General features: G+C 35.2%; 2 protein-coding genes, 2 long non-coding RNA genes and 1 pseudogene across 20 annotated transcripts in view; 1 reads left to right on the top strand and 4 right to left on the bottom strand.

Annotated features, from left to right (window-relative positions):
- Positions 1-5,132: 5,132 nt before the first annotated feature.
- On the bottom strand, positions 5,133-17,593 carry LOC115972574 (pleiotropic drug resistance protein 1-like). Of its 2 annotated transcripts, XM_031092901.1 has the most exons (25): positions 17,519-17,593; positions 13,735-13,999; positions 13,378-13,498; positions 13,172-13,260; positions 13,004-13,088; positions 12,749-12,908; positions 12,573-12,649; positions 12,237-12,290; positions 12,043-12,133; positions 11,535-11,836; positions 11,157-11,438; positions 10,745-11,061; positions 10,500-10,660; positions 10,320-10,423; positions 10,051-10,207; positions 9,867-9,974; positions 9,620-9,783; positions 9,149-9,481; positions 7,514-7,804; positions 7,341-7,424; positions 7,104-7,237; positions 6,519-6,746; positions 6,252-6,423; positions 5,572-5,826; positions 5,133-5,489 (listed from the first exon to the last, which is right to left on the bottom strand). In XM_031092901.1, the coding sequence occupies exons 2-25, from the start codon at positions 13,986-13,988 to the stop codon at positions 5,232-5,234; spliced, it is 4,281 nt and encodes a 1,426-aa protein (XP_030948761.1). In that variant the 5' UTR covers positions 13,989-13,999; positions 17,519-17,593; the 3' UTR covers positions 5,133-5,231. The 2 variants fall into 2 exon arrangements, with proteins under 2 accessions (XP_030948761.1, XP_030948762.1); XM_031092902.1 differs by lacking the exons at positions 12,573-12,649; positions 12,749-12,908; positions 13,004-13,088; ... (2 more) ...; positions 13,735-13,999; positions 17,519-17,593 and adding an exon at positions 12,531-12,563.
- A 9,085-nt stretch (positions 17,594-26,678) lies between these two features.
- On the top strand, positions 26,679-29,744 carry LOC115970770. 4 transcript variants are annotated; one of them, XR_004087148.1, is made up of 5 exons: positions 26,679-26,930; positions 27,064-27,231; positions 27,608-27,713; positions 28,215-28,293; positions 29,155-29,744. It is a non-coding gene; the product is annotated as an uncharacterized LOC115970770 (long non-coding RNA). The 4 variants fall into 4 exon arrangements; XR_004087147.1 differs by having other exon boundaries at positions 26,680-26,930; positions 27,082-27,231; XR_004087146.1 differs by having other exon boundaries at positions 26,683-26,930; positions 27,154-27,231.
- Positions 29,745-31,118: 1,374 nt separating this feature from the next.
- Positions 31,119-34,544, bottom strand: LOC115969799. 2 transcript variants are annotated; one of them, XR_004087078.1, is made up of 3 exons: positions 34,237-34,544; positions 31,409-31,478; positions 31,119-31,322 (listed from the first exon to the last, which is right to left on the bottom strand). It is a non-coding gene; the product is annotated as an uncharacterized LOC115969799 (long non-coding RNA). The 2 variants fall into 2 exon arrangements; XR_004087077.1 differs by lacking the exon at positions 31,409-31,478 and having other exon boundaries at positions 34,237-34,543.
- A 10,550-nt stretch (positions 34,545-45,094) lies between these two features.
- LOC115971801 (pleiotropic drug resistance protein 1-like) lies at positions 45,095-59,692 on the bottom strand. 11 transcript variants are annotated; one of them, XM_031091848.1, is made up of 25 exons: positions 59,442-59,689; positions 59,209-59,329; positions 59,041-59,129; positions 58,871-58,955; positions 58,619-58,778; positions 58,438-58,514; positions 58,148-58,201; positions 57,954-58,044; positions 57,450-57,751; positions 57,072-57,353; positions 56,664-56,980; positions 56,422-56,582; positions 56,222-56,325; positions 55,967-56,123; positions 55,816-55,889; positions 55,714-55,733; positions 55,576-55,681; positions 55,105-55,437; positions 47,404-47,694; positions 47,231-47,314; positions 46,994-47,127; positions 46,432-46,659; positions 46,165-46,336; positions 45,435-45,689; positions 45,095-45,352 (listed from the first exon to the last, which is right to left on the bottom strand). In XM_031091848.1, the coding sequence occupies exons 1-25, from the start codon at positions 59,687-59,689 to the stop codon at positions 45,095-45,097; spliced, it is 4,203 nt and encodes a 1,400-aa protein (XP_030947708.1). The 11 variants fall into 11 exon arrangements, with proteins under 11 accessions (XP_030947708.1, XP_030947713.1, XP_030947709.1 ...); XM_031091853.1 differs by having other exon boundaries at positions 55,576-55,739; positions 55,836-55,889; positions 59,442-59,692; XM_031091849.1 differs by having other exon boundaries at positions 55,576-55,714; positions 55,853-55,889.
- Positions 59,693-67,377: 7,685 nt separating this feature from the next.
- The window catches only part of LOC115970885, a 14,218-nt pseudogene continuing 9,506 nt past the window's right edge, over positions 67,378-72,089 (bottom strand). Inside the window, exons 21-24 of the transcript XR_004087170.1 lie at positions 70,320-70,547; positions 69,872-70,042; positions 67,844-68,098; positions 67,378-67,730 (exon numbers count right to left, since the gene is read on the bottom strand). The product of XR_004087170.1 is annotated as a pleiotropic drug resistance protein 1-like (transcript). The remainder of the gene's footprint in view (positions 67,731-67,843; positions 68,099-69,871; positions 70,043-70,319; positions 70,548-72,089) is intronic.

Consider the following 72,089-nt stretch of genomic DNA (forward strand, 5'->3'; position numbering starts at 1 on the left):
GTGGTCTTCCGATAACCAGAACCGAGGAGCATTCCTCCGTATCTTCTCGGCCTCCAATTTTCCCTCTGGTAGGATGTCGTCTTTGAGGAAGTTCTTTATAGGATCCATCCAGCTGGGATTCTTTCTAATCTGATGGACCTGAGTCGGGTCTCTTTTAATGGGACTCGCTTGGACTAGATCTTTGACAAGGATCATTCGCGGCAGATCATGCGCCGAGGATGTGGCGAGAGTGGCCAGCGAGTCTGCATGGGTGTTCGCACTCCTGGCAACGTGCGTCAGATTAAAGGATTCAAAGCTCGACTGTAGGCGTTTAACTCGTCCGAGATACTCTTGCATTCTAGCATCTCTAGCTTTCAACTCACCCATCACTTGGCCAACGACCAATTTAGAGTCCGAGAATGCTTCCATTACCCTTCCGCCCAATCTTTGAACCATCGTCATCCCTTGAAGTAAGGCTTCGTATTCGGCCTCGTTGTTCGTAGCCGAGAACTCGAGTCTTAGTGATTTCTCAACAGCAACACCGTTCGGCGATATTAAAACTATCCCAACTCCAGATCCTCTTTGGTTGACCGCGCCATCCACGTAGACCTTCCAACGTGAGGTCCCCTCTGCTGAAATTGTACCAACCGATTTTCCATCCATGTCTTTCTTCTCAGTTATTGTTTCTACGGACGGTTCAGCGAATTCTACGACTAAGTCTGCGAGGACTTGACCTTTGATGAAGGATCTGGGCATATATTTAATATCAAAGGCCCCCAAAAGCGCACTCCACATGGCGATCCTTCCTGTGTAGTCGGCGCTTCGAAACACTGCTCGAAGGGGAAGCTGGGTTAGAACGATGACCGTATGCGCCTGAAAGTAGTGAGGGAGCTTCCGTGTGGTGTGCACTATCGCTAGAATTGCTTTTTTCAAAGGTAAGTATCATACTTCGGCCTCATGTAATGATTTACTCACGTAGTACACTGGTCACTGTACCCTGTTGTCATCCTGTATCAGTACCAGGCTTACAGCATGAGGGGCTACGGCGATATATGCAAACAGTACCTCGTCTGCCTTAGGGCTAGACATGATAGGTGGTCGTGACAAGTAGTCCTTAAGTTGCTGGAAGGCCCGGACACAATCCTCCGACCATTCAAACCCTTTCTACTTATTTATCAAGAGGTAGAAAGGTCGACATCGATCTGCAGATCGTGATATGAACCGGTTTAATGCTGCGATCATGCCAGTGAGCTTCTGTACTTCTTTTGGATTCTGAGGAGCCTGTAGGCTGTTAATTGCTTTGATTTGATCAAGACTTACTTCTATTCTCATGTGGGTTACCATATAACCTAAGAATTTTCCAGACCCGACCCCGAATGAACACTTGGAAGCATTGAATCGCAACTTGTGCTCCCTTAAGATAGCAAAGATGATTTCAAGGTCTTTCACGTGCTCGGACACCATTTTACTTTTTACAACCATATTGTCTATGTAAACCTCAATGACTTTGCCCAGCTGTGGCTCGAACATTCTGGTCATCATCTTTTGGTAGGTTGACCCTGCATTCTTTAGTCCGAACGGCATCACCTTATAGTGATTGTTTTCGATGGTTGTCATGAACGCCGTCTTCTCCTGATCTTCTAATGCAAGGGGTATTTGATGATAGCCTTGGAAGGCGTCCAGGAAACTCATTCGAGGGTGGCCTATAGTTGCATCCACCAATCAGTTAATTCGCGATAAGGGGAATGGATCCTTCAGGCATGCCTTATTTAGGTCTGTGAAGTCTATGCAGACTTGCCACTTCCCCGTTTTCTTTCTTACCACCATCGTGTTTGCCAGCCATTCGGGGTAAAAGATCTTTTTAATAGCCCCTGCTTTTTTCAGTTTTGCCACTTCGTCTCTAACGGCACTAGCATGTTCCTTTGAGGGGCGTCGGGGTGGTTGCTTCTTTGGAATGGAAGATGGGTTAACGTTCAGGTGGTGATAAATAAGGCTAGGATCAACCCCTGGGGTGTCGTAAGCGTCCCATGCAAACACGTCGACATTTCTTCTCAAAAATCCGACCAGTTCCTCTTTTTCTTGAGAAGGCAACTTGGAGCCGACCTGGAAAAATCTCTTCGGGTCGTTGTCGACAATGAACTTTTCTAAACTTTCACATCTTATCTCCTCGGCTGGCTCATTGTCTTGCTCTGCCGAGGTGGCTGGTTGCTATAAGTTTCCAGATGCCGAGGACTCGGTATGGGACCAATGTAAGATGGCGGCCACCATACACTGCCTGGCCATGGCCTGATCTCCACAAATCTTTTCGACTTGGCCTCTGGATGGGTACTTTACTTTTTGATGAAGTGTGGAGGATACAACTTCTAGGGCATCGATCCACGGCCTGGTTACTATCGCTGTGTAGGGTGAGTAGGCATCGACCACGATAAAGTTCACCTCCACCACCTCTGATCCAGTCTGTATGGGTAGTCTGATCTGCCTTTTTGGCATAACAGTCTTCCCCTCAAAGCTGATAAGGGGAGAGTCATAAGCTGTCAAATCCTCCGGCCTCAGGTTCAGCCCCTTGTATAAATCAGGGTACAGTACCTCCACTGCGCTTCCTGGGTCTACCAACACCCTTCTCACATCGAAGCCCCCAATTCTCAGTGTAACCACTAAGGCATCGTCGTGAGGTTGGATAGTTCCCCTCTTATCCTCGTCCGAGAATCCTAGTATCAAAAAGTTTCATTTTTTAGACCTTTTAGGTTCCCTCTGCCTGTCCTCGGAAGGGAGCCGACCAATAGCCAGTACCCTGGAAAGAGGCGGCCCAGTTCTTCCTGGTGCTGCGAGGATGACGTGTATCGTCTCAGTGGGCGGTCTTAATGACACATCCTTTCGAGGCTCTTGCATTGCCTGACCCGGATGGCCGTTCGATGGGTGCAAAAGGTGACGTAACTTTCCTTCTCGGATCAATTGATCTAGGTGATTTCATAGATTCTTGCAATCCTCAGTGGTATGCCCATGGTCCTGATGATAGTGGCAGTACAAGTTCTGGTTACGTTTTGAAGGGTCTCCAGCCATCTTTCCCGGCCATCCGAAGAAGGGTTCGTTCCTTACTTTCTCCAGCACTTGTTGCACTGGCTCCCTAAACACGGCATTAACCGTTTGCATGTTACTCTGTCCAGCCTGTCTCGAAAAATCCCTCCTCGGCTGGTTATGGTTATATCGTTCCGACCTGAAATCATTCGTTTTGGGGGGAATGATCTTCTCCTTTCCCTTTCCTTGTAGCTGATCTTCTTCCACCCTTTTGCACTTGTCGATCTTATCCATCAACTGATGAACGTTGGCAACTGGTTTACCAGTGAGAGATTTCCTTAGGCCATGCTCGGTAGGGAGGCCGCTTTTGAATGTGCTGATAGCAACATCATCATGGTTCTCATCCAACTCATTATACATCTCTCAATATCTATCCGAATATGCTTTCAGGGTTTCCCCCTCGTGCATGGACAAGGACAATAGCGAATTGAGGGGTCGAGGGACTCTGCTATTTGTAATAAAGCAGGAGCAGAAAGCCTGAGTGAGCTGCTTGTATAAGCCTATGGAATTTGTCTTCAGGCTATTGAACCACCTCATCGCCATTGGTCCCAAGCTGGATGGGAAGATTTTGCACATCAGGGCTTCATTTTGCAAGTAGATAGTCATTTTCTGGTTAAACTGACTTACGTGCTCCACCGGGTCTGCTCGGCCGTTATAGATGGCGAACGCTGGTTGATTAAAGCGTCAAGGCAACTTAGCCCCTTCAATTCTGTACATGAAGGGTGATCTTGAAATCTGGTCTAGCGCCCTATTCATAGCATCGTTTCCCGAACCCTTGCTGGATGGGCTCTCATATTTTCGTACAGGGCATGGTTCCCTCTCATAAGAAAAGGTTTCACTTGGGGGGGTTCTCGACCTTCGTCGATAACTGGCGTCCTCCCCATTAGAGGATTCATCTGAGCTAGAGGGAGATCGCTTTCGCTGTACATGTCGTAACTTCCTTTTTAGGTCATCTATCTCTCGCTGCATGGCCTGATGACTATTTCGCCTCTGGGATACATGACTACTTATCTGGGTGTGACTCTGGCTCGTTTGGGTGGTATGCACGCTTCCCTCACGATTCCCTCTGCTGCCTGGGTTGGTAGGGTTATTTTGCCGCTGGGACTCAATGGGCTCTGTTTGTTGAGGGTTAGCCTGGTGAGGATTCTTCTGGTGTGGACCTAGTTCTGCCATACTCAACCGTTGTGCTTACTGATACTTTAGTTCTTCCCACAGACGACGCCAATTGTAGGGACACGATTTTAGTTAACCCGGTCCTGGATGATCAGGCCTTGGCCCAAAAGGTCCTACACAATGAATTTTTGTAGAGTATGGGCTGAAGAACTTGGTTCCAGTTGGCTTAAACGGTTCGTTGCATGTGCTTAGCAGATATGGAAACAAGAATGAAGAAAGTGGATGTGAAGGGGGAAATTTTATTCATGAGCATGCATTAGTACAGTGAGACCTTGCTCCTTTGTCTCCTCTCTCCTTTTTTCTCCATCCCTTCTCTTGAGGGACTCTTACATATTATATAGACCCTCTGTTATCATCTGGGCCTTACACTTGTTGATCATCCAAACCCTTACTTGAGCACCTGTCCCATCAGACGCCCTTACCAGTTCTTTGTGAGTTGCAGTGACCAAGGTAGCATTGTTCAGGGGTCTTCTCTTCATTAATGCGGCCAGGAGAGTAGTTGTGGTGCATTTAATGTGGTGGTGACAGTTTTTGCTGGGATATTTTGGGTCTCCTTTCTTTTTACGTGTTTGGAGTGAGGGTTATAGTAGCTGGGATGCATTGTTGACCTGGACTTTGGAACGTCCGAGGAGGAATTACTCCTCGGATGTGTTCTCCTTGCTCCGGTGGGCCTGAGTAAGGATTTTGGGCCGCGACGTCTCCTCGGACAGAATGGTCCTCGGACGAGCCCAAGGCCCAACCAATCTGTTATTCTGGGCCCATCCCCATATATATATATATATATATATATTAATTTCCATGCATGGGATATATTATATAAAATTTTGGATTCATGATACTTTATTTCATAATCTTTACTTATTATTATATATAAGGATATTTAGCCCCAAAAAAAATACTTACTATAAGAAAACTATCGAACTTGCACATAAAGTATCAAAATTGCATGTAGTATCTATGAAATTCTGCCAAATTTTGACCACAAAATGATGTAAACACATTCATCATCTTTTCTGGAAGTTGAGAGCCTTTATTGAAAAGGCAAAACTGACTCCAAAGAGCACTGTGATTCCTACAGTCACAATTGAAACCACTCCTAGGAAGTCATTTCTAAAACCAAAATAACTCCTAAGAAATTCTTCTACTGTTTGACCAGAATCAAGCCTGTCTTTGATGTCTCCAAACTGTGAAGCAATCAATCCATACATTGTCCAAGCGAAAGGACATGCCCAATAGTACCAGCTCCACCAAACAGGTATATACTGCAAAAACAATAAACCTTTAGATATCCATATGACATTGCCTTGTAAATGCGTGGAATGGATAGGGTCTGCTTATACTTACAGTTATTGGAAGGATAAATCCTGAGAAGAGGTCCCACATTGTATAGAAGAAAGAAGCAACTACAGCAGCTATGTTATAGTTTGGAGTGATGGCTAATGTCATCATTCCAAAGAATGTGAAATACAAGAAGGTGAAGTATGTAAAGAAGAGATACCAAAAGAACTTTGTTACTGTGCTCTCAAATCCAATCATGGCATATACTATCGCTCCATATATGACAGCCTGAGCGAAAACGTATGGGAGCTCAATCATAAGCTGCGGATGAAACAATAGAATCTTTAATTTGAAGACCTGTTATGGTTTATATCTTTGCTTAAATAACCAATCTTCATGAAAGTATTCTAAATACTCTCTAATAAAAATATTAATATTTATGATCATCTAATCATGAAGCCAATTGCTACTTACCTCAAACTCATTGTTAGATCATTTTTTTTATTTTATTTGCTGTATTCTGGCCTAAGGACCTATTAGATCATGTACTTAGGCATCGTGATGCAATCATATCACACCTCAATGGGGTATGATAATGTATATCTTTATATAATGTACATACATACAAATATATAAATAATATTCCACCACAATTGAGGCCAAAATCAAAAATATATTGCAATTGCATAAAATGTTCATAAACCTTGTAATAGGTTTTCTCTTGCTAAAATATAAGCACCATCTACCTGTCCAAAGGCATATGGTAAAGCAGAATACATTCCAGCTGCTCTTTCTCGGTAGAAAACTGTTCTCTCAACACCCACTACTGGCTGCACCAATGCAGCATTCTGAATCCCAATAAATAGAGAAGAAGCATACATGGAACCTACTGCATTGAAAATGTCTTGCTGCCTTCTCCTGCAGTTCCGAAGAGTCTTCTCATATTAATAACAAAAGGAGGCAAATGTTAAATCTATAAAATTTAACCTATTTGACTTTCCTCTATTAAGTACCTTTTGGAGCCAAGGTCCCAGAACATTGTTCCAAACATTAAAGCTATGAAAGTTGAGAATAATAGCCTTACTGCACTGTACTGTGGGTTTCGCCAATATGACCAGTGCTGTTTCCATAGGCAAGCCTTACACTGGGTCCAAAATGATTGTGAGTATTGAGTTGGGAAGTGCAGTTCTTTTGACATTGGCTGAGGTTTACTGAGTTCTTTGATCATTGCTTTGTTTCTCCTGAATTATTGAACTTACGGTGTCAATACATGTATATATATACTTATTCCCTGTCGCAGTCTTAATCAATGAGGAAAATTACAAACTATGATCATTTTTCTTTTTTATTTAGTCCATATTAGGAACCCTCTGACATTATTCTTTGGGAAATTTGACCTTTTTTGTCACATGAATATCCTGAAAGTATTTAAAGAACATAAATTAAATGGATTTTGAATCAATGTGATAAGGCTCATGAAAGAGAATAGAAGATTATGATCAGCTTTGATAAAAACTACAAGGATTCAGATTCTTGTTGAAGTTCTTTCTAAGTTTGCTTTGTTTTATATTTTGGTGTACAGTTTTACATGAGATCACCTGTATAGTTCTGAATTATTGTATACATCGGAAAAATTAACACCCAAAGCTGCTTCTTGTGCTGCAGTTGTCACTTCCAACATCCATGTGGCTGGGTTAATTCCGTCTCTAATTTTTTTAACTCCCCAGATTCCCTGGACAAAGGATAAACTCATCTATGTTAGTATGGCTTCAAATAGAGAAAATGTATTTCAAATAATATGTTAATAATTCTTAGTATCTAGTAATTAGCCTCACCTCAAAGTAACTGATCAAAAGTGAAGCACGGTGGCCTATTGGGCCGACATATATTTCTTCTCCTCCACTTTTCAAAAGATATAGCTGCAAATGTATACATAATTGTCTAATTCTTGTATGAAATGTAGAAACCAGGACACTATTTTGTTCCTCAACCGTGGAGAGATCAATACCTCATCAAAGGCATCAAATATATCAATGCTTGGCTGGTGGATAGTGCACACCACAGTTCTTCCAGTGTCTACTGTGTTCCTCACTGTTCTCATCACTATTGCTGCTGCCCTGGCATCAAGACCTGAGGTTGGCTCATCCATGAATATTATAGATGGGTTTGCAACTAGCTCAGTTGCAATTGTCAGCCTCTTGCGCTGCTCAGTTGAGAGACCATTAATGCTAGGCAATCCAACAATTGATTCCCTCAATGAGGTCAGCTCCACAAGGTCCATGATTTCCTCAACAAACATCTGCAAATCATTATAGTGAACACATACAACATGTTAGAAAAGAATTTGAAAAAGTTGTCTCCTTTGGCCTTATATTATATGAGTGTTTCAGGGTGTGTGAACTACCAAGATGGATTAGCCACAACAAGATAGAAGCTAAATAGGTATGCAATTGAAATGTTGAAAATGATGAGTGATGGACATTCCTATTTCACTAGAACTTTCCAAGTATATTTTCCGTATTTGGCCCTGTTTTCTTGAATATTCTAGGATGAGTAAAGTCCCAATGTCTTGTGAATTAAGAGAGTTCTCATTTTAGCCAAACTATGTATCATGAAGTATAAGGAACTTGAGTTTGGAAGCTAAGGTGTGTTGTACAAGTAATAGACTTGTAGTACAAGCAAGTACAATCGTAAATGGACCTAAGCCCGTTGGGTTTATATTCCAACAGCTCTCTTCAAACTCCTATTGGGAGAAATGAGATCAACTTGAGTTTGGAAGCCAATGCATGTAAGCATATTGGTGGAGGGGCATAGTCTAGATGTCATCTAGCTAGTCTTGGGAGGAAACAAATTGGGATACCCTGGAATAGATGATGACAAATGAAGTGATTGTCAATCTCAATATTTTTGGTACTTTCGTGGAAGACTTCATTGTGTGCAATTTGAATGGCACTTCAATTGTCACAGTGGATTGGAGTTACAATAGAGTGGTCAATTCCAAGATCCTGTAGTAGCCAATGCAGTCACAGAAGTGTAGTTATGGTGTTTGCAAGAGTGCGATGTTTTGCTAACATGATGATGCAGTGAGTTGACATGGCATGTTAGGCCTGTGTGCTGACATGGCAAATGACATGTTTGCTAACATGAGGCTAGGACTAATGTGGCACAGTTTGGAGATGACATGTGGCCTAAGGAGTGTGTTGGGGCATGGCAGGGTAAGGTTGCGCAAGAAGGCGCGTGAGTTGTTGGGAGGCACATGGGTTTGTGGGTCGTCGTGCTGGAACTTCAACCGTTCGTGGCTGCGGGTGGTGACTCCATTTGGTGAGATTCCATCAAAGTTGGATCAGAGTGAAATCTACCTTCTGGTGCCGGTGGTGTGTTGAATGGAGGTCTGTTGATGGGTAGCGAAAGGATTCCTAAAGAGAACATTGCTCTTGAACCCTAGAGTCAGAGTATTGGCTCTAATACCATGTAAAAGTCTGAGTGACTTATTTTTATTAAACTGTGTATGGTAAAGTAAATGGGACTACAGGAAGACAACATGTATTGTACAAGTTATAGGCTTGTAGTACAAGCAAGTGCCATAGTATATGGGCCTGAGTTCGTTGTGCTTATATTCTAAAATGGATTTTAAATACATAACCTTTTTGGTTGTATTATCAACTTCAAGAGGTAGACGAAGCCATGCAGAGTAAAACAGTGACTCGTACACCGTAATGTGAGGAGAGTGGATGTCCGTTTGCTCACAGTAACCTGATATGCGAGCAAAAGTTTCCTGCTTCTTTGTGTATCCAGATATCATGATGCTACCTTCGATGTACCCACCAGTTTTCCTCCCAGCCAAAACATCCATTAGAGTTGTCTTCCCAGCACCACTAACACCCATTAGAGCTGTGAGGACTCCTGGCCTGAAAGCACCACTCACACCCTTCAGAAGTTTTAGTCGATTTTCTGTCACATCTTGAGCTTTCATTCCCTGCAAGCATAACAACACACCCAGGATGCATAGAATTTAAGCTGGTACCATTAGAGTTTAAAAAATTTAAAAGATAAAAACTGTAGTAAATTAAGCAATGATTATAAGATGTAGTAGAAGAATAATGAAGTTGCTTACCTGATGCATGTCCACTGCATAGCTGATATCATCAAAGGTGATAGAACGGGGTTCGAATGGAAGAACCATTCCTTGTTTCTTGTTCTGATTAACTTCATTGCTACTGCTTCTTGCTGCAAATGATGATTCTGATGACAAACTTCTCTGAAAGTCAGCTCCTCTTTCTACATTTCATCAAACAGATCAAGTTGACTGAAGTGACTTATCAGATGAAAATATAACATATATTTGGGCCTTTGTAACCTACCAGGCGAGGTCCTTTCATTGTGTGATAGTTCAATGTACTTTTCTTTTCCGTCACTATGTTTTTCAACTGAGTTTTCTTCTAATATAACTGCCTGAGGCTTTCCAAAAGCTATAACAGAAATTGTTTTGTCAAAACTTCAAGCCAAAGATGCAGTAATAAGAAGATGAACAAGAGGGGTGCTTACGGTGGAGATAAGATAGAGCCAAGGTGAAAAGAAAATTGAATAGAAAAACAAATCCAATTGAAGCTCCTACTCCAAGCCAAAACCAATTTTCTTCTCGGAATAGTCCATGAGACTTCAAGACCATAATTCCCAGTGGCTCTGTGTTATTAGGAAGAACCTAAAACAAATATATATACCCTCACTAATTAGTTGATATTGTTTAAAGGTCAACCCAATTCCTTTTTTATTTTGGCCTTTCATTATTCCAAACTTGAGAAAGTGATGCTTACATGCTTCCAACTCTTCCCTAAGAATTCATTCACTGCTATAGCATTCTGGCCATACATCATAGGTGAGATCCAGTAACCCCATGCCCACCATTTTTTAACTTCATCTGTGGCAAAAAGAATACAAATCTAAATTTCATGGCAATGATGAAGCTTGAGAAACTAATGTAATTTAAAAATTACCTCTTGACAGAACAAATCCACCCAGAACAATAACTAGAAGCAGCCCAAAAGTTCCAAACGTGTTTGCAACAGTCATATTCCTTCCTAGTGCTGCAATAAATCGAAACAGTCCAGAAGCCATTTGGTTGATGCACACAAGTAGAAAGTATTGTTTGAGAAACCTGCCATAGGGTCCTTCATTAAATTTTGGCATCCAAAATGTAAAGACCAAAATTTTTATAAGAAAAAAAATGTTTATTACCTACCGCGTGAAGTTTGGTTCAAAGCCTACAACATAATAAGTCATCGACACCCAAATGGCTACTTCTACAAATGTGATTGGAATCTTGAGGATCCATGTGGGTACTGCATATGACCATGAAGGATAAAAGAGAAGGTCCCTTTGCTTGTAAAAGACAGGAAGTTTCAAGATGGTCATGGCAAGCTCTGCGAATCCATTAAACATTATTGTGCATATTGTAAAGAACAGGGCACCCATAACAATTTGACCAGTAGTTGCAGTATTTCGATGCTTCTTAGTTTGTAGATATAATGTCATCATCAACAGAGCCACAACAATAAGCTGAAAAAAGAAGAAGAAAAAAAAAACTTATTAAACCTTGCAATACACATATCTGTACAGTAGTATGTATATTATATTCTTATCCTGCTACTTACCTGAACCATTTTGAAAATATAGAAGAATGAGTTTCTCTTCATCAGCAATAATTCTCTTGATATGCAGGCTTTTAACAGTTCTTTCTTTCCAACACCGTATTTCTTAGTTGTCAAAGCAGCAGGGTGGCCCTTGGCCTTGTCAAATGGAATGGCAAGCTCGTCACCTAGTTTCTGACCAATGTGAAATGACTGAAATGCATCAGCAAATTCCTTGACAGTAATGTAAGCATAAGGTATGTCTTTATTAGCCCAATACTGTTGTTGATCTTTCCTTGATGTCACCTATTAAATAGCAGGAGATTGAAATTTAGTGCAGTGAATTATATATTACTGAAACACATATGATGAGAAAGAAGATGAGTTGAGAGGTAGTAGTACTTCTTGTAAGAAGTCTGCAACTCCTTTTCTCTCTGGACATTTGAAGCCCATAGATTCAAAAAACTCCAGTGCAATTTCACGGGGACCTTGATATACCACTTGCCCGTCTGACAGGAGAATTATGTCATCAAATAGGTCATACGTTTCTGGTGCTGGCTGGAGGAGTGAGATCACTGCTGTCCCTTCAAGAGTGTGAATTGCCTGTCTGAGTGAATTCACAATCTGAAAAGTTGTTGAGCTGTCCAAGCCAGTTGATATCTCATCCATGAAAAGCGCCCTTGCTGGTCCAACCAGCATCTCCCCTATATCATATTTTTTTGGACTTTCTAAAGTCACTAAAGCACTTGGTCACAAATTTGAATTTGGTGCACAATCATAAATTACTGCTAAGAACTCTTTGAAGTTTCAGAAATCAATTTAGTGAACAAGCCGAAGATTTAGCTGTATCTATCTTTGTATGAAAAAATATGTATCTGCATGTGCATCTTGTGTTCCAATGTGCTCTTACCTACTGTCACTCGCTTTCTTTGTCCACCAGAGATACCTCTTCGCATTTCATCCCCTACCATAGTGTCAGCACAGCTTTCCAATCCCAAAATCTGTGCAGTTAAAAGAGCATAACTGAGAAAGAACATAGATTGACAAGATCTTTTTCAGTGTAATTATGAAAACATCTTCTATAACTTGGGTCGGAGTTTATACTTTGAGAATATACTCAGTAATCACATTCGCTTCCTGCCCTTCCAGTGAAACAGCCTGTAGTATTGAGAAACCATAGATAATAACAAAGTGTTAGCATTTTTTTTTTTTGCGTGTGTGTGTGTGTGTGTGGTGGGGGGGGGGGGGGGGGGGGGGTGTTTGGTTATTATATTGTTTTAACATAAAATAAATAAATAAATAAAAGTGTGTGTGTTATACAATGACTACTAACAATCGCACATTTAAAAGAGAAAAACAAAATTCACACGCAGTTCTTTCAATCCAAAATTTGTATACCATCAATGTAAAACCAGGTCTCTGTGAATCAACTTTTCTAACCTTCATTAAAATATCAATATCAGGATCTGGCTTAATGTTTGCCTCCTTTTCTCTTCTTGACAATTCTGCCAACATTTCTGCAAACTCATCCCATAAATATGAATGGATTCAAACTTGCTAGACTAAACTGCAATATTAAAAATAATAAAAAAAAAATTGTTGAGGTTTTGACTGACCATAACGAGGCCCGACCCCTTGACATCTAGCCGAGAATGCCAATGTTTCTCTCACTGTCATTTCTCCTATATGTTCATCATGTTGACTTATATAAGCTGATGCCCTTTGGGGAACAAAATCTTCCATTCCATGGCCATTATATGTAACTCTCCCTGAAAACTGAAAAGGTTTTTTTTTTAGTACTCAAATTAGATTATAAGGCAACAAAAAGTAGTAAAGCATAGTCAACAAATGAACTGTAGTAAGTTCATTACTTTGAGATCAGAACTAAGTCTTCCTGCCAAAGCCAATAGCAATGTGGTCTTCCCCGAGTTTGGGGGGCCTAAAAGAAGTGTCATCCTGTAAAATTGGTGTCAATGAGAAATCAATCATATGACGCAGCCTATAATGAATGTTTTAAAGAGAATATATACAATTTTTACCTGCCAGGCTTGATTATTCCACTGACATCACGAAGAATTGAAAATGGTTTCTTTCTACCTTGAATTATATGAAAATAATTCGACAACCCCTAGAGAGAAAAGAAAAAAAGTACGGGATGAGTTCTCCAGAATGCTCATAACGTGATCGAAGGTGGTAAGTCCTGTGGAAGGGTACTGTCTATGATTCCTAAGTTGGAGAAGATTACCTCAAAGAAATTTATAGTGAAGTTTAATAGTGTAGGTAAAGCTCTGCTTCCAACATAAGCTTCGGTATCTACATTTAGGCTGTCGAACCGGACTTCAATTTTCGGAATTTCAATACCAACTCTAGATACAAAGAAGGACCCAGATCAGTTTTAAAGCTAATCTTGTTATTCATAATCATAGATATGTGTTAATTTGTAATATATACTAAGGAAAATTCTTAGACATCTTAATAGCAATGTAAGATTTACATTGTAGACTAAACAAAGTGTGCATTGTTATACACATTTGTTTTTTACTAGTACAGTGTAAACCTCTAATTACCCATATATTAATTCCTCGTGAGCTTGTATACGTACCGATCAAAGCGGTTCTTGAGCTTCAGCTCGAACTTCTCATTATCTTCCTCCTGGCCATTTTTCACAAGCCTCTCCAACAAGTTCTTCAATTGTTGCAACCCAAGACTTTTGATATCAACTTCTTTTGCTTCTTCATCTTCTTCAGTTAATATACCTCTCCTTATACGACGCTCAGTTGGCAGTTTCTGTATAGCAGCCCATTTCAGAGATTCTTCGTCAACTTCCTCTTGAGTAGACCTCGAAACCACTTCCATTGCTCTGTTTCCTATACAGAGGAGAACCCACTGAATCAGAGGAACACAAATCTATTATTTCTAGTTTCTACCAAAGTTTTCAGGTAAAATTCATGAACTTATGTTAAGATGAAAAGACTATAATAAGTGTCAAAGTTTAACATCGATTAGTGTTATTTCTTTTGTTTTATTGTCTGTTTACATTCCTCTTATGTGTAGTGTAGTAGATTACAAGATTCACGTAAATCAGAGCCAAGAAATTTTCTTCGGTGGGGCCGCAGTTTAATTTAATTTTATAGATGTATAATATATGGGAATGGAAACGAATTACTCTACATTTAAAAAGAATAAATATCACAAAATTGTAAGATAATTATTCTCAAAATGCATCCAACGGTGAATTTGTTATAATATATGAGAATGGAAAATATAAAAAGAAGATTTCATCCAATATTGAATTTTTCAAAATTTACCTCTAATAAAAAGATATTGAGTAAATTTGTAGTCTAAGCTTACAACCTTACTCAATATCATTAATATTATTACTGTGGGGCCAGAGAGTCTGTGGCTCCGGCCCACTTTACATTAGGGCCCAAAGCCCGAGCCGAGGAGAACTATTGCCGAGGACGCGTAATGAAAGTCCAAAAAAGGGCTAAGGATATGGTCGAGGACAATCTTATGCTCGGCACCCCATAGAGCCTCTAAAGGAAAGGACGAGCTCAGTGCAGGAACAAGCCAAGTGAAAAAGCTGCCAATACAGCAATAAAGGACTCTGCATCTGACAGGTCCATGCCCTTCACCATGCTATTCAGCTTTTACAACCACCCCCAACCACTCCAAGTGTGGGTTGATAGGACAAGTCTCAACCCCAAAAAGTGAAACTTACACGTGGACACTGGAAGGAGGGTAAATGCTAGTATAAAAGGGAAAAAGAATCAATGAGAGGAGGGGGGTCTCCCAAACAAGGAAGTCCTAAAAAATGAGAGAAAGAAGAACACTGAGCTCCTCGGACGAGGTCTAAAGACCGGAACCACTCATGCCCCTTTAGAAGAAGGTCTTGTTAGACACGTCAGACTTACCTTCATGTAAATTTCCATAGAAACCATGACTAACCGCTGTTCGGTAATCCAGGCCTAGCCTTTCAAGCCCACGCTCTACAAATGATATTGTTTGGGCCCTTGAACGTACGAACCCAATATCATTTTAGGGTCGCTACAAATTGTGTCCCTACAATTACATATTTCGAAAATTTAATTATTGGATTGCATATTCTTTATGCTCTTAATACACATAACAAATTTTGTACCAATTGAATATATTTTTTTTTATAATCTATAAAATTATATTTTATGCATAATTTGTCAAAATTTACTTCCAATAAAAAGATATTAAGTAAAGTTATAACAAATTTTGTAGCTAAATTTTGTCTTTACTATATATATATATATATATTTTTTTATTACACTAACACGCCACAACCAAAACTGCATGCAACAGTTAGTTGCATGGAACTAGTGATAAACACACACACACACGCTCACACAAAGCCCATTTTTTTTTTTTATTACATTAACACGTCACAATCAAAACTACATGCAACAGTTAGTTGCCTTGGCTAGTGATACATACACGCGTGTGCGCACACACACACAGACTCACACACCCAATGTGAGACAAAGCCCATTTGTTTTTTTGATTACATGAACATGCCACAACCAAAACTACATGCAATAATTAGTTGCGCAAAGCTAGTGATAAACACACACAGACTCACACACATCCGATGTGGGACAAAACTATATATATATATATATATATATATATTCGTATTCTTATTCGAAAATAATCTGTTGTATAAATGGTTATAATAAAAATTTAAAAACATATTAGAATATTCTTCACTTTTACTATTTTCTAATCACACCACCATGGGTTTTTAATATTGTGTTAGAACTATTTGATTTAGGATTTTTTTTTTTTAATTTTTAATTTTTTTATTTATTTTTTATACAAGATAAAAATTTCACTATAGCCTAATCTAAGTGTTGATATAGAAAAGCAATACACATATATTCTATTGATATTTTAATGTAATAAGACCTACATAATTTAAAAATAAAAGAATAGAATAATACTATTACTTCTTAAACAGAGTATACTATAGAACAATATATCAATGCCTACCTGCTAAACGATATTATTCTAAGAAACTAAGACACATTGAACTAAAAGGGAAAAAAAAGAAAAAAAAAGAAAAGAAGAAGAAGACATGTGTAACACTTGGAGAATATAGCTCAGTTTTCAAAGAATCTAATACCCGGTAGTCATAAGATTGTTGGACTCATTCCTGGAGTTTAGATCAAGTTCTCTTCATGTACTTTATACCTTTAGGATTAAGAAAAAAAACAAGAAAATGAAACCATTACAAGGAAAAGTTAGGATATCTCTTTATTCTCTTAAGTGCCTAACTTTTTTTTGGTAGGGCTAGGGGGCCAAGTGCTCCCCCCCGACCCCCCTGGCTCTGCCCTGCCCCCATTCCACAAGAATTCATGTTATAATGACAAACTGAAAATTTCTCATAACTGACATTTGACTAAATTAGTGAATATTTACTATGATACTACTGGCATTTTATTCCGTTGTAAATTCTCGCATGATTTGGGATTGCTAAACACTGTAAAGATTCTAAAGAAGCATATAAAAATGGATATTTAAAAATTAAAAATAGAAGTAGACAAGGATTAAGTAAAATTTGACAATTACACATGCGTGTGGATCCATCTTAGGACTCGTCTAAGAGTATTCTCACTAAAAATTTCGCATCAGAATATTAACTCAAATTTCACTAAATCAGCCAATATTTTCGCATCAGCAATAATTATTCCATTGTCAATTACCAGAAGGTTGTTTAAAAAGTAAAAACCAATTCTTAATGCCCATACCCGACCAGCCAGACTCAGAGAAAAATCTGCCCCGCTCCCCTAATGGGACAGGTAAAAGAAACCCTTTACTCAAGCATCAAGGATCTAAGCCTCTAAGGATGGTGATTTTCCTCCCTCAAGAAAAAAAAGAAAAAGAAAGAGGAGAAGAAAAATAAGAGATTTGACTTACTTTTAGTACCTAGTGTACTAGATACGATATACAATATTAACATTTGTCCAAAATTGGACACATGTTTGGACCGTCCAATGCACCAAGCACCGGACAAAAAAAAAACCGAAAAAAAGAGAAGTATTAAAGCACGGCTTGTGCAAGTAAGGTCGATGTGGATTTTTTAACTACAAAGGTGGATTTTGTATCAAGACCAACATACAATTATATCTCTGACAATTTTTTAGGTAGATAATGGGCAAGAGGGAGGTGGGGTTCTTTGACAACTTATGTCTTCAAACTCTTTGATTTGCACAAATCTAAACAAACTATTAAATCTTGATTGCAATTGAAGTTTTAGATGAAAATAGGAAAAAAAAAAAAAATTTGTGTACACGAATTTTTGAGGTAAATACTTTAAAAAAAATGGATATGAAAGTAGCACATGTTTGTGAACATACCAAATTGTAAGCTTTTCTGCAGCAAAAGATGGAGAAGAACAGGGATCTCAGATGAACTTGGAGACGAGTGAAAACTTGCACAATATACGATAGGAAAGGTTTTATGAGCGTGGGACAATTTGAGTAATAATATTTCCCACACGTTTTAATTTATATATAAATGGCAACGTGAAATGGATATGAGTTGTCTCTGTATTTAAAGAATTAGAGCCAATCAAGAAATTTTGCAAGCTTACTATAGTTGTTCGGATGATGCAGGGTGTATCTACACTCTAGAGTTTCATTCTCTATTTTTTTTTTCTTCTAGAAAGACCTCTATGTGTTTGATAAGAATTCTAACAAGTGATCATCTGGATTTACAAAACTGAATCGTACCAACCATTGAATCATGGAATCTTTTTTTTTTTGAGAAACCATTCCAAGCGATTTTATTTAACTAACCGAAAGATCAAAAACAACTGAAAACAACAAATTTAGAGAAACAAACTCCATCCAAGCTAAAACAAGAAATGACAACCTAGCTCTATTGGTTAAAGTATGGGTTACAACATTGTCTTGCCTTCTAATATAAGAGAAAGAATGGCTCATAAGCGAACCAGCAATAGACAAAGTGTCTTTAACAATATGACCAGTGGATGGGGGATATACATACATCATACTTTCCATTGTATCAATTAAAGTAGTATTTTTTATTAGAACTTTGGTAATATATTTTTTCATTTAAAACAAATAATGTTAATAGTGATAACAATAACAATTTTAATGTACTTATAATGAGTTATATAGCGAAATTATGTCTTACAACTTGTAATTCTTACATTATGCTACATTAAATTCTCACAATAATATGTAATAAATCATCAAAGTTTATTTAAAATTTTAAAAACTCTTGGTAGAATAATTTTAATCATGACCAGTATTTTTAAAATTTTTTGAAAATTTGACAATAGATCTTCATTTAAAAAAAAATGTTAATTATTTTAATGTTCTAATATTGTGTCATGTAACATAAGGAGAAAAATAAACAATTGGCACCTGGCAATACTACTAAGGCACTTGCCTTCAACGCTATTGGTAAGAATATTTCATTTTATACTCCATCAATTGTACTATAGATGTGCCTACTTTTTCCCCCTAAAACTTAAATTATTTTATAAGGAAAAAGGATCATGCCCATAATCTATTTGTTTTATTTTTTATTTTTATTTAATCATGACTAATATTTTTAATTTTTTTTGAAACTTTGACAATAGATCTTCATTTAAGCGTGGAGAACATGTATGTGGTGGATTTGAGGGCTTTTCATCTTCTGCACTCATTCTTTAAAGGTTGAGACAAAACTACATGCATGACATGACCAAATGTATGGGAAAGAGAAGAGATAGAAGTAAGAGAATAGCAAGAGGTGAATAGAGACATGGGTTTGTGTTACAGTGTAATTGCACCGAGTATGCTAAATGACATGAAGGGAAAACAGAAGTGGATCAGTAACGTCTCACTTAATGATAGAGTTTTTTGTTTTGGTTGAATGCACTTATTGATAGAGTTTAATGCGAAAGCTGGAGAGACTATTCCAAAGGAAGGTGCCATAGAATCTCATACTTTCCTGCATGAAGTTTTAGCATATATATATACATTGATATTGATTGATTGATGATTGATATGTTAATTATTTTAATGTGTTAATATTGTGTCACGTAATGAAAGGAGAAAAATAAACAGTTGGCACATGCCTTCAACGCTATTGGCAAGAATATTTCACTTTATACTCTATCAATTGTACTATAGATGTGCCTATTTTTCCCCCCTAAAACTTAAAATTATTTTATAAGGAAAAAGGGTCATGCCCATAATCTAATTTATCTACTTTAGAATACTTGCTTAATATAGTTCATGGAAAATAATGGAACACACAGACAAATGATTTTTTTTCCCTCTTACATCACATATTGGATGAATAAAAATCCTATGCCTAACTTTTGGTGTTATTCTTTATGTTCCACTGATTATAACTTACCATGTGTTTAATTTTTTCCATTTTAAACTTTGACTATTTTATAAGAAAATAAAAAAAATTATGTGTGGAGCATAAAGTGGAACCTAAAAATGGAAAATTTAATAAATAAATGAGGCCAATTTATTGATACAATGGAAAGTATGATTTTTTTTTTTTTTTTTAGAGATAATTTCAACTTATAGCATCTACTCCTGATGATAGCACTTTATCATCAAATCAAGGCACTAATTAGTTTTTGGTGTAGGCAGTAATTGGATTCCAGATCTCTTATTCAACAATTAGAAATTTTATCAGTTGAGCTAATTGAAACCCACATGGGAAGTATGATCTAATTTCAAATCCCATGATTCAATGGTTGGTAACTGGTATGATTTAGGACATATATATTAGGAGTAATTCTACGGTACCCCCCAAAAAAAGGGGGGGTACGGTACCCACTAGTAGGTAACCTGCTATACTAGGTTACTTTTTTCTCACATTTGATGGTTCCATTCTCACATTATGTAGTTCCAACATCACATGTGACAGTTCTTTTCTCACATTCGATGGTTTCCTTACTTTTTTCTCACATTTGACGGTTCCATTTTCACATTATGCAGTTCCAACATCACATGTGACAGTTGTTTTCTCACATTTGATGGTTCCCTTACTTTTTTCCTCATATTTGACGGTTCCATCCTCACATTATGCAGTTCTAGTATCACATGTAACAGTTCTTTTTTCACATTTGGTGGTTCCCTTACTTTTTTTTCTCACATTTGACGGTTCCATCCTCACATTGTGCAGTTCCAACGTCACATATGACAGTTCTTTTGTCACATTGAGTGGTTCCCTTAATTTTTTCTCACATTTGACGGTTCTATTCTCACATTATGCAGTTCCAACATCACATGTGACAGTTCTTTTTTCACATTTGATGGTTCCCTTACTTTTTTCTCACATTTGACGGTTCCATCCTCACATTATGCAGTTCCAGCATCACATGTGACAGTTCTTTTCTCACATTTGGTGGTTCCCTTACTTTTTTTTCTCACATTTGACAGTTCCATCCTCATATTGTGCGGTTCCAACGTCACATATGACAGTTCTTTTGTCACATTGAGTGATTCCCTTAATTTTTTCTCATACTTGATGGTTCTATCCTCACATTGTGTAGTTCTAACATCACATGTGACAATTCTTTTCTCACATTTGATTGTTCCCTTACTTTTTTTTCTCACATTTGACAGTTCCATTTTCACATTATGCAGTTCCAACATCACATGTGACAGTTCTTTTCTCACATTTGATGGTTCCCTCACTTTTTTCTCACATTTGACGATTCCATCCTCACATTGTGCGGTTCTAACATCACATATGACAGTTTTTTTATTACATTGAGTGGTTCCCTTAATTTTTTCTCATACTTGATGGTTCCATTCTCATATTGTACAGTTCCAACATCACATGTGACAGTTTTTTCCTCACATTTAGTGGTTCCCTTACTTTTTTCTCACACTTAACGGTTTCATCCTCACATTGTGCGGTTCCAACATTACATATGACAGCTTTTTTGTCATATTGGGTGGTTTTCTTACTTTTTTCTCACACTTGACAGTTTCATTCTCACATTATGCGGTTCCAACATTACACATGACAGTTCTTTTGTCATATTGGGTGGTTCCCTTACTTTTTTCTCACACTTGAAGGTTCCATCCTCACATTGTGCAGTTCCAACATCACATGTGACCGTTTTTTTCTCACATTTGGTGGTTCCCTTACTTTTGTTCTCACATTTGACGGTTCCATCCTCACATTATGCGGTTCCAACATCACATATGACAGTTCTTTTGTCACACTGAGTGGTTCCCTTAATTTTTTTTTCATACTTGATGGTTCCATCCTCACATTGTGCAGTTCCAACATCACATGTGACAGTTCTTTTCTCACATTCGATAGTTCCCTTACTTTTTTCTCATATTTGACGATTTTATTCTCACATTATACAGTTCTAACATCACATGTGACAGTTCTTTTCTCACATTTCATGGTTCCCTTACTTTTTTCTCACGTTTGACGGTACCATCCTCACATTATGCAGTTCTAACATCACATGTGACAATTCTTTTCTCACATTTGGTGGTTCCTTTACTTTTTTCTCACATTTGACAGTTCCATCCTCACATTTGACAGTTCCATCCTCACATTATGTGATTTCAACATCACATATAATAGTTCTTTTGTCACATTGAGTGGTTCCCTTAATTTTTTCTCATACTTGATGGTTTTATCCTCACATTGTGCAGTTCCAACATCACATGTGACAGTTCTTTTCTCACATTTGGTGGTTCTCTTACTTTTTTTTCTCACATTTGACGGTTCCATCCTCACATTATGCGGTTCCAACATCACATGTGACAGTTCTTTTCTCATATTGGTGATTCTCTTACTTTTTTTTTCTCACATTTGACAGTTCCATCATCACATTATGCGGTTCAAACATCACATATGACAGTTCTTTTGTCACATTGGGTGGTTTCCTTACTTTTTTCTCACATTTGATGGTTCCATCCTCATATTGTGCAGTTCCAACATCACATGTGACAGTTCTTTTTTCACATTTGGTGGTTCCCTTACTTTTTTCTCACATTTGACGATTCCATCCTCACATTGTGCAGTTCCAACATCACATGTGACAGTTTTTTCTCACATTTGGTGGTTCCCTTATTTTTTTTTTTTAACATTTGACGGTTTCATCCTCACATTGTGTAGTTCCAACATCACATATGACAGTTCTTTTGTCACATTGGGTGGTTCCCTTACTTTTTTCTCACACTTGACGGTTTCATCTTCACATTGTGTAGTTCCAACATCATATGTGACAGTTCTTTTCTCACATTTGGTGGTTCCCTTACTTTTTTTTTTTTTTTTTTTTTCATATTTGATGGTTCCATCCTTACACTGTGCAGTTCTAACATCACATGTGATAGTTTTTTTTTTTTTTTTTTTTTTTTTTCACATTTGGTGGTTCCCTTACTTTTTTTTTTCTCACATTTGATGATTTCATCCTCACATTATGTGGTTCCAATATTACATATAACAGTTCTTTTGTCACATTAAGTGATTCTCTTACTTTTTTCTCACACTTGACGGTTCCATCTTCACATTGTACAGTTCCAACATTACATATGACAGTTTTTTTTCCACATTTGGTGGTTTCTTTACTTTTTTTCTCTCACATTTGACGGTTTCATCCTCACATTGTGCAGTTCCAACATTACATGTGATAGTTTTTTCTCACATTTTGTGGTTCCCTTACTTTTTTTTTTTTTTTTTCTAATATTTGACGGTTTCATTCTCACATTGTGCGGTTCCAACATCACATATGATAGTTCTTTTGTCATATTGGGTGGTTCCATTACTTTTTTCTCACACTTGACGGTTCTATCCTCATATTGTGCAGTTCCAACATCACATGTGACAGTTTTTTTCTCACATTTGGTGGTTCTTTTACTTTTTTTTCTTCACATTTGACGGTTCCATTCTCACATTATGCGGTTCCAATATCACATATGACAGTTCTTTTATCATATTGGGTAGTTCCCTTACTTTTTTCTCATATTGTGTAGTTTTAACATCACATGTGACAGTTTTTTTCTCACATTTGGTGATTCCCTTACTTTTTTTTCTCACATTTAACGGTTTCATCGTCACATTGTGCGATTCCAACATCACATATGACAGTTCTTTTGTCACATTGGATGGTTCCCTTACCTTTTTCTCACACTTAATGGTTTCATCCTTACATTTTTCTCACACTTGATGGTTTCATCCTCACATTGTGCAGTTCCAACATCACATGTGACAATTATTTTGTCACATTTAGTGGTTCCCTTACTTTTTTTTCTCACATTTGACAGTTTCATTCTCACATTGTGCAGTTCCAACATCACATATGACAGTTCTTTTGACACATTGGGTGGTTCCCTCACTTTTTTCTCACACTTGACGGTTCCATCCTCATATTATGCAGTTCCAATATCACATATGATAGTCCTTACTTTTTTTTTTGTCACATTGACAGTTTTTGTTTTCACATTTGACGGTTACATTCTCACATTGTGCAGTTCCAACATCACATTAGACAATTTTTTTTTTCAAATTAGGTGGTTCCTTTACTGTTTTCTCACACTTAACGGTTCCATCTTCAAATTTTGTTGTTTCAACATCACATGTGACATTTCTTTTCTCAAATCTGATCATAATTTTACATTTAGGCTTATCACTGAGGCCACTTTTTTACTTACTAATAACTGCTCATCACAATAGTAATATTTTTAAATTTACTAAAAAATTTAGATCTAAAATTGAAAACCAAAAAAGAAAAAAAGCATCCCATGACATTAGCCCAACCACAATAATTACTCTTGTTCACAAAAAAAATCAGCTGGAATTATCTTGGTTTCTTTCACAGATATTTGAATATACCAATTAACTTCCTACGTATCTCCCTTGGTAGCTTCCATCACATTCAGGGGCATACTTTCCTATAAAATAACATAGTTGAGGTCATTTTCTTGATGTTTATGTTTTTATTATTTATATATGATGGTGAACCAAAAATTAGACTATCTCCAATTCGTCCATAGTGTCGTTCAGAAAAGAAAGGTCTTCCAAGTGCATGAAGGTCATCCAGCATGGAGTCACTTGGACGACCGCCAAACACTTAGAAATTTTTGGAGTAAATCTATATCCAAAAGCTTATGATTCGGACCACGTTCTACTATTCTGAAGTATGAGCAAAATTCTTATTCATTGCTCTAACTTCTCACTAAGTTCTTAACTTCTGATGGCAGTTGTAGAAGTTAAGTCTAAACCTTTTAACTTCCATCCATGTTGAGGAAGTTACTAAACAAGTAACCACTCCAAAACTCACTATAAAAGGACTCAGCCATATGAAATCAATGTAAGTTTTTCACCACTTATAAAGTTGGAATTCCTGAGTTCAAGAGAGAAAACTAACTTAAGCATCGGAGGGTTCTTGGCCAATTTACCCCGGTCATTTTTGATCTTGTGTTTCTTTCTTTTTAGGCCTTCTAAGCAATCTCAAGCCCATTAAAGTTCGAAGCATTCAGCCTACTGATTTTCTATGCATCATCAATATATACTATAAAACTAAAGATGTATAACCTTATGTGCTCTCTAATTGTTCTTATGCAACGTCTACAACTTAATCATAGTTGTGTGTTTATTGTGGTGTCTAAGATTGGAAATAGGGTGACTATACAATTAGCAAGTTATGCAAAAAATCCAATACAAAGATTGTTGACAATTTTAAAATTTTTAGTAAACACTTGAATTGAAACTATAGATGTAGTATGAAATAGTCATCAATCAAGGCTATTACACCAGGTTATATATTTTTTAGGCATTTTCATTAAATCCACATGTGCGGAAGTGTCAAATGATTGTGTTCGACACGAGTATAATCACCCCAACTAAAGTGTCTATGCAGTTTTGTTTCATAAAATTATTATTATATTTAGACTCATCTAAAAAAAAAAATCCCAAAAAATTTCCACAATAACAAAAATTACCAATAGAAAACTAAAAACAATTAAGCACAATTGACCGATTTTACCAAAAACGAACAACCCAATCCTTTTTAAAAAAATTATCAAAATAATTTTGACATTGAGAGTTTATCATATCGACCACAATGATAAGTGTGAGCCTCATTTGAGTCAGCAGTGCCTTTACTAGCTAAGTCTGGGAGAGCCCTAATAGCAATAAAATGTTTTTGTTGTTGAAGACTTATCAGTGCCACAAAGCACTTATCTCTCTCTCTCTCTCTCTCTCTCTCGGGGTTTCGCAAAATTTATACAAACTCGTCATTCTAAAGCCATTTGGTATTTTTTTCTATAAAATATTGGAACGTGTAATTTGAACATAATTGGCTATTAAAAGGTCAATTTTCATCTCTATACTTTGTTCGAATCAGCATGGTGGCAAGTCGGTATATTTTTTGCCGAGCAACTCTGGTTCAAATCCTTCACGCCTGCAATTTTATTTTTTTGAATTTTCAATTTTCAGTCCATAAGCTGAAAAGCCCACAAGATCCTACCCCTAAGAAAAACCTTAGTTCATCCCAAATCTTCTTTCCTTCAATGTCAGTGATCACAGCCACCGATTTTCCTCTCTTTCTCTGCCCTTTTGTTCGAAGTCTCCACCATTTCTCATCATTAAAATCTCAGTATGTCTCGTCCTTTTTTTTTTGTTTTCCATCTAGGTTTTTCGCCGTTTGGCTTTTTTATTGTTGAATTGTTATTAATCTTGTTTTGTTTTTGTTTTCCTATTGGTTTCGCAGGGTCAAGGACAGACACAAGTGGGGGCTCGGCCTCTCTGGCCCAAATTTTTTTTTTATGTAGGTTAATTTTTTAGGTTAATTTTCAAAAAAAAAAAAAAAAAAGGACTTGGGCCCCCTTACAAAAAGCTTGGCCCCCTCTAAAATTGTAAACCATTAACCCGGCCAAAATGGCCCATTAGCATTAATTTTTGAAATATTTAGCAACAGAGCACTGTTTCGGAAATAATTAGGGAAATACCACTTTTTCTGGTACTCGAGCTTGGTGAGCTCGAGTACCATGTTTTTTTAATCCACCATCGCCCCATATTCAAGGAGCCCTATAGTGGCGTTTTTAAGCCCTATAGTGACGTTTTCGGGCCCTATAGCGGCGTTTTCCTGCAAAATTTTTTTTATAAGTCCCATAACAGGTTCAAGGGGTCCTATAGTGGCGTTTTTAAGCCCTATAGTGACGTTTTTGGGTCCTATAGCGGCGTTTTCCTGCAAAATTTTTTTATAAGTCCCCATAACAGGTTGAAGGGGCCCTATAGTGGCGTTTTTTTAAGCCCTATAGTGACGTTTTCGGGCCCTATAGCGGCGTTTTTTTTTTTTGAGAAGATGTTTGACCAATGAAAAGATGGTACTCGAGCTCACCATGCTCGAGTACCGAAAAAAGTGGTATTTCCCTAATTATTTTCGAAACAGTGCTCTGTTGCTAAATATTTCAAAAATTAATGCTAATGGCCAATTTTGGCCCCCATTAACCCACCCGGCCAGCCCACATGTAAAAATAAAAATAAAAAAAAGGTCCAAAAATGTAAACCCAGCAATCCGACCGAAGACTCCGGTCTCCTCTCCAAAGTCCAAACGGAAAAACAAAAGAAAAAAAGAAAAGAAAACCTAAGAAAAATGCTGCTGCCCACCCCGTGACGCTGCCACCACGCAAGAGCGGCGAGACCCATCTTGCAGACCCACGCGACACCCATCTCGCCGTGACGCCGCTACTGGCTTTGATCTTAAAAGCAATGCCAGACTTCTATCAAATGATACCTTTTTAAATATTTTATGAACAGGTATTAACTTGCAACTCAGTCTGATGAGCGCCTATACATATGTAAGGTCTGGTATTACTTCAATTGTAATTGAATTTCTTCATTATCAAGATGTTTTGACATTTGAATTTGAAATGCTTGGAACTGCAAAAAGGTTTATGTTTTTGTGCAGAGTGTGCTATGGTGCCATATTTGAATTTCTTTGGGACACAACTAACTTCAAAAAAGTAAAATAAAATAACAGGTGTCTGTCTCTCTTGATGACACAATAATTCTACATGAGGGTGGGGATAAGAAGCTGATTGAAGAAAGATGTGCAGAGGTATGCGTTTGGCTTTTCTCTTTAATTCCTTATTTATTTTCAAAATTTTTATTCAGTGTGCTATTCACTTGGATGAATTGTTTGCCAATTTTTTTGATCAATAATTTTGACACATTAGAAATGCACTTAGTGCTACATGCATGGGTGAAATCACAATTCTGATGACCTCCCTATAGTGGTATAAAGCTCTTACCTTTTTTTTTTTTGGTTGTCCCATTGGCTTTTTAGTTTTTATTTTTAATACTCAAATTCAACTCAACTTTACTCACAAAACTTCATTTTCAAAGGTTTTATTTGTTGAATTTCCTCAGCCAGCGTCTACCTTGGTGTTTATTTGTAGTTAAATACTGACAATGAGCATTTTGATTTGCTTTAGGCACCTGCATTCACAATAGCCTCAAATGCTGGTTTTGATGGTGCACTGTTTATTGGCAAATTGTTGGAACAAGATAATCATAATTTGGGTTTTGATGCTGCTAAAGGTTTGTTCTTTTATTTGCTACAAGAATTACCATCGTAGCCAACTTTACAATTTCGCATCCCTTTTCTTATTTCTGGGATTCAATTCTTCTCTTATTGGCGCTCGGGCTTCTGTCTCGGGGGATTTCTGGTCTATGGTAAAGCAAAATAGTGTAGGAAATTTCATGTTGTCTGAGTTGGAGCCTTTTCTGTCCAATAAAAAGAACATGGAAATGTCTGTGTCCAGACCCTGTAGGAATGGGGAGTGTCCACAAAGCCTTGTGCATTGTATGAAAGTTGAATTATTGAGAATGGAAAACTTTCCAACATGTTTATATTGAGAATTCTTATGAAAGTTGAATTATCCAATTTATTGCACGTGGATCTTGTTTCTCTTTCTTTTCTTTTCTAGTTTTTCTATATTTGTCTCAACACCTGGACTAATATCAAGTGATGATTGTTTAAAGTTGTTTATTTAATACTTTCCTGGACATTTATTTAATAATAGTCCTTGTGCAAAATAGGTGTATATGTTGACATGGTGGAGGAGAGAATCAGAGATCCTCTCAAAGTGGTTAGAATGGCTTTAGTCGACGCTACCAGGTAAAGATCATAGTTGGTTAAATGTGGAATCAATTGGAAAAAAGAATTATCTTTTCTTGTTTCTAAGATCTAATCATATTAGCTTTTGCCCCTCTCTTTGCATCTGCATTTTTTTAATAAGTGAAGGATAGAAGTTAAATAAGTAATGACTAATGAACAATGTATGCAACTAAAAACATACATACAGATATATATATATATATATATATATATCAATTGCTTTATGATTTTTTATTTTCTATTTGTTAGTTGCATTTTGAGTTTTTTGTTTTTGTCTTTGTCTTTGTGCTAAACAAAGCCCAGAGTTTGACCTTAGTATTGGTGGAAAATTATTTGTTGCATCCCTAACCTGCTTTTCGTTTCTAGATGTTATCTTTGGTGGGCCTAGGTAGTCAAATTTGCATCCATTTTAATCTAACCTGAAGCAGCATTGTCTTCTGTTTGAGGATCTTACCAAAGTATGCCATTCCATACTGTTTTTATGAGGGTCAATGTATAATATGTCTCTTATTTCAGTTGAAGATATTTTATTAGTAAAGAAGTTGCATTATCAAATACTAGGGACCAGGATCTGAATGGTGGCTATGGCAGTTATTTTAGCAGGTTTTTCTGTGGTTGAAAATCAAGCAAGGGACATGTGCATTATGTGAAATTAATCTTTTCAAGATGAATTTAATGGTGTGGGCTGTGTGGTTGGGTGTTCCATGTCATTTTTTTTTTTCTTTTGCTTACGACACGCCAATACATCACCTTAGCATGGAGGAGCATTATGTACTTGGTTATATGTAGATTTGAGCTCTCTGTGCTTGTATGATTGAGAACTAACCTTTTTTCTTGTGAATGTTTTGTCATTGATGGAAGGATTTGCTCCTCTTCACCTCTGAATCTATCAAAAGGGCCGCTTTGCAAGCTATCAGCAATGACCAATTTTCTGTTCCCAGCCTTGTAATAGCTGTATTTACTCATGATCTTTGGCTGGATCACTATGAGTGCTATTGTCAGCTGTTTGAAGATGTCTATGCCAATTGCAGAAGGACAACTCTGCTGTTGGTTGGCTTCTCTGCTGGTAGGTGACAAATGCAATTTCAAAGTGAACATTGAGCTGGAGCTTGGATTTGCCCAGAGTCTGCGCATTATCAAGATGCCTGAATTGATGGAGTGCTTGTTGATCAACACCACTGTTTGGCTAGGCCACTGGTGAACTCAGGAGAACGAGGCTGCCCCAGAACTCTCAACTGGTTAAGCTTGTTTGCTACCAAACTGATTTGTGGGGTGGATAGAAGAGTCCTGCCGATCACTGAGCCTCTACTATGAGATTCTATGTTTTGTGAATAGCAAATTAAATCTTCAAAATATTGTCAATATTCTTACCTTACAATTAACAAAAAAAGAAAAAAAAATCTATATAATTTTGAGATCGCATTTGAATATATAATATAGTTTTTTTCCAATTTCTTTTTCACGGTGAATAATGATTCAAGTCATTTGACTAAATTTGGTTAGCTTTGTCAATTGAGTCAGGGTAAAGGTGTGGGTCTCCAATCCAACTGCTCCTGCCATCTACAATTCTTGGCATATTTTGGATGGATTTGTCTTTTGCAATATCCTGATTTACTTGATTTGAGGTCTAATTAAGCGAATTATTGTGCACCACAGATGCTTTTAATGCTTCACTTGCTTTCAATTTTGGCCGTGTCTCTCATCAATTTAAGATCCACAGAAAATCTATAAGCCAAATGTTATAAAAAGAGCTCAATATTGGAATGAGTGGGCACCGAAAACGTGGGTTGATGCAGATTATCTTTTAGGGATATTAAAAGATGAACATTTCTGGTGTGATAAAAAGTATTTAGGGAGTAGATGGAATAATAAGTTAGAAGGTTGCAAAATCTTATTGACTGACTGCTAAGAAGTTTCAAAATTTTGGACGCTAGGAATCAAACGGACGCCTAAGCCAAACATCTATCTGTTTCTTTTCTTTTTCTTCTTTGGGTTGGTGAAGCCAACCAAACATCTATTTACTTAAAAGAAAAGAGCCATGGCCAAAATATCATATAGTCTGCTAAGCAAATTGTCCAAACTCAACATCTCCAAGCAATTGATAGTGCCAAATGCATGTACTAGCTATTATCTCATCATTCAGCATTACTTCACATAACAAATACAGTGCTGGAAACCTTTTTTTTTTTGGTAAAGCAGCACAAGTACTGGAAACTAGTTGGTAGGGGCAGAAGCAATCAAATACATGTTCAAATGCACAATTTTGTGTTCATGACAAGAAGATTCCAGATTCTTTTTTCCAAGCAGTGATTGCAGATTCCTGGTATTGACAATACACATTGTCTTTCAATGGTACACTAGTGGAGATCACCATTCCATGGTGAGGTGTAATAGAACCAGTACAAAAATATGAGAAGAAATTTTTATTCTTACCCCAAAAATGAATCTCACAACACCACAAATATCTTGGGTATAATCATTATCCAGAGAAAATTATATAATAAACAACAGTATTTACAAGTAAAGTTTTTTCAGAAGCCGAGTATTGTCATGTAAAAGCCCTTTCGGCATCACTTGCGTCTCTATGATTATGAGGGTTGTCAGTGCCCCCCAACCATTCCTCCAGTTTGGCTTCTTTATCAGCCTTGAAATCATCAAAGTTTTCTAAAACTAAAACTAAATTTTTACTCGGTAAGCTGACATCATTCTGTTCTTCTTCTTGTAGTGGATCATCTTCAAACAACATAAATTGATATCTAAAAACATGCAGTGCAACTCACATAAACAAGGGTAGTGCAACTTATGAAATTCAATCTCCCTTTCAATTAAAAATAAAATTCACTAAATTGCAGCATTTTCCAAAAAATTCAGTTATCAAATTATACAAATCACTGTCATTCTAGTGACCGAAAAATATCTTGTAGTGGAGTATTTCTAGCATTTTCTATAATTTTTGAACTTTGTTCATTTTCCTTTGAAAGCACTAGATTTGATGCCAACTTGTATCGAATACGTTCTGACCAACTCTCCTGAAAAAAGTAGACATTGTTGATGAATAAGAAGCTTAAGCAAATTATGCAAAAACTGTAAAGTATACTTCCAATAAATATATTACCATAAAGGTTAGATTCTATTTGATAATTTTTGTATGCATGTGCTTAATAACATACATGCCGCAATCATACCTGAAATATGAAAACAGTTAAAATTTAAAAAACCTAAAGAGTCACACAATAGTTATCATGTAAAAACCTAAATGGTCTCCCTTGCAACCCCATTTTACTAGTCTTTCTCTTGTTGTAATTCTGTCCTTAATGACCAGCTAGTTTATAAATGCATGCCTGGGAATATGACCTATGAACCAAATTAGCTTGTACACCAACTAACAGCTTGTTGGTTGGTTCTTTTTGTTTTTTGAAATCTCCTACTAAAGAAAAAGAAAAAAGAAATATGGATTGTGTAATAATGTTGTGTGTTAGGTTGAATTGGATATGTAGGTTGTTGTCTTACCTAGAAGATATGGTCTTGTTATGTAGGTCTAAATTAACGTGGACCACTTTGATACACACAATTGGGTCAAATAAGATATAAAAAGTAAAAGATAGTCATGATGTGTTAAGGCTTACACTGGGCATGACACATAATGTTTTGTTTTAGGACTCATTGTTGAATTCATGAATCTTGATGTCCTTCATTGAGTAAATAAAATTAGTACTTAAAGAAATTGCAGAATTTTACCCCATTCTAGAATAACCAAATCAAAGAAAAATTAAAATATAAACCTAAATAACCTAAATATAATTTTACCCGACTCTAGACATGATGGCCTTGTTTCTAGATATAATAGCCTAAAGGGGAAAACTTAGATACAATACCTTATGTATTAGGTTCCCTCCCTAAAAATCAGCCATGTGAAATATGAAATATTATCACAACCCCATAATCTTCTCGATCAATTCAAATCAAGCTTGGACAAACAAGTAATAAGTTTGAAAAAAACAACTCAATCCCACTAAACTGTGACTTTATGCACTTATTTCTAGTTTTTAAGCATCAAATTAAAATTACTTCTAGAACCCACTGGTTGTTACACTATTTATGAACGGTATAAAATATTGCAACTTGCCAAACCTAGGACTTGGTTCTTGGTCTTCTTTCTTTGGTTATAAATATGCACAATTGGGTTAGGCTTTGATAGTATCTAACTATTTTGTCAACTAGTTCTCCACTCTGCCTAAGTAAAAGGGTATTCAATGTTCAAAGCCAAAACATAAGGCAACAAGTCCTCTCATTTCCTTTGTGTTCTACTGGTTTTTTTGTCAAAAATTTGATTTTTTTTTTTTCCCTGAGATGGAGAGCCTTTTGGGACTGCTTAGGATTCATATCCATAGAGGGGTAAACCTTGTAGTCAGGGATGTCAGATGCAGTGATCCTTATGTTGTTATCAAAATGGGCAAGCAGGTGAAAACAGATTTAAGCTATTTTGAACTTACACATAACTGTACTCCTAAGTTAAATACTTCTTGTAGAATTTTCCACATTCAAACTCAAGATGATTTTATAAAAAATATAAACAAAAAAGGAAGAAGAAGAAGAAACCAGGGGAAAAAATAAACCAGAAATTGATGAAAAAAAGTTCCAATACGAGAAATTTTATTTAGCCTCAATCTCTCTGTACATTAACTTATTCACTGACCAATATTGGAACAAACCAAAAATTAAAAAACGAAGACCAGATTTTTTCTGACACAAAAGATAGAAAAACACTTGTTATATGCATACGCAGCTCAATATAAACAAACTCATTTCAACAAACGCCCTCAAAGCCTCAAAACTACTGCTGATGCTTCTTCTTCTTCTTAATTTTGGTATGTATTTAGGACACTTCAATATTTTAATATAGCACAAACCAACTCTAAAATTGTTCTTACTGCCAAGGTGGTTGGAAAAAAAAAAATCTCCTAAGTCCATAGGTTCATAGTATCGTGTCCTCCCCACACTCCCAAACAAATCAGTTGAGAATTCAATCTTTGCCACTCAAAACTTGAAAATGCCAAAGAAGTTCGCCGAACCAGCAAATGGTGCATTACCCTATAATAAACTTAGTTATAAAATTTAATTTGTGATGGTTAGACTCTTTTTTCAACTAATAAGGACATCTTCTACAACTCCTAGTTTAGAAAAATCCTAGTGCTCACGTATATCTTGGTAATCAAATACTCTGCATGGAAGGCTTAACTTAGATTTTAATTAAATGGGGAAGCAAATGACCACTTTAAAGTATGTTCAAATGTGAACTGAATGATTTCTAAAACTATTTTTCAGACATTCTGATTGTGGGAGAGAATTCATCCACTAGGTGGCGCATGTTAACATCATTATGTAGCATGTACTGCATTCAAACACCCAGATGACTCAAATCATTTATGGTCTGCATTTAATATTCCTAACCTTCTAAAGTCTTTAAAAGACACTTGTAATGCATTAATTTATATAAGAGAGGCCGTACCTTGAGTATATGCTGGTAGTCAGGTTCAGCCTCAGTCTCAGCCTCAGACTATTTTTCTAAAAGTGTTAATTTTATCCCAACTTATGGATAAGGGTTCCCACGTCTCACATCTCAAACTCAAAAGTGTAAAGATTTTTTTTTTCTTTTTTTTGAGAAACCAGTCTGTGAGACAGATCGATGCTTTTATTAAAATATAAGAAAACTAATCAAACAGAGCAAGGGGGATAATGTCCCCAGGTAAGTCTTCAACCCAAACCTGATGTTCTAGTTCTAGCCCAACCCGAGATTTCTTTGCCAAAGCCCTTCGGTGTAAAGATTAATTTGTCAAATATATAAGAACCGAAACTCAAACAAAACAATAATATCATAAACCCACAAAGTTTAGAGAAATAATATAAACCCATATCAGTGTTAATCATATGTAAAGAGAGAACCTGAAGATTGTGGGTGGCGCCGCCGATTTAGAATGGAAGAGAAGAAGGGCCGCCGAGTCGTACAGGAAGAGATGAAGCACCGTCGAGTTGGATTGGATATGAGTGCGCCGCTGATTTGAATATGGATTGGAAGAGAATAAGCTAGAGAGCGGCGCCGACAAGTGGATTGGATGAGAGGGACCGCCTCCGATTTGAGGTTGTGGGTGCGCCGGGCTCTGAGTGTTTGTGGGTGCGCCGGGCTCTGAGGGTTTTGTATCAAAATGCTGTCATAGGAACGGTTCAAACCACTCTAAATGCGGGAACAATCTTTGTTACTCTCTTTCCAAACTTTAATATGTCTTGATCTCAAAGCAGGATTTTGGCAATATTTAAAACCTGTTTAACCGGTAACCAAAAACCTTTAAAATTATATTAACGGACATGATCAAAACCATAAGAAATTCACGGCCTAGATATAGGTGGGTACCGTACCCCCCCCCCCTTTTTTTGGGGGGTACAGTAGAATGACCCATATATTAGATATGTAATAATAATTCTTGGAATAGTTATACATGTGTAATAACAATACGATTATTTAGTTACATCTTTATTTCATGAAATAATTATTACTCAAGAATAAGTATTCATTAAATTTGAGAATAATGTTTCCTCTCTAAATGAATGTATTAGTTAATTTCTTAGTACATATTATAGATTTAAAAATTAATATATTTCTAAAAATAAGAATTTTTCTTACGTGCATAATCTTTTAAAAAAAAATTTATATGTAACAACCAAACTTATTGTTAGTGTATTTTAATAAAAATAATGGTAAATTGCAAATACATATTAGTAAGTTGCAACTTGAAAAAATAAAAAACAAAAATGTGGGCGTATGAGGGGTTCAATGGAAAGACCATCGGTGAATATATGTAAGTTTTGAAATTTTGATAATAAATTTTTAGTTGTAGTGGGATTTAAATTTCGGAAACTTAGATTTATTTTGCATGTTTTTTTAAAACACTTTTTGTTACTTTATTTAAAGAAATTGATAAATAAAAAAAAGTTGTTGTCTCTATCAATTGAAAATTAGATGCATGTTGCATGTTTGGTAAAACACTTATTGTAATTTTATCTAAAGAAATTAATAGAAACAAATAAGTTGTTGTCACTATCAATTGAAACTTAAATTCATGTTGCATGTTTTATTAAAACATTTATTGTTACTTTATTTAAAGACAATTGATAAAAACAAAAAAGGTTGTTGTCTTTGTCAACTGAAACTTAGATGCATGTTGCATATTTTGTTAAAATACTTATTGTTATTTTATCTAAAATGCATGTTGTATTTTCTTTTTCTTTTTTTGAGGGAAAAGACTACACAACTTATATTAATAAAAGTTGGCTAAATCAGCCTGTAATGCAGGATAAACTTGTTGTGGAACATGTTTCATCCAAACTACAAAACTTGAAATATGTAAAACATATCCAGCTAGACTGTGAGCAACCTTATTACCTTCTCTCTTAGTGTGTGTTTGGCATTGGCTTAAAAAGCCTTTTTTTTTTTTTTTTTTACTATTTGACTTATTTTTGCTACTATTCATAAGTCTCATATAACTTTTTGATACTATTTATGAGTCACACTGTACTATTTTAGCTACCTTTTAGCTTTATTTACAGTACTTTTAGCAAAAAAGTTTTCAGTTTCAGCTAAATAAACTGTTTCCAAACAGACTCTTAGTATGAGAGTAATGTAATTGTGTAAAAAGCCTAGGGATGAGGCAAACATCTTCAATCAATAATCCATCAGGCATTAGGACTTAGGACATCCTTGTCATGTTGCAACGCCAACATATTTTATTGCATATTTTGTTAAAACACTTATTGTTACTTTATTTAAAGAAATTGATAAAAATAAAGTTGTCTTTATCAACTGAAACTTAGATACATGTTGCATATTTTGTTAAAACATTTATTGTTATTTTATTTTAAAAAATTGATAAGAACAAATAATGTTTTTGTATCTATCTAAAAAAATGTTTTTATCCAAAATATTGATGTAATTTGGTGAAGTTACTTGGTGCAACCAAGTTTTAAAAAAATTGCTGCAATTAATAAAGCCACTTGACGCAACCATGACTTCTAAACCCAACTATTATTTTAAAAACAATTATTGTTATTTATCTAAAATGCATGTTGCATATTTTGTTAAAACACTTATTGTTACTTTATCTAAAGAAATTGATAAAAACAAATAAGTTGTTATCTCTATCAACTGAAATTTAGATGCATGTTGCATATTTTGTTAAAACACTTATTGTTAGTAAGAATAAATAAGTTGTTGTCTCTATCTAAAATAAATATTTTTATTTAAAATATTTTTTTTAAAGAAACAAACACACACACACATACACACAAGAGAGAGGGAAATAAGTTTTAACACAAAGGCACACCCTAACTCCACTCAAAAGTCATGGTAACTTTTAAAGGACAGTGAGGTAAGTTATGCTATACACAACATACTCTCTTATGCCATGGTACCAAAATGTTACTGTAATTAGATGTAGCCACTTTTTTTTTTAGAATCAAGATGAAGCCACATTTGTTTTTTGGTGAAAATACTATTTTCGTCCCTACATTTTCACCATATTCTCACTTTGGTCTCTACCTTTTATTTTTACCACTTTTAGTCCCTATTTTGAAAAACGCGTTTCGTTTTGGTCTCTGCTATCATCTCTCTTAGGGGTGTCCAACCAAACCTGGTACCCAACCCACCCGCCCAACCCAGCCAATTCGGCCCGAGAACCAGCTGACCTGATGTTGGCAACGGTTGGCGGCAGATCTCCGATCCCAAAATCCAAGATCGGCGGGTCGGTTGACAGGTTAAAGCATGGAAAACCGATTTCAATCGACTTGACCGGAAATAGCTATCTCCACCGATTGAAGTAGTTCGTCGGTATAATTTTGTCTGATCTATCGAGATCCGGCAAGATCTGGCCTGATCTCTTCGAGATCTTGCCGGATCTCTTCAAGATCGGGCCTGATCTCGTTGAGATTTGCCAAGATCCCTTCAAGTTCGGCCTAATCTTGTTGAGATCAGCCAAGATCTCTTCAAAATCCGGTCAGATCTAGCAAAAATTCGGTGCAATTCGCATAGTTCGAGCCCAACCAGAAAACTTTGACATCTGACCACCTGAACTGTTGCCGTTAGCGGGTCGGCGGTGGGTCCATGTTTAGGAGACCCGAAGTGATCAGGTCGGTTTCGGGTTGGGCACAAATCCAACCCGAACCGACCTGTGGACAAGCCTAATCTCTCTAACGGAAATATCTTACGTGGCTAACGGAGTGCACTGTTAGCACTCAAAGCGCCCACGTGGCCATTAAAATAATAATAAATTTTTTTAATTTGGCATTTAAATAATGCCACATTAGCATTTTAATATTAAAAAAAGCTACAGCATTTTTTTTGTTCTTTAATTATTTTAAAATAAAATAAAATTTTAGTTATTATTTAATTATTTAAATAATAATTAAAATTAAATTAAATAATAATTATTTACTTTCTTTATAACCAAATAATTCAAAATTCAAAACTTAAATCAATCAATAATCAACATACACCAACCAAAATCCAAAAAACAACATACACCCACCAAAATTCAAAACCCAGAAATTGACATACACCAACAATCAAACCCAGAAATCAACATCGGAATACAACATACACCACAAACCCACAAACAAAAATCAACGTACACCACAAACCCAAAAATCAACATACACAACAAACCCAGAAATCAATATCGGAATACAACATACCCCACAAACCCAGATTAACAAAACTCTCAACCCACAGACCCACCATTGGAATACCCCATTATCTATCTCCACCACGATCTACACCACTGAGTTGAGAGATAGAGATAGATGAAAGAGAGAAAGACAACATTCTGTGAGATAGAGAATTGAGAGATAGAGAGAGTTTGAGCCATTTGGGTCTGAGTTTGAGTGAATCATGAGATAGAGAGAGTGGGTAAGTTAGAGAAAGAAAAGAAAGAACTATCAACGGTTGTGGTGGTGGTGGCAATGGCGATGAGCAGAGGATGCAGGCCATGGAGTTAGAAAGAGTTGTGAAAGTTTTGGAAGAGAGAGGAAGGTTTGAGAATATTTTAGAAGGAAGGGGAATTGGTTTGATAAGGTAGTGTTGGGGTTTGAAGTTTTTGTTTTGGGTTTGTGAATGAGAATTTTTGGGTTTGGATGCCAAGAAAATACATGAAAAGAAAAGAAAAGAAAGACATAGAAAAGGAAAGAAAATAAGGATTAATTTGTTAAGAATATGAGTTATGTTTTGGGGAAGAACACAAAGAACATGATGATCTTCTTCCAAAAATATTAATGAAAGGAATATAAAAATTAATTTAATTATCTTATTTTTAAAAAAATTAGAAATTGGGAATTTTGTTATTAAATTTTTTTTTTTTGGTTGTGTTTATTTATTTGAATTCTGACATGGACTATTTAAATGTCAAATTAAGATTTATTATTATTATTTTCATGGCCACATAGGCGTTTTGAGTGCCAACAATGCACTTTGTTAGTCACATAGGATATTTTCATTAAAGAGATGATGGTGGGGATCAAAACAAAATGCGTTTTTCAAAATATGAACTAAAAGCGGTAAAAATAAAAAAAATTAGGGACCAAAGTGGGAATGTGGTGAAAATGTAGGGATGGAAATAGTATTTCTGCCTTTGTTTTTTTGAGAGAGAGGTGAAGCCACTTAAGCAACCACAACTTAGAAAAAATTGTTGCAATTTAGTAAAGTCATTTGGTACAACCACAGTTTTCAAGCTCAACTTTTATTATTTAGTACGCCTAACTCTTACTAATAAGGACAAAATTTATATACAATACTTTAGGTGTCGTTCCTTAAGTTCCATTTTTAAGATTCTACCATGTAGCTGTTTAATTAAAAAATATACTTCTATCTCATGCGAAAAAAACTATATGGCAGAATCTTATGAGGGGAACCTAAGGAATAGACTTAAGTACTGTATCTAAGTCTTACTCATAATATAATATATGATGATATAATATGATATGATCAGCCAACAATGTGGCAAAATTTAAAAGAAAGCAAAAGGCATGTTTCCAACTTCAAAAACTTCGTAGTTTCGCCTAAAATCAAAACACAAAATCCATTATTATATTCTGACACTATTTTGGAAGCAACTCAATTCCCAAATCAACTAGTCAAAAACCCCAAGAAGGAACCCAGGAACCTTTACCTGCTGAAAGGACCCCCAATGAACCCATGGTCAGGGGCGGAGCCACGTTGCCCTTTGGGGGGGGGGCCATGGCCCCTGCAAAAAAAAAAAAAAAAAAAAAAAAAAAAAAAAGAAGAAGAAGTCCACCAGCCTGTATAAAAAATTTAATTGGGCCCCCCCAATGATGTACATCCGGCCCCCCCTCCCATTTCTATTCAATTCACTCCCAGCCCTAGCATGCTCTAGTTTAAATTGTAGGCCTCTTTTATCTTCTAATAAAACAAAACATGGCCCCTTATATTTAAATACCCAAAGACACTACCCAACAAAATAACATTTTATCACCCATTCTCAATCTCAAAATCAGAACCCTTTCTTTTGCTATTCTTTTTAGAGAGGTGCTACGTGCACAAAATTTTTACAAATCATAAGTGGTTAGTTTTTATTGGTTCAAATTTGAACCTAACACTAAGATTACTTTTTTACTCCAACAATAACAACCAGTAACAACCTAGTACTTATGATTTGTTGTAAAAATGTTGTGAAAATATTGTAGACATATCATTTCTCTTCTTTTTATTCTCTTCTTGTCTTCTGTGTACATGCCACCGCCCACTCCACTAGTACCAGCAGCCCCTAAACAAAACAAAACCTTAGCTCAGCCCTCCTTTCAAACTCAGTCCTCACGATCCCAAAAAAAAAAAAACCTGACCATTATTTTCTTTCTTCTTGCTTTCTTAAAATAAATCATTCAGAGGGTGAGTTTTCAGTTTTCTTTTCTTTCTTCAGCACTACACCTTCATCTCTTTTTTTAGTGTTTTTTTTTTTTCTTCTTCTCAACTATATACGCTTACTTAAATCTTTACATGCACTTTAATTTTTCATAGATTTTTAGAGAAATATATGATTGAAGGCATGGGGAGGTATGAATAACATCCATATAATTAATAATAGGAATGATGATAGATTGACTGTTTAAATTACAGTGGAAATTTTTTTTTTCTTAAGTACGAATAACATCCATATAATTAAGTAAAAATTTTAATTAAGATTTTATTTTTTAAGTTCTTTTCAGGTTAATTTTTGAGTCATATTCTTAAAGGTTAAAGAATTATGAGCAAACGAAAAACAATTGATGCATTCTTTAAGAAAAAAGATGTTAGCAATTTAGAATTTAGGACACCTATGGTTGTAGAAACAAATGTGGCTGTAGAAATAAATGTTGATACTTCAATGCCTAATGAACACCCTTCCAAATGTTCAAGAATTCAATCTGAAGAGATAGATCGTGATTCAGGATCACGTAAACAAATATGTGAATTTCCTATCAAGAAACAAGATGAATCCGACGAGCTTATTTCAAAGAAGGTCTATATTAACCTAAAAATATAGACTGTCCATATAACAATGATAATCGTCGTCGTCGAAAATCGGCCCCCCATGTAAAAAATCCTGGCTACGCCCCTGCCCATGGTTGATTCCCTATGTTTGTGGTGGCCAATGTTGCTATCTTCGTTGTGGTCATGTGCATCAACAACTGCCCCAAAAACAATTGTTGGTCCCTCTTTTGCTACCTGAGTTTTCTCTGCTTTGCCCAAGTCTCACTTTTTATTTGTTTTCTTTGCTTTTGGGCGATACTACTCCGTTTTGAATGCTGGCTGCAGCCTTTTGCTTTCTTTCAAACTATGTGGATTTGTCGGGCTGACTTGGCGAGGATTAAAAAAAAAAAAAAACCACGTCAGCACAGCTTAAACTAATAGATAATTTTTAAAATTTTAGGGTGTAAAATTTAAATAACCTCAAACCTTAGGGTGTATTTTATAATTTACCCTAAAAATAAATAAATATTTATTTATATTTATAGTTTTGTTGTTAAAAAATTTATTAGAAATATTATTATACCCTATTAACTCAAATGGCTGTTACAAAAAAATTAATATCACATTAACCCCCATTATTTTTATAATTTATTTTTCCATTATATTGTGATTAAATTACTAGGGGAAAGTGTATAATAAATCTCATAGTTATCCTTGGGACATATTATCCCTAGACTTTCTCAATGGGGCATCTGACTTTCAGATATATACCAAAAAATCCACCAAATAAATCCCCCAGAACACCATTAATCTTGTTAGTCGTGGAAATAAAAGAAAACCCCACCCTAAGTACACTTGAGAGATTTTCAAACCCAATTTTCATGAGCAGTTAAGAATTAGTGTGTAAAGTGAGGGCCAAACTGAATTTTTTTGTGGGTTTCTATGATTTTGCCCTTTTTTTTGCATGATTGTCCTTTGAACTTTTTGACCTCTGTTTGACTCAATTAAGTTATCATTGGAAAACTTACAATGTATACTTTAAAAATGTCCACTTTGTGGCTTCAATTTTCAAATTTAGCAAGCTTGATGTTTTAGAAGATGGTATCAAGGGAAATTTTAACAATCCAAACTTATCAAATTGAAACTCATCACAAGATTTTTCCAATGACTCCTTTTTTGGGTCAATCCATGATTATAATTTAATTCAATTCAATTACAATCAAGCTTTGGAATACTTTTATCTAAAAACCGATAAGTGTTTGAGCACTTTTTCATTGTTTTTGTGATATCTTGCTTGTTTTAAGTCTAATTTGAACCTGCAAGTTGTCATTTTAAAGGTAATTTAAGAAATTTCACAGTATGAGTTCAAATTTGTTCCAATTGAAAGTTCATATTTTCGGTTAAATCAAGGTCAAACTCGAGTTGACAATGATCAAACTTTGTCAAACTTTTGAAAAATGCTTGAAAATATTGATTTTGATATGAAATAACGAAATGTAGCAATTAGATGATTTTTTTTTTTTTTTTTTTTAATTGTCGGTCAACTTAGTCAAAGTTTGGTTAACATAGGACCTTTTGGTCATTTGAACTCTTGATACCTAAAATTAGATGATTTGACAATTGATCAAGGTAAATTAAATTGTTTTTCGCATTTCCTTGATCTCAAGGTCAAAATTTTAATTTTTGCAATTTGTACGCTCAAATTGGGATTTTTGACACACAAAGCAAAATACAATATTGGCATTGCCTTCCACAAGAAGATCAAACCAACAACCTTGATATCAACGGAAATGAATATATGTTATTATTGGAAGATTCAATTGACTATCTTCAAATAATGAGATTTTGACAAGGACCCTAGTATATATTTTCATAGATACATCTAGAATTTTTTTTTTTTTAAGAAACCAAACCAAATTATCATTTATAATTATAAATAAGCCAAATCGAAGTACAAAGCCTCCACAGCAGGAGAGGAGAGTTCTCAATCCAAAAAAATATCAAAAAAAAAAAAAATTGTCTAGCATAACAAGTTAAAGCATGATCCACAGAGTTGACATCACTGCGAATACTAGAGACTGAGAGCCAATGGAGAGTGGCAGTAAGTGCCTAGATATCAGCAAGAACATGGCCAAGACACGATAACACAGAGAACCAGTGGAGAAAGTAGAGTTCATGACTGTAGAATTGTCACCCTCCCTCAATTACCAGAGTCAATGAAGCCCAGCTCCGTAGCAAATTTAACGGCCCTACTGTGGAGTTGGGCTTCATTGACAAACCTTTGCTGTAAGGCTTATCTTTATTTGCCCAGTACTGCTCTTGGTCTTTCCTTGATGTCAGCTATTGCAACCCCACCAAAAACAAAAACAAAAAAACATTTTTTAAAAACTCCAACAATTCGGCCATCTGAGAGAAGAATTATTTCATTGCATAGTACATAAGTTTCTGGAGGTGTTTGGAGAAGAGAGATGACGGCAGTTCCATTGAGAATACGGACGGATTGCTGGAGTGAATTTACAATCTGAAAAGTTGTTGAGCTGTCCAAGCTAGTGGAAATCTCATCCATGAACAATGCCCTTTCTGGTCAAAGAATCAACTTAAAGTACGTATCACAATTTATGGATTTCAATTCGAGTAGGCAACAAGGGTGTCCAACTTAAAGTACTCTATTATGAGTTCATACGTTTTGTTTTTGTACATATTTAGTATAAGTTTGATATGAGTTTTGATTATCATAATAATTTCTTTTAAAGGAATAAATAATTTGAATAATTTATTTAAATAAGAATTATACAAACATACGTACATATGTATATATTTATTTATTTTACATTAAAACAAATGAATAACTACCCTAAAGATTATGTCTGTCTATTCATAGTCTTTATATTTAAAAAGACTTTCACTTAAATTTAATCGTATCAAAGTGGACTGAAATGTTACATTAATATAGTTAAACAAAAACATAGCAATAATAAATGTTGTACTTAAGATTTTAGATATTACGAGTTTGAGATTTTTTTTTATAGATGCTTTCAACCCAAACATGTCTTTTCCTATTATGTAAGTGCACAAAAATAAATCGAAGTGGACCAAAATGAACCAAAGTGATCTGAATGGACCGAATTAGACCAAATGGAACAAAGTGAACAGAATAGGACTGAAGTGGACAAAATGGACTGAACGAAATTGAAATGGGCCTAATTGGACCAAATTGGATAGACTAGACCGAAGGAGACCTAACAGGAGCAATGTGGACGGAATAGGATGGGCCGAATAGAACCAAAGTAGACAAAGTGGACTGAATAGCCTGAATCGGACTGAACTGGATCAAAGTGGATAGAATGGACAGAATAGGACCAATGTGGACCGAATAAAAGTAAATAGACCCAAAGTAGGCAAAATGAAACGGAATAGGACCAAAGTGGACAGAATAGGACTAATATGGACCGAATAGGGTTAATGTGAACTGAATAGACCGAATTAGACTGAAGTGGACAAAATAGGACCAATGTGGACCGAATAGGTACAATGTGTGATGAATGGACCGAATTAGACCGAAATGAACTAAATAAGACTGAATGGGAGGAATTTGACCGAATAGAACTTTGGTGGATAGAATGGACTAAATAGGACCAAATTGGACCGAAGATGACAGAATGGACCGAATAAGACTTTTGAATATTTATCATTTTTATTGTATTTTTAGAGCTCATATTTTTAATTTCTAATGTCTATTTTAGTATTTTTCTTTGTATTTTAAACTCAAAACTAAAGAGTTTAGCCAAAATATAAAAAAATTTCATACTTTTAAACCCAAAAATGAAAGAAAAAAAAAAGAATGTTTGAGCAAAACTTGAAAAGAAAACCTACAAAAATAATCAGTTTAAGGCTCATTTAGTCTAAAACGGATTGAAGGGGAATCGAAATTGACTAAGTGCACCAAAAAGAAATTGTTTAATTTTTAGGGAGAACAAATTATTTTCAAAAAACTTTTGAGAAAAAATTATAACTTATATTACAATACAAAATAATTATTTATTCTTATGCATCGCGTGGGTCTGCGACTAGTAATAATAAATTTTAGGATTCATAATACTTATTTTCAAATTATTTACTTATTATCATATATAAGAATATTTAGCCAAAAAAAGAAAAAGAAAAAGAAAAGAACTTACTATAAGAAAAGAACTATCAAACTTGCACATTTTTATTCAATTAAAAAAAGTACATGCATATAGTATCCATGAAATTCTGATAAATTATGACCACAAAATGATGTAAACACATTCATCATCTTCTCTGGAAGTTTAAAACCTTTATTGCTAAGGCAAAGCCGACTCCAAAAAGCAATGTGATTCCTATAATCACAATTGAAACCACTCCTAGGAAGTCAGTTTTAAAACCAAAATAACTCTTCATAAGTTCTTCTACTGTTAGGCCAGTATCAAGCCTGTCTTTGCTGTCTCCAAACTGTGCACAAATCAATCCATACAATGTCCAAGCGAAAGGACATGCCCAATAGAACCATATCCACCAAACAGGCATAAACTGCAAAAACAATAAGCCTTTAGATATCCATATGACATTGCCTTGTAGATGCGTGGAATGGATAGGGTCCACTTATACTTACTGATCGTGGAATTAGGAATCCTGAGAAGAGGTTCCACAATGCATAGAAGAAAATAGAAACTACAGCAGCTATGCTATAGTTTGGAGTGATGGCTACTGTCAACATTCCAAAGAATGTGAAATATAAGAAGGTGAAGTACATGAAGAGGAAATTCAAAAAGAACTTTGAAGCTGTGGTCTCAAATCCAATCATGAAATATACTATCGGTGCATATATGACAGCCTGAATGAAAATGTATGGGATCTCAATCGTAATCTGCAGATGAAACAGTAGAATCTTTAGTTGGAGGAGCTGTTATGATTTATGTCTTGCTTAAATAACCAAACTTCATGAAAATATTCCAAATTTTCTCTAGTAAAATATTAACATTTATGATCATCTAATCATAAAGCCAATTGTTATTACCTCAAACTCATTGTTAGATCATTTTTGTTATTCTATTTCCTGTATTCTTGTCGAAGGACCTATTAGATCATGTACTTAGGCATCCTGATGCAATTATATCACACCTCAATAGGGTATGTTAATGTACATCTTTAGGCTTAACAACTGCCATCTCTATCTTTTTTTCTCTCTTTGCACTTACATACATACATACAAATATACTTCAAAACTTTTGAATAATCTTCCACCACAATTAATGCCAAAATCAATAATTTATTGCAATTGCAAAAAAGATTAACAAACCGTGTAATAGGTTTGCTCTTGCTAAAATATAAGCATCCTCTACCTGTGCAATGGCATATGGTAAAGCAGAATACATTCCAGCTGCTCTTTCTCGGTAGAAAACTGTTCTCTCAACAGCCACTACTGGCTGCACCAATGCAGCATTCTGAATCCCAATAAATAGAGAAGCAACATACATGGAACCTACTGAATTGAAAATGTCTTGCTGCCTTATCCTGCAGTTCCAAAGAATCTTATCATATTAATAACAAAAAAAGGAAAATGTTAAATCTACAGAATTTAACCTATTTGACTTTCCTCAATTAATTACCTTTTGGGGCCAAGGTCCCAGAACATTGATCCAAATATTAAAGCTATGAAAATCGAGAATAATAGCCTTACTGCATTGTACTGTGGATTTCGCCAATAAGACCAGTGCTGTTTCCATAGGCAAGCCTTACACTGGGTCCAAAATGATTGCGAGAATTGAGTAGCAAAGTGCAGATCTTTTGACATTGGCTGAGGTTTACTGAGTTCTTTGACCATGACTTTGTTTCTCCTGAATTATTGACCTTACGGTGTTAATACACACACAGTCTTAATTATCGATGAGGAAAATTACAAACTAATGAACATTTATTCTTTTTTTCATTTAGTCCATTCTAGAAACCCTCTGACATTATTCTTTGGGAAATTTATCTTCTTTGTCACATGAATATCCTGAAAGTATTTAAAGAACATAAATTTAATGGATTTTGAATCGATGTGATTAAGGCCCACGAAAGAGAAAGAAGATTATGATCAGCTTTGATAAAAACCACAGGGAATCTTGTTGAAGTTCTTTCTAAGTTTGTTTTGTTTTATTTTTCGGTGTATAGTTTACATGAGATCACCTGTATAGTTCTGAATTATTGTATACATCAGAAAAATTAACACCCAGAACTGCTTCTTGTGCTGCATTTGTCACTTCTAACATCCATGTGGCTGGGTTAATTCCATCTCTAATTTTTTGAACTCCCCGGATTCCCTGGAGAAAGCATAAAGTCATCTATGTTAGTATGGCTTCAAATAGAGAAAATGTATTTCAAATAATATGTTAATAATTCTTAGCATCTGGTAATTAGCCTCACCTCAAAGTAACTGATCAAATGTGAAGCACGGTGGCCTATTGGGCCGACATATATTTCTTGTCCTCCACTTTTCAAAAGATATAGCTGCAAATGTATACATAAGTGTCTAATTCTTGTATGAAATGTAGAAACCATGACACTATTTTGTTCCTCAACCGTGGAGAGATCAATACCTCATCAAAGGCATCAAATATATCAATACTTGGCTGGTGGATAGTGCACACCACAGTTCTTCCAGTGTCTACTGTGTTCCTCACTGTTCTCATCACTATTGCTGCTGCCCTGGCATCAAGACCTGAGGTTGGCTCATCCATGAATATTATAGATGGGTTCGCAACAAGCTCAGTTGCAATCGTCAGCCTCTTGCGCTGCTCAGTTGAGAGACCATTAACGTTAGGCGATCCAACAATTGATTCCCTTATTGAGTTCAGCTCCACAAGGTCCATGACCTCCTCAACAAACATCTGCAAACCATTACAGTGAACACATTCAACTTGTTAGAAAAGAATTTGAAAATTTTGTCTCCTTTGGCCTCATATTATATGGGTGTTTCAGCATGTGTGAACTACCAAGATGGACTAGCCACAACAAGATAGAAGCTAAATAGGTATGCATTGAAATGTTGAAAATGATGAGTGATGGTCATTCCTATTTCACTAGAACTCTCCAAGTATATTTTCCATTATGGCCCTGTGTGAAATCAGAAAATACAAAACAGAAATGCAAGAACTTGCTTTGAGAGAAAAGTAACTCTATATTTGCTCATCAATCTGTTACAAGTTGTTAAATGAATAATTAGCTACATGCTCTGTATATATACGGGAAAACAGGGGCTAAACATACTGCCCAAAAGAATTAACTAACTGCTTAAGGGTTCAACCAATCAACTAATGACAGGTGGCAAAACTGTAACTAACTCCTACAGCTAATCCTTAAGTGAAACGGTGAGTTTCTCTTTTCCTTTCTTCCTTGTCGTTTTATATTTGCAACCTTTATTCCTACTGTCATTTTGCTCATTATTGTTGCTGTTGTCGTTTAAGTCATCTTCAACACTCCCCCTCAAGTCCAGTGTCTCAAACTCTGTGACTTGAACTGAGCTATTTTCCTTCAGAGGCCTTGGCTGGAATATATCCTTTAAACCTAGTTTACTTGAGAGTCTTGTAAATGCTGCCATGCCCAGACCTTTAGTGAAAATGTCAGCAACTTGGGAATTAGTTGTTACATGAAAAGTTTTGATCTTACCCTCCAAGATTTTGTCTCTAACCAGATGACAATCAACTTCTATATGTTTTGTTTGCTCATGGAAAACGGGGTTAGCAGCTATGTATAGAGCTGCCTGGTTGTCACAAAATAACATAGCAGGTTTGTGATGATTAATCTTCAAGTCCTTGAGTAGCTGCATTACCCAAGTGATTTCGCAGGCTACACTAGCCACAGTCCTGTATTCTACTTCGGCAGAAGATCTGGACACCACTCCTTGTTTCTTGGACCTCCAGGATATTAAAGAATCCCCTAAATATACTGCATATCCTGTAAGAGACCTACGAGTATCAGGGCATCCAGCCCAATCAACATCACAGAAGGCTTTAATATGCAACTTTGTGTTGCTAGGGAAGTAAATCCCTTTTCCTGGTGAAGCCTTGATGAACTGAAGTACTCTGTGTGCTGCCAACAAATGTGGCTCTCTAGGCTGTGATACAAACTGACTCAGCCTGTGTATAGCATATGTTATGTCCGGCCTTGTCAAAGTTAAGTACAGTAGTCTTCCTATAAGCCTTCTGTATATCCCTGGTTCAGCAAGCAATGTTCTTTCATACTTAGACAATTTAAGGTTCTGTTCCATAGGAAACTGGACTGGTTTACACCCTATGAAACCTGTGTCTTGCAATATCTCTAAGGCATATTTTCTCTGTGTTAAACTAATGCCTGCATCAGTTCTAGCTACTTCCAAGCGCAAGAAATACCTTAATGAACAAAGGTCCTTCAAACCAAATTGATCATCAAGAAACTTCTTTAAGGCAGTAACACAAGTAGGATCATTTCCAGTCAACAAGATGTCATCAACATACACCAAAAGAACAGTAAAAGAAGCTTCCTGTGAATGTATGAACATGGAGTAATCTGATTTTGACTGCACAAACCCCATCTGCAATATGGTAGTTGAAAACTTTGCAAACCATTGTCTTGAAGCTTGTTTGAGACCATATAAACTTTTGTTCAACTTGCATACTAAACCCTCCCCCTTGCTGTGAAAACCAGGTGGAAGAGACATATAAACATCCTCCGCTAAATCACCATGTAAGAAGGCATTGTTTACATCCATTTGATGTAAAACCCACCCTTTCATAGCAGCTAAGGAAAGCACAATCCTAACAAAAACAGACTTAGCAATTGGGGAAAATGTTTCAGAGTAGTCTAGGCCAAGTTTCTGAGTGAAGCCCTTAGCAACCAACCGAGCTTTGTACCTTTCAATAGACACATCAGGTAAGTATTTGATTCTATAAACCCACTTGCAGCCTATGGCAGTCTTGCCAAGAGGTAAAGGGGCTAAAGACCAAGTATTGTTCACTTCCAAAGCCTCAATCTCTTTGTCCATAGCAGCCCTCCACTCAGAAAATTGGACAGCCTGATGAAAGGAAACAGGCTCTGAGGGAGTAGCATTGACTGCTAGGACAAAAGATTTAAATCTTGAACCCAAGTGAGAATAGCTCATGAAATCAGAAAGAGCATAAGGCAGACCAGATTTAGGTTTGGCACTAACAACAGATTTACAAGAATAATCTGATAGGTAAGATGGAGGCACATGAGGTCTAGTAGACCTTCTTAAAGGAGGTTGAACAGGCTGAGTAATGGGTGTGATATCTAAATCAAGAGTAGTGTCATGGTCAGGAATAGGAATTGAAGCATGGGTAGTAGGTTCTAAAGAATTGGAGTTAGGAAGAGAAGTATGGGGAGTAGGTTCAGATGCAACAGAATCAGAATGTGAAATAACCAAATCAGAATCTAAAATGGGAATAGGATTTGGAAAAGAATGGGCAGGGGTGGTGGAAGAAAGACAATCAGAAGTACAAGAAGAACTAGAATTGACATGAGGAAACACAAAATCAGTCAAATAAGAATTGGAAGGAGATGAAGTAGAGGCATAAGGAAAATTAGATTCATAAAACACAATGTCTCTAGAAATGTAGATAGAATTGGTAGCAAGATCTAACACTTTGTAGCCTTTTATGTCATGAGGATAGCCCAAAAACACACATTTTCTAGACCTAGGTGCAAATTTGTGTCTGTGAGAAGAGGAAGGTAGAGATAAAACACAAACAACCAAAACATCTAAGATGTGTGTAAGAGGGTGGAGAATGAAAAAGCATTTCATAAGGTGTTTTATTACCTAGAAGGACTTAGCAAGGCAATCACCCCAAAAACATAAAGGTACATGCGATTGAAATTTTAATGCTCTAGCAACATTAAGAATGTGTTGATGCTTCCTCTCAACAATTGCATTTTGTTGAGGAGTATCAACACAAGTTAGTTGATGCAAAATGCCATTAGAGTGAAAAAAATCTTTAAGATAAAATTCAGTCCCATTATCACTTCTAATGGTCTTAATGGATCTGTTGAATTGAGTTTTAACCATATTAGCAAAATTTGGAATAACAAACTGAGTGTCAAATTTAAGCTTGAGCAAATATACCCAAGTACACCTAGAAAAGTCATCCACAATGGTTAAAAAATACTTGTAACCTTCAATAGTACAAATGGCAAAAGGACCCCAAAGATCACAATGAATCAAATCAAAAGGAGCAGAAGAAATATGAGTACTTATAGGAAAGGGAAGCCTCTTTTGTTTTGAAAAATGACAAACATCACAACATGTAGTTTTATTAGAAACATCAATGTTTACAACACCCTTTAACAATTGAAGTTTTGAAAATGAAGGATGTCCTAATCTATTGTGCCACAATTCTGTGCTTGAAAAGGAATTGGTACTGGTAGCAATGAGAGCAGTAGACCTTTGTTGATGTGAAGAATCCAACAGATACAAGCCATTGCTCTCTCTACCCTAACCAATCATGCTCCATTGAGCAAGGTCCTGAATGAAGCAACAATTACCAAAGAAAATGAGACAACAAAACAAGGTTTTGGTAAGTTTGCTAACTGAAATCAGATTAAAACCAAAAGATGGAACACACAACACATCTTTTAAAACAAGAGTAGATGAAATATGCACAGTGCCCACATGTGTGACTAAGGCTTGATCCCCATTTGGCAAATAGACATAAGTGTTAACAATGGAAGTGATAGTAGTGAATTGAGACACTGAATGGACCATATGATCAGTGGCACCAGTGTCTATAATCCAAGAATCAGATTTGAACACAATTCTATCAACTACTTGAGCAGAAAAAATAGAATGAGAAAAATTAGGAGGGATCCAAAAGGGATTACTTGAGAAATTAGAGGAAATAGAAGCTGAGTTGAAAGAAGAAGGGAATGATGATGATGATGTTTGTGGTAAGGCTGAAATGGCATTAGGTGTCATGACAGAAGCAACATGACTGGTTTGAGTGCCAAAACCTGAACCTGAACTTGGATACCCCTTGAGAAAAGAGAGCAATTGTTCACATTGAGCTGGAGAAATGGGACATTGAGGCTGATAGGGGGAAGCATTTTGCTGCAGAAAAGCACCACTAACAGGATTGCCAGATGCAGCATGTGCAATGCCAAAGGGTGTATTTCCAACACCATTCTGGAAACTAGTCTGAGCACCAAAAGAAGTATTGACCAAATTCTGAATCATACCATCAGATTGGACTCCTTGAGTGGGCAAAACATTGGATTGAACATTAGTAAAACCAATGTTATTGACATCAAACCCAAAAGGACCTGAAACTTGATTGACCATTGACCTATTGCCTCCTTTAGGCTTATAACTAGGAGGATATCCGTGGAGCTTATAGCACTTATCAGCTATGTGTCTAGTAAAACCACAATAGGTACAAACTGGTCTATCTTTCTTTCCTTTTCCACCACCTTTATTCTGACCTTGAGCACCTTGAAATGGCCTATTGTTATTCACATACATCGCCACAGCATCCACTTGCTGAACTACATTAACAGTATTTCCTATATTCCTCCTTTTCTCTTCTTGCAGAACTAAAGAGCACACTTTGCTAAGAGTGGGAAAAGGTTCAATAAGCAAGATTTGTCCAATCAAGTTGCCATAGCTATCATTTAACCCCATTAAAAAATGAAAAACATGTTCTTTGTGTTGTGCATCTAACTGAGATGACTTAGAACCACAAACACAAGCACAGGTGCAAACAGTAAAAGGTTGATTATTCACAAACTCATACCACAAGGTCTTGAATTTAGTAAAATAGGAACTCACCGAGAGTGATCCTTGAACCAAATGCGAAATATCCTTCTCCAACTCAAACAATTTAGGCGTATTATCTTGAGACAGCCTGTTCTTGAGATCAATCCACTAATCCTTCGCAGAATTGATGTACATAACACTTGCCTTGAGGTCAGGACTAAGAGAGTTGGTCAGCCATGAAAGAATCGTAGTGTTGCACCTGTTCCAAGAGTTGAACAGAGGTGGAGTTGGATTTGGTTCTGAAATTGAACCATTAACAAATCCAAACTTATTTCTGGAACTTAAGGCTAGAAACACAGATCTTGCCCAAGTCATGTAGTTCTCAGGACCAGCAAGAGGCTGAGAAGTGAGAATTAAACCAAGATTTTCATTCGCTGGTAAGAAGTACTGATTATTAGCAGATTCATCTGCCAGGGCAGCATTGCCAGTTGATGTAGATGAAGAAGAAGGTGCGCTTGAGGAATCTGAAGCCATCAGTGACTAAGAGATCAATTTTGGAAAGAAAAATTTTGTTTGGTTGGTGAGAAAATGAAAGAAAATTGCTCTGATACCATGTGAAATCAGAAAATACAAAACAGAAATGCAAGAACTTGCTTTGAGAGAAAAGTAATTCTATATTTGCTTATCAATCTGTTACAAGTTGTTAAATAAATAATTAGCTACATGCTCTGTATGTATACAGGAAAACAGGGGCTAAACATATTGCCCAAAAGAATTAACTAACTGCTTAAGGGTTCAACCAATCAACTAATGACAGGTGGCAAAACTGTAACTAACTCCTACAGCTAATCCTTAAGTGAAACGGTAAGTTTCTCTTTTCCTTTCTTCCTTGTCGTTTTATATTTACAACCTTTATTCCTACTGTCGTTTTGCTCATTATTGTTGCTGTTGTCGTTTAAGTCATCTTCAACACCCTGTTTACTTGGATATTCTTGGATGAGTAAAGCCCCAATATCTTGTGAATTACTCCCTCCGTCCCACTTTGTTTGTTTTGTTTGAAAAGTCAAATTTTTTAAGGGAACATCATTTATTGTCTTGTCTACCTTTTAAAAATGTACAAGTTTCCAAAATTACCCTTAAATAAATTTATCAAAAAATTGAATTAGTAAATTAATAGGGGTATAATAGGAACATTAGTAAATTAATGACTTTTATTTTTAGAAACAGGACAATATTTTGGGACATCTCAAAATGGAATAGAGGACAAACAAAGTGGGACGGAGGGAGTAAGAGAGTTCTCATTTTAGCTAAAAGTGTAAAGTATAATGCTCTCATAAATTGGGAAAAAGCACCCACACCCAATTTGCCTTATGGACAAGGATGTCAATACCGTACCGGAGGCCGTACCGGTTTGGCCACCGGTACGATATATTTCGGATACCGGTCAATACCGGTGTACCGTTTCGGGTTTACCGCTATTTTTTATATTTATAAATATAAATATATATATATATGTGTGTGTGTGTGTGTGTGTGTGTGTGTGTGTGTATGTATGTATGTGTTTGTGTATATATATATTATAATAAATATAAAAGTTTACCATAAAACATTTCCTCAATTTAGAACTAGTTATTCATGGTTTTAGACTTTAGTATCAATTAAAAGGGAAAAAAAATAAAAAAATAAAATAGAAAGCTTAAAAATTACCATTGCATACTAAGAAAACAAATAATACTAATAAGTTAATACAAATAAGTTACCATTTTGTCCTAACAAAAATTCAAAAATTACAAAACTTAAAAAAAAAAAAATCTTTTTTCTGTACCGGCCGGTACGCCCGGTACCGGCCGGTATTGCCCGAAATTGGCCGGTACGACCGGTACGAGGCCGGTACGGCCGGTATTTTTTCCGGTACGAAACAAGGGGGTCGAGTGTACCGGATTGCTGGCCGGTACGGTATATTCCGGCCGGTACGGCCGGTACGGTACGGTATTGACATCCATGCTTATGGAACCTCCCTCCATTTAACAAAATATATACCATATGGATTGTAAAAGGACTGTACTTTTATATAGGTAGACAACGTGTACTATACATAGTAGCAGCTAGTTTGGCCCGCAAAGAAGGTTTTGCTAGAGTTGTGATTGAAAGAGATGCCCAATCAGTGATAAAGGCTATCCTAAACCCATCTACAACTCCTCATTGGTCCATCAATGCTATCATTGAGGATATCCGGCTGGTCCTTAACTCTTTTGTATGTTAGAATGTCTCCTTTGTATTTAGAGATTCTAACTGTGTAGCTCATTCCCTTGCCCAATGGGCTTATTTTTGTAATAGTTTTGGATCCCCCCCTCTCTCTGTTGTATCTAGCTTGGTGGAAGGTGGCGGTGGCTAAGTCTCTCCCCTTCCCCTGCTTCTGTTTGTTTCTGCTCTCCTTTTTGTGTTAATATATGTCTTATTCAGCAAAAAAAAAAAAAAAAAGACAACGTGTACTATACAAGTAATAGGCTTGTAGTACAAAGTTGTAAATGGACTCTAAAAATTTTAAATACATTACCTTTTTGGTTGTGATTTCAACTTCAGGAGCTAGACGAAGCCATGCAGAGTAAAACAGTGACTCGTACACTGTAATGTGAGGAGAGTGGATGTCATTTTGCTCACAGTAACCTGCTATGCGAGCAAAAGTTTCCTGCTTCTTTGGGTATCCAGATATCATGATGCTTCCTTCGATGTACCCACCAGTTTTCCTCCCAGCCAAAACATCCATTAGAGTTGACTTCCCAGCGCCACTAACACCCATTAGAGCTGTGAGGACTCCTGGCCTGAAAGCACCACTCAAACCCTTGAGAAGTGTTAGTCGATTTTGTGTCACACCTTCAGATTTCATTTCCTGCAAGCATAGCAATACACCCAGGATGAATAGAATTTAAGCTGGTACCATTAGAGTTTTAAGAATTTAAAAGCTAATAAATGTAGTAAATTAAGCCATGATTGTTAGATGTAGTAGAAAAATGATGAAGTTGCTTACCTGAGGCATGTCCACTGCATAGCTAATGTCATCAAAGGTGATAGAAAGCGGTTCGAATGGAAGAACCATTCCTTTTTTCTTGTTCTGATTAAATAAATTCCTTCCGCTTCTTGCTGCTAATGATGATTCTGATGATACACTTCTTTGAATGTCAGCTCCTCTTTCTAACCTACCAGATGAGGTCTTTTCATTGTGTGATAGTTCAATGTCCTTTTCTTTTCTGTCCCAATGTTTTTCAACTGGGTTTGCTTTTCCGTCACTATGTTTTTCAACTAGCGTTTCTTCTGATATAACTGCCTGAGGCTTTCCAAAAGCTATAACAGAAAATTGTTTTGTCAAAACTTCAAGCCAAAGATGCATTAATACGAAGATGAACATGAGGGGAACTTACGGTTGAGATAAGTTAGAGCCAATATGAAAAGAAAATTGAATAGAAAAACAAATCCAATTGAAGCTCCTACTCCAATCCAAAACCAATTTTCTTCTCGGAATAGTCCATGAGACTTCAAGACCACAAGTCCAAGTGGTTCTGTGGTATTAGGAAGAGCCTATAACAAATATATATATCCTCACTAATTAGTTGATATTGTTTAAAGGTCAACCCAATTCCTTTTTCATTTTCCAAACTTGAGAAAGTGATACTTACACGCTTCCAACTCTTCCCTAAGAATTCATTCACTGCTATGGCATTCTGGCCATACATCACAGGTGAGAGCCAGTAACCCCATTCCCACCATTTTTTAATTTCATCTGTGGCAAAATGAATACAAATATAAATTACATGGCAATGAGGAAGCTTGAGAAACTAAAGTGACTTATATTAAGTTCATGTAATTTAAAAATTACTTTTTGACAGAACAAATCCACCCAGGACAATAAGTAGAAGCAACCCAAAAGATCCAAACGTGTTTGCGATAATCATATTCCTTCCTAGTGCTGCGATAAATCGAAAAAGTCCAGAAGCCATTTGGGTGACGCAAAAAAGTAGAAGGAATTGTTTGAGAAACCTGCCATAGGGTCCTTCATTATATTTTGGAATCCAAAATGTAAAGAGCAAACTTGAAAAAAAAAAAAAGTTTATTACCTACCGTGTGAAGTCTTCTTCAAAGCCTACAACATAATAAGTCATCGACACCCAAATGGCTGCTTCTATAATTGTGATTGGAATCTTGAGGATCCATATGGGTAGTGCATATGACCATGGTGGAAAAAAGAGAAGGTCCCTATGCTTGTAAAAGACAGGAAGTTTCATGATGGTCAGGGCAAGCTCTGCGAATCCGTTAAACATTATTGTGGCCATTGTAAAGAACAGGGCACCCATAACAATTTGAGCACCCATTGTAGTATGTCGATGCTTCTTAGTTTTTACATATAGTGAAATCATCAACAGAGCCATTAAAAAAAGCTGAAAAAAAAAAAAAAAAAACCTTATTAAACCTTGCAACACACATATCTGTACCGTAGTATGTCTATTATATTCTTATCCTGCTACTTACCTGAACCATTTTGAAAATATAGTAGGCTGAGCCTCTCTGCATCAGCAATAACTCTCTTGATATGCAAGCTTTTAGCAGTTCCTTCTTCCCAACACCGTACTTCGTAGTTGTCAAAGCAGCAGGGTGATTCTTAGCCTCGTCAAATGGAATGGCAAGCTCGTCACCTAGTTTCTGACCAATGTGAAATGACTTAAATGCATCAGCAAATTCCTTGACAGTAACGTAAGCATAAGGTATGTCTTTATTAGCCCAATACTGTTCTTGATCATTCCTTGATGTCACCTATAAAATAGCAGAAGATTGAAATTTAGTGCAGTGAAATATAAATTACAGAAACATACATGATGAGAAAGCAGATGAGTTGAGAGCTAGTAGTACTTCTTGTAAGAAGTCTGCTTCTCCTTTTCTCTCTGGACATTTGAAGCCCATAGATTCAAAAAACTCCAGTGCATTTTCACGGGGACCTTGATACACCACTTGCCCTTCTGATAGGAGAATTATGTCCTCAAATAGTTCATACGTTTCTGGTGCTGGCTGGAGGAGAGAGATCACGGCTGTCCCTTCAAGAATGTGAATTGCCTGTCTGATTGAATTCACAATCTGAAAAGTTGTCGAGCTGTCTAAGCCAGTTGATATCTCATCCATGAAAAGCGCCCTTGCTGGTCCAACCAACATCTCCCCTATATCATATTTTATTGGACTTAACCAAAACTCACTGATGCACTTAAGTCACAAATTTGAATTTGGTGCACAATCATATATTACTGCTAAGAACTCTTTGAAGTTTCAGAAATCAATTTAGTGAACAAGCTTTTAGTTGTTTCTATCTTTGTATGAAGAAATATGTATCTGCATGTGCATAGTATTCCAATGTGCTCTTACCTACTGTCACTCGCTTTCTTTGTCCACCAGAGATACCTCTGCGCATTTCATCCCCTACCATAATGTCAGCACAGATTTCCAATCCCAAAATCTGCAAAGTTAAAAGAGCACAACTGAGAAAGAACATAGATTGACAAGATCTTTTTCAGTGCAATAATGAAAACATTTTCTATAACTTGGGTCGGAGTTTATACTTTGATTACATAATCAGTCAGAACATTTGCTTTCTGCCCTTCCAGTGAAAGAGACTGTAGTATTGAAAAAACAAGGAATAATAACAAGTGTTAGCAGATTTGTGGGGGTTATTATATTGTTTAACATTAAAAATAATAATAAAATCAGTGCGTGTGTTATACAGTGAATACTAATAGTGGGCTAGTGGCACATTTGAAAGAGAAAAAGAAAATTCACATGCAGTTCTTTCAATACAATTTTTTTTTTCCATCAATGTAAAACTAGGTCTCTGTGAATCTACTTTTCTGACCTTCAAAAAAATATCAATATCAGAATCTGGCTTAATGTTTGCCTCCTTTTCTCTTCTGGACAACTCTGCCAACATTTCTGCAAATTCATCCCATAAATATCAATGGATTCAAACTTGCTACAGACTAAAAAGCAATATATATATATATATATATATATAATTGTTGGAAGTTTTGACTGACCATAACGAGGCCCAACCCCTTGACATCTAGCCGAGAAGGCCAATGTTTCTCTCACTGTCATTTCTCCTATATGTTCATCATGTTGACTTATATAAGCTGATGTCCTTTGTGGGATAAAATCATCCATTCCATGGCCATTATATGTAACTCTCCCTGAAAGCTGAAAGTTTTTTTTAAGACTCAAATTAGATTATAACGCAACAAAATGTAGGAAAGCATAGTCAACAAATGAACTGTATTAAAGTTCATTACTTTGACATCAGAACTAAGTCTTCCAGCCATAGCCAATAGCAATGTGGTCTTCCCTGAGCCTGGGGGGCCTAAAAGAAGTGTCGTCCTGTAAAATTGATCATCAATTAGATATCAATCATATGACACAGCCTATAATGAATGTTTTAAAGAGAATATATACAATTTTTTACCTGCCAGGATTGATTATTCCACTGACATCATGAAGAATTGAAAATGGTTTCTTTTTGCCTTTAATTATATGACAAGAATTCAACAACCCCTAGAGAGAAAAGAGAAAAAGTACAAGATGAGTTCTCCAAAAGAGTACTGGTTCTGAGTCCTGGGTTGGAGAAGAATACCTCAAAGAAATTTATAGTGAAGTGGTATAGTGTAGGTAAAGCTCTGCTTCCAATATAAGCTTCGGTATCTACATTTAGTCTTTCCATCCGGACTTCAATTTTTGGAAATTCAATCCCAACTCTAGATACAAAGAAGGACCCAGATCAGTTTTAAAGCCAATCTTGTCATTCATAATCATAGATGTGTGTAAATTTGTAATAAACATTAATTCCTCACGAGCTTGTATACGTACTGAACAAAGCGGTCCTTGAGCTTCATCAAGAACTTCTCATTATCTTCGTCCTGGTTCAAAAGCTTGCCCAACAAGTTCTTTAATTGTTGCTCATCAAGACTTCGAATATCAACTTCTTTTACTTCTCCATTTTCTGCAGTTAATATACCTCTTCTAAGACGATGCCCTGTCGGCAGTCTCTGTATAGCAGCCCATTTCAGAGATTTTTTGCCTACTTCCTCTCGAGAAGAACTCGAAAACACTTCCATTGCTCTGTTTCCTCTACAGAGGAGAGCCCACTGAATCAGAGGAACAAAAATTATTCTCTACCAAAGTTTTCAGGTAAAATTCATCAACTTACGTTAAGTATCAAAGTTTAGCTTCTCTTTTGTTTTATTGTCTGTTAACTGTTTACATTCCTCGTATGTGCAGTGTTGTAGATTACTAGCTTCACTTATATATCCATTATGAATGGAATCGAATTACTCTACATTTAAAAAGAATAAATATCAAAAAATTATAAGGTAATTATTCTCAAAATAAAATATGATTTTAAAACTAATCATATTAAATTGCCTTGTTAAAATGTTTATGATGTATATATATTCTTAATCTACTTGAAAAAATAAAATCTATTTATATAAATGGTTATAATAAATTTTTAAAAAATATGTTAGTATATTCTTCATTTATACCAATTTCTAACCACAGCCCCATGGGTTTTTAATAATGTTTTAATTAGAATTATTTGATTTAGGATTGCTCTAATCATACCATATTCATTCATTGTTCTTGTTAGATTATCATTAGATTTCATTGAACTTATAAATTAAAGTATGTGATGTAAGCCATAAGAAAAAATGTTTACATCATTATCTATTAATATTTAGAATAATTTAAAAGAATGTCCTTTTAGATATACATCACAATAAGTTTCTTTAAAAACCTTCTTCCCTCTCCCCATGTGTATGTCAAAAATCTTTAGTATTTTCAAAAAATAATAATAATAATTTAAAAGAATTCCTTTTAAATTTTGTATTCTTATTTTATGATAGGTGCAATATCACATTATTATGAATTCATTATTGAAATAAATTTTATTACTAATTACAACCAACCAACTCATCCATTTGGGTAACACCCATGCCCGACCAACCATAACTTATGAGGCATAGAGAAAAACTTGGCCCGCTCCCCTAATGGGGTGGGTAAAACTTGTCCCATTTGGGTCAGGTTGGGCCATTTGCGAAATCGTTATGCTATCTCAAAAGAAACACTATACTCAAGTGGTGATTATCCTCCCTCTCCACGAAAAAAAAAAAAAAAAAATAGAAAGAGAGATTTGGCTTGTATCTAGTATTTTAGTGTATTGGATATGATATGATATGAACACATGTCCAAAATTGGTCACATGTCTGCACCATCCAATGCACTAAGCACTAGATAGAAGCTCCCCCCCTCCCCCCAAAAAAAAAAGAAATAAAGAAAGAGCAGTATGTATTAAAGTACTAGGCTTCTGCAAGTATGAGGATCTACTACTGCAAGTATGAGGATCTACTATGAGGTCAATGTAGATTTTGCACTTACCGTGGTGGATTTCGTATCAAGACCAACATGTAATTATGTCTCTAACAAATTTTTTATTATTTTATTTGTTTTTGTTTTTTAGGTAGATAATGAGCGAGAGGGAGGTGGGGTTCTCTGACAACTTATGTCTTCAAACTTTTTGATTGCACAAATCTAAACAAACTATTAAATCTTGTTTGCAATTGAAGTTTTAGATGAAAATAGAAAATGAAAAAAAGATATGAAAGTAGCACATGTTTGTGAACATACCAAATTGTAAGCTTTTCTGCAACAGAAGATAGAGGAGAACAGGAATCTCAGATGAACTTAGAGAGGGGTGAAAACTTGCACAATACGATAGAAAATGTTTTAAAAGCATGAGAAAATTTAGTAATAATATTTATTACATGTTTAATTTAGAAGAAAACTAGTACCACAAAAAAATGCATAACTTTTGCCACAGTTTTCTATGTGACTGACTAATTGGTGAAGAAAAAAGGATAGGCCAACGTGGAAATAACATGCAGTTAGTCAAATAAAGTGGTACCAGAAGTCTAGAAGAAGTCTTTAATTTATATATAGGCAGATTGAAATAAAAATGAGTTGGTGGATTCCAGTTAGCTCAATTGGTAAAATCTCTGATGGTTGAATAAGAAATCTGGGATTCAATCCCCGCCTACACCAAAAATCGATTGGTGTCTTGGTCTGATGATAAAGAGTATCATCATAAGCAGACGCCATATGTTGAAACTCTCTCAAAAAAAAAAAAAAAAAGTTGTGTCTCTATTTAAGAAAATAGAGCCAAATAAGAACCAGTGCAATAACGACTTCGCTTAATTTGGTCATTTCCTTGCCTCAGCAAAATCCTCTACAATTGCCTCCAACAATATTTATTATTCCCATGCCTTTAGATTAGGAAATATTGTAGCTCACAAACCAGCTAAATATGCTAGATGTGTTAGAAGATTATCGGTGTGGATAGAGGATGTTCCTCCACACTTCCAAGCTGGTTTTTTTAGCCAATCATGGTTGACTTTTTCTTTAAATGAGAGTTTTATTCTCAAAAAAAGAAATGATGCCAGCTTAGTGTAGTTGTTCCGATGATTTAGGGATGTATTTAGAATTTCCCTTTCTTTTTCTTTTTTTTTCTAGAAAGACCTCTATGTATGTTTGATAAGAGTTATAACAAGTGATCATCTAGATTTACAAAACTAAATCTTATCGACCATTGGATCATGGAATCTAAAGTTACATCATACTTTCAATTGTATCTATTAGAAAAGTATTTTTATTTTTTTTACAACTCTGGTAATAGAATTTTTATTTTAAAACAAATTATGTTAATAATAATAATACCAATAATAATTTTAATGTACTTATGATGAGTTATATAGTGAAATTATGTCTTACAACTTGTAATTCTTACATTATGCTACATTAAATTCTCACAATAATATAAAATAAATTGTGAAAGTTTATTTAAATGATTAAAAACTTTTGGTAGAATAATTTTAAACATGACTAGTATTTTTTTTTTTTGAAACTTTGACAATAGATCTTCATTTAAAACAAATATGTTAATTATTTTAATGTATTAATATTGTGTCACATGATATAAAGAGAAAAATAAACTGTGGGCAATGGCGACTATAGGAATTTTTTTAAGGATGGTCACTAAGAAAATTATATTATACAAAATCGTTAAGAAGAGAAAAATTATTGCGATTGCAAAGCCAAAGATAACATAACTCCCGACAACACCAAGGAGAATTCAAGATCACAATATTTCTCTTGATGTTGTATTTTAAGGGAAAGTGAAATTAGAGCTTATTTTTATGTAATGGGTTGAACAAGTTATAAATTTGAATAATTAGTGATTTTTATTTTTAATAGGCTTTTTGTTGAATAATTTGTTCACTTGCTATTTGGTCTAATCTTATTTTTATTTGGGTTATTTTTGTTGTTATTTGAGCTAATTTTTATTTTTGTTATTTAAGTCCTTTTTTTTTTCTTTTTTTTTTTTGGTTTAAGGGGTCAAGGATTATACTTTGGGGGCTAGAATTATTTTTGGAGTTATACTATGTTTACAATATTTTCACAATAAATCATTTGTGACAATTGTTATTGGTGGGTAAATAATTGATGTTAGAATTAGGCCCAAATTAGAATTAGTAATAGCTTACCACAAAAGATTTGTTGTTAAATTATTGTGAAAATGTTGGGAATATAGTATTATTCTTATTTTTGTTAAACCCAAATTTTTGTGAGTATCAAGTCATAATGTTCAACACTTTTATAAGTATGGTAAAAATATGTTAGTTAGTTAGTTTTTTTTTTTTTTGGCAAGTGAGTGTGTGTGTATACTTTTGCAAGCCAAGGTGGTTCTGTGACCACCTTGACATAAACGTGGAGCTGCCCGTTGGCACATGGATTACTACTAAGGTACATGCCTTCAAAGTTCTTGGTAAGAATATTTCACTTTATACTCCATCAATTGCACTATTGATGTGTCTAATCTTTTTTCCCTAAAACAAGGAAAAAGTGATTACATGCATAATGCAATTTTATCTTTCTTTTTTTTCTTTTTCTTTTTTTTATAGAATACTTGCATAATGTAGTTGATGGAAAATAAAATGAAACACATACACCTTTAGACAAATTATTTCTATTCCCTCTTACATCACTCATTGCATGAATATGAATCCCATGCCTAACTTTTGGTGTTATACTTTATGTTCCACCAATTATAGCTTACCATGTGTTTTAATTTTTTTTTTAAAACTTTGACAAGTTTATAAGGAAATAAAAAATTATGTGTGATAAGTTGTAATTAGTGGAGCATAAATTAGAACACCAAAAATGGAACAAATTATTTTTTAATAAATGGGGCCAATATATATATATATTTTTTTGAGATGATATTTTCATAGAGTTTTAACTTATGACATCCATTTATAACGATTGTGTTGTGCTCTTTACCATCAAACTAAGACACCAATTGGTTTTTTTGGCGTAGGCGAAGATTGAACCCCAGATTTCATGATTCATGGTTAGTATGATTTAGGACATATTTGGTATGCAATAATAGCTCTTGTAATGGAATTTTTATTCATGTGTAATTGCTATGCAGTTATTCAGTTACATCTTTATTATAGGAAATAATTATTATTTAGGAATAACTATTCATTAAATTGGAGAATAATTATTCCTCTCTAAAATGACAATACTAGTTATTTCTTATGAAAGTTCAAATAGTGTGTAAAACACCCTTAAACGTTTAGCCCCCAATTATAAAATAACCAATTCAAGTTTTATGTCAAACAACTAGGGTGCGGAAAATGAACAAAAACTATAAAACAGAATTGGTAAACAATCTAAGACAATTTAAAATCACAATCCACAGCAGATAATAAAAGGCAAAGATAAAAGGGAAGGAAAATGTAAACACAAGGACAACACACGATGTGTTATCGAAGAGGAAACCGAAGCCCTCAGCGTAAAACCTCTCCGCCGCCCTCCAAGCGGTAAGTAATCCACTAGAAAATGTAGTTGGGATACATGAACAGCAATAGACCCTCCAAGCCTAATCTACCCAGTGCACCTAAGCCCTTCAAGTTTCTTGCTCCAACGAGGTTGCGCCGAACCTATTTCTTTTCTAGCTTCCTGGATTCCGCTACTTGACCACAGCATCAACCAATGTAGATTGGTTCCTTCCTAACTGCTTCCCAGAACACCAAACAGCCCTCTCACAGTAATGGATATGGTGAGAAAAAGTTTTGGTAAAAGACCTCTCAAGGGTTTAACAATGGAGAGGAAGAGAGTTGAGGAATTTAAAGAGACTCTTATGTAAAGATTGTAGATGAATCAATCTTGTTTTACTCTAGGGTTTCTCTTTCAAAATTCTCTCTGGAAGCTCTCAATCTTTTGTGGGTATAAGGGGTATTTATACTAGGGTGAGAATGGAATGTGAAGAGTCAGGTTTTACAAAACAGGGGTGGCTCGCGGCTTGACTGAGTCGCGAGATCCAGCTGTGCGATAATAGAACGGCCAGTTGTCCTATTTTGTCCTGTAGTGCTCCAGGTAGCATGACGCTTCAACTTCTGGCATGCTTGACACGTGTGCTGCTTCTGGCGGCTTGAAGCCGTGAGTCACTCGCGAGATCAAATCGCGACTCTCTGTTTTCTTGCATACTCTTGAGCATTTCAACACTCTATCTCACTCACTACCCTTACAACAATCCCACCTAAATACAGGGTTACTAAATACTGAAATACAAACAAATTTGACACGGAATAAAGCCAATAAGATGGTTGATTAAATTCAACCTTACATCTTAGTACATGTAACAATTTAAAAAAAAAAAATTAATGGACTTCAAAAAAACCCTTTAAAACCTAATATATTTCTAAAAATACAAATTTCCCTTATGCATAATCTTTTACAAACTTGAAACTTATTGTTGGTGTATTTTTAATAAAAATAAATAATTAATTATATTTATAATTGTGTTGTTAAAAAATTTATTAGAAATGTTATTATACCCTATCAATTCAAATGGTTGTTACAAACAAATTACTATCAAATTAACCCCATTATTTTTATAACTTATTTCTCCATTATATTGTGGTTAAATTAGTAGGAGATGGTAGATAATAAATCCCATAGTTATCCTTGGGACATATTATCCCTAGTCTTTTCAATAGGGAATTTTTAACTCCAAACTTTCATAAATGTACCAAAAAATCCCCTAACACCATTAGTCTTGTTAGCTTTGGAATCAAAAGAAAACCCCACCCTAAGTACACTACACAGAGAGAGACACAGAGAGAGAGATTTTCAAATCCAATTTTCATAAGCAGTTAAGAATTTGTGTGAAAAGAGGCAAAATTGAATTTTTTGTTGGTTTCTATGATTTTGCCTATTTTTGCGTGATTGCTTTTTGGACTTTCTGACCTCTATTTGGCTCAATTAAGTTACTATTGGAAAACTTACCATGTATACTTTTAAAGATGTCTACTCTATGCTTTTTGGAAATTCCCATTTTGATATTTTGATCAATTATTTTTTATTCAAGGGAAATTTTAACAATCCAAGCTTATCAAATTGAAACTCATCACAAGATTTTTCCAACGACTTCTTATTTGGGCCAATCCATGATCATTTAATTACAATTCAATTCAATTAGGATTAAATTACAATCAAGCTTTGGAACACTTTTATCTAAAAAAGAAAGTGTTGAGCATTTTTTTATTGTTTTTGTGATATCTTGCTTGTTTTAAGTCTGATTTGGACATGCGAGCTGTCGTTTTAAAGATAATTCAAGAGATCTATAATATGGGTTCAAATTTTTTCCAATTGAAGGTTCGGATTTTCAGTCAAATCTAGGTCAAACTCAGGTTGACTATGATCAGACTTAGGGGGCGTTTGGATTCAGATGAATCCTGCGTCCACGTTTCCAGTGTCACGTTTTCTCCTTTTTTTTTGGCCCGCATTTGTTGACTTTGGGGGACAAATTTTACTGTTATGAACAGTAAATATATACTGTTCATGCACTGTGTTGACACTATTCATGCATTAAAAAATATTAAAAATGGGTCCTACGGTACTATTTACACATTTAAAAATTATTTTGCTACAGTGTTTTCAGTTTTCAGTTTTCAGTTTCAGCAACAATAAGCTCAATTCAAATGGACCCTTAGTCAAACTTTTGAAAAATGTTAGAAAATATTAATTTTGAGATGAAATAATGAAATGTAGCAATTGGATGATTTTTATTTATTTAGTTTTATGGTCGGTCAACTTGGTCAAAGTTTGGTCAACATAGGGCATTTTGGTCATTTGGACTCTTGATACATAAAATTATTTGGTCTGGTACTTTTTTTTTTCTTTTTTTTTTCTTTTTTTTGAGAAAATTTGGTCTGGTACTTGATCGGGGTAAATTAAATTGTTTTTCACATTTCCTTGATCGCAAGGTCAAAATTGTAATTTTCGCAATTTGTAGGCTCAAATTGGAATTTTCGACACACAAAACAAGAGCAGATAAGATACAATATTGATATTACATTTCACATGTAGAGATCAAACCGGCAATCCTGATATCGACAGAAGTGAATGTATGTTACTATTGGAAGATTATATGTCATATCTTCAAATAATGATATTTTGACAGGACCCTATTATATATGTTCATAGATACATCTAGAATGTTTGAATTTAGGCAAAGTAATTAATTATCAAATTTTAAAATAATGCAAGATGTCCGTTTGGGAACAGCTTATTTAGTTGAAACTAAAAAAATTTTGTTGTAAGTGCAAAAAAGAAGTTAAAAAAGAAATTGAATAATATAGTAAGACTCATAAATAATATCAAAAAGTAAAATGAGACCAATAAATAGTAATAAAAATAGGCTAAAAGTGTAGATAAGTTGAATTTTTCGGCTCATCCCAAACAGATGTTTAATATATTTTTTTTTTAACAAAAACATATTCATTTCTTTTGAAAGTTAAAGGCCTTGATAGACAAGGCAAATATGAATCCAAAGAGCATTGGAATCCCAACAATCACAGCTGCAACGACGCCCAAAAAGTCATTTCTAAAGCCGAAGTAATTCCTTACAAAATCTTCTACAGTTTCACCAGACTCAAGAAAGTCCTTGACATCTCCATATTGTGAAGCAAACAATCCATACAAGGTCCAAGCAACAGGGCAAGCCCAATAGTACCATCTCCACCATATTGGAATTCTCTGTCATAGAAATAAAGTTTAATCCTAATGGTTTCATTTTGTGTGTGTATATGTAATATGCAAATGTGCATAGTCTGTATATGTATGTATGTGTGTAGAATATTAGTAGTTACCGTTTGGGGAACAACGAATCCTGAGAAAAGGTTCCATATTGCATAGAAGGCAGATGAAACTATGCTCCCAATGTGGTGGTTGGGAGTAAGAGCCACGGTCATCATCCCATATAATGTAAAGTATAATAAGGTGAAGTACATGAAGAAAAGATACCATAAGAACTTCATAACTGTCCATTCGAATGCCATCATGGCATATACTATAACCCCATAAATGACAGTTTGAAGAAAAATGTATGGAAGCTCAATAACAACCTACAAAAGAATGGGACTTGGTTAGGATCATTGTCATGAGTTCAAGTGTTCATCAGGACAGCCTAGACAAAATAAAACACAAAACATGTTGCTCTTTGCTTTCTTTCTTTTTTGAGGGTAAGATATCATTGGAATGCATGATAGATCAATTCTAAAATTCTTTATGAATAGCATCTAATATTGGTATTTCCCTATAAATTTTCAATTTCATATAATATTTATTGTGCAAAAGAAAAATACTAATTTAATAAGCACAAAACAGAGAAATTTTTTTATGGTTTGGCAAAATGCCTATGTCCACAAGTAATGAAAGGAGAAAATTACAATAAAACAATAGAGAGATTACAATAGTGGCACAAAGTCTCCCTCAAAAAATGGTAGAGGAAAGCAATTAATGCATTGGTAAGAAAGAGTAAGTTGTTCTAAGTTGAGGGCATTAAAAAGGGTAAAGGAAGACCAGAAATAACATTAGTAGAAGTGATAAAATAAAAATAAAAAATAAAAAACTTTTCAAGTAAGGATCTAATAGGGAATATGACTTCAAATAATAGAATGAAGGGGGAAAAAAAATACATGTGGCTGACCCTAGCCTATCTATTGAGGATCCATAGCCGACCCCAAATTTGAGATTAAGGCTTGTTGTTGCGTTTATTTCACTTTAAATTTTACACAAAATATGACTTTATTATTGGATAGTAAATTGTAATAATTAACTCAAAATTTGGAATGTGTTAAAGACAAATGAAGATCCTCTCTCTCTCTCTCTCTCTCTCTCTCTCTCTCTCTCTCTCTCTCTCTCTCTCTCTCTCTCTCTCTATATATATATATATATATATATAAATACACACATACACAAAACACCAGCTTAATAAGGATTTTGAATTTCTGTTAATGCTTGTGAGTTGTGGGGAACAAGGGCTAAGGGGCTGTTTGGCTTTACCTTTTTGATCACTCAATTTTCATCACTCATCACTCAAATTTTCACACCCGTTTGACATCATCACCCAATTTCCATCACTCAATATTTTTCACACTATTTGTGGGCCCATTCCTGTCAGCCGGTGCAGCTTTTTTTTTCTTTTTTCTTTTTTTTTTTTCAGTACCCAAACTCACCGAAGCTAAAAAAAAAAAAAAAAAAAAAAAAAAAAAAACAAAAAAAAAAAAAACCCGAACTGAAGACCAACTGAAAAAAAAAAAAAACCCAGACTGAAACGCGAACAAGTGAAAAAAAAAAAAAAAAAGTCAAAAGGTGGTCAAAAGTTGCGGTTGTAGGTCCCTCCATGTGTGTTCATTTACGAAAATGCTATTGAGTTATGAGTTATGGAAACTGAAAACATAATTTGGCTGTTTTCGTTTGCCAAACAACCTTTTTGCTATGGGTCCTACCATTTTTGAGTTATGAGTTATGGAAAGTGGAAACTGATAATTGAGTTATCAAAATTTGCAATTCAAACAGCCTCTAAGGTTCAAGTTCCAGGAGAAAGCTTCACACACACAATAGGTACCATAAAGAGTCCATTTCATGGTTGTGATTTTATTTCCTAAATACAATAGTCTACCAAGCGTCACTTCACTTAAAAATTTAAATGACATGCTACTAGATATATATTTTTATTTATAGTATTTAATTTGAACCATGATATAGATCCAATTCAAATGGAGAATGCTTTTCGCCTTTTTCCCCCTAACACAACTTTTTGCTACAGGAAAAGTAGAAAGTTAAATCGATCAATTTTCTACAGGAAAGTCTAATACAAAAACAAGAAATTTTACCTGTCCAATGGCATATGGCAGGGCTGAATACATTCCGGCCGCTCTTTCTCTGTAAAAGACCGTTCTCTCAGTAGCCACCACTGGCAGCACTGACATGCCATTTTGTACCCCAATGTAGACAACGGCAGTGTACATAGAACCCATGCATTGAACAGGTCTTGTTGCTTTGTCCTGTGATTCCCCATATTAGTTTTTTTTTTTTTGTTTCCCATCCTCAAGGCTTTCAACAGAGGTTCTGCCGGGTGAGCCCACGAAGGGGTTGGCCAAGGAAATTATTTTTGCAGGTCAGGACTGAACTAGGGAGCACACCTAGTCGAGCCAAGTACAAGCACTTTGAGGACAAGAGCTCAAAATGGCCAATTTAGTACATATTAGTCACTCTTGAGGTTTAACATTTTTAGATTCAATTTTCATGCCTTGGGTTTTAAGTTATTTGCAATAGATATACCTTTTGGAACCAAGATCCCAAAATATCATCCCAAACAACAAAGCTATGATTGTTGTGAATAAAAGTCTCACAGCATTATAAGATGGGTTTCGCCAGTAAGAGCACTGCTGTTTCCACAGGCAAGCGATGCATTGGTCGAAGAAAGATTGTGAATAACGAGTAGGGAAGAATAGATCTTTGGAGCCCAGTGGGGGTGTACTTAGTTCCCTGATCAATGCTTTGTTTCTCCTGAATCATTGTCCTTTAAGCGTTAATAGTGAAATATGAAATCCCATATACAACAAGATTATAAGGAAAATATTTCTAATGAGAAAATCTTCAACCCACTAGGCACTAGGTAACAATGTACATGTGTTTTTAGTTATGTGACTTATTTAATAGCCATGTGATTTATTTAAACTAATCGTAGATCCATGTAATGCGTGAAAATATACAACTATTTTGTAACGTGGTATAATATATGATTTATTCTATAAAACGTAGTGGAGATATTATTTCTAAAATTATTTTTCATATCTCCATCTCTACAAATATATCATTTTATTATTTGGAGTTTTTTTTTTTCAATAACAAACTTAGGTACATTTGATTAATATTATTCCATTATTTTTTTTTTGAGATAAAAGATAGAAATAATATTCTTTTTTCAAGTGATCTATATTATTCAAACATTTGTATAGTGTGTTATGTTTTTGTTCTTGTTTTTTCTACAATTAAAATTTTTAAGTTCCAAAATTAATTATTTGAATTTCTCATTCTCTTGAGAAGATTATCATGATAATCAAACCTCATCACAAATTTACAATTGATATTACTTAAATAATTTATAGTCAAATAAATAATCATTTCACTTCTAAAATATCTAAAAATTAACTCAAACCAAAACTATAAGAGGGATAAAGAGTACATGTGATAAATAACTCAAAAAACACACCACCAAAGTGTATCATCCAAAAGTAGAGACAAAAAAATAATAATAATAATAATAATTCATCAATCTAAAATAGAGTTGCAAGAAAGAATTAATAATAGAGAGAGAGAGAGAGAGAGAGAAAGAAAGAAATCAAACACATTTTTTTGGAAGAGAATGTAAAAAAAATAACAAAATTATATAAAAGAAAATGAGTAGAAGAATATTTAAAAGAAAATGTATAGTTGTAAATACCAAATTTATCCAAGCCATGATATGTAATACAATAACATTAAATTATTCTGTAATTTCCAAAATTATCCAAGTCATGTTATGGTTTTTTTTTTTTTCTACAACTAAAATTTTTAAGTTCCAAAATTGATTATTTTAATTTCTCATTATCTTAAGAAGATTATCATGATAACCAAATATCATTACAAATTTACAATTGATATTACGTAAATAATTTATAGAGACATTTAAATACATAATCATCTCACTTCTAAAATATCTAAAAATTAACTCAAACCAAAACTATAAGAGGGATAGAGAGTACATGTGATAAATAACTCAAAAAACACGCCACCAAAATGAATCATCCAAAAGTAGAGACACAAAAAAAAAAAAAAAAAAAAAAAAAAAATTCAATCTAAAATAGATTTGCAAAAAAGAATTAATAAGAGAGAGAGAGAGAGAGCAATCACCTTTTTTTGGAAGAGAATGTGAGACAAATAACAAAATTATATAAAAGAAGATGAGTAGAAGAATATTTAAAAGAAAACGTATAGTTGTAAACACCAAATTTATCCAATTCATGCTATGTAATAGAGTAACATTAAATCATTATGTAATTTCATAGG

Source organism: Quercus lobata, chromosome 12 (assembly GCF_001633185.2).
Source record: "Quercus lobata isolate SW786 chromosome 12, ValleyOak3.0 Primary Assembly, whole genome shotgun sequence".
In the NCBI taxonomy this organism is placed as follows: Eukaryota; Viridiplantae; Streptophyta; class Magnoliopsida; order Fagales; family Fagaceae; genus Quercus; species Quercus lobata.

What these genes read in the sequence shown, in the direction of transcription:
- LOC115972574 (XM_031092901.1), bottom strand. Translation starts at nt 13,988, where the DNA reads ATGGAAGTGGTTTCGAGGTCTACTCAAGAGGAAGTTGACGAAGAATCT. An exon ending in GGAATAATCAAGCCTGGCAG is followed by an intron (nt 13,089 to 13,171) that starts GTAAAAATTGTA and finishes CCAATTTTACAG; the next exon opens with GATGACACTTCTTTTAGGCC. An exon ending in CAATGAAAGGACCTCGCCTG is followed by an intron (nt 9,784 to 9,866) that starts GTAGGTTACAAA and finishes GATGAAATGTAG; the next exon opens with AAAGAGGAGCTGACTTTCAG.
- LOC115971801 (XM_031091852.1), bottom strand. Translation starts at nt 59,689, where the DNA reads ATGGAAGTGTTTTCGAGTTCTTCTCGAGAGGAAGTAGGCAAAAAATCT. An exon ending in GACTTAGTTCTGATGTCAAA is followed by an intron (nt 58,779 to 58,870) that starts GTAATGAACTTT and finishes AAAAACTTTCAG; the next exon opens with CTTTCAGGGAGAGTTACATA. An exon ending in GGCTCTAACTTATCTCAACC is followed by an intron (nt 55,890 to 55,966) that starts GTAAGTTCCCCT and finishes TTTCTGTTATAG; the next exon opens with CTTTTGGAAAGCCTCAGGCA.